The 72,089-nt window shown below is 40.2% G+C and overlaps 3 protein-coding genes across 3 annotated transcripts; 2 read left to right on the top strand and 1 right to left on the bottom strand.

The window, feature by feature from the left end:
• Positions 1-20,444: 20,444 nt before the first annotated feature.
• Positions 20,445-25,098, top strand: LOC138879104 (uncharacterized). The gene is made up of 8 exons (XM_070158682.1): positions 20,445-20,641; positions 21,084-21,222; positions 21,298-21,966; positions 22,284-22,459; positions 23,273-23,356; positions 23,522-23,575; positions 23,663-23,829; positions 24,254-25,098. Exons 1-8 carry the CDS (start codon positions 20,445-20,447, stop codon positions 25,096-25,098), a joined length of 2,331 nt encoding a protein of 776 aa, XP_070014783.1.
• A 4,568-nt stretch (positions 25,099-29,666) lies between these two features.
• On the bottom strand, positions 29,667-38,056 carry LOC138879103 (uncharacterized). Its single transcript, XM_070158681.1, has 6 exons — positions 37,501-38,056; positions 36,624-37,446; positions 35,933-36,244; positions 35,590-35,749; positions 35,296-35,361; positions 29,667-29,972 (listed from the first exon to the last, which is right to left on the bottom strand). The coding sequence occupies exons 1-6, from the start codon at positions 38,054-38,056 to the stop codon at positions 29,667-29,669; spliced, it is 2,223 nt and encodes a 740-aa protein (XP_070014782.1).
• A 6,599-nt stretch (positions 38,057-44,655) lies between these two features.
• Positions 44,656-45,429, top strand: LOC138879102 (uncharacterized). Its single transcript, XM_070158680.1, has 2 exons — positions 44,656-44,817; positions 44,932-45,429. The coding sequence occupies exons 1-2, from the start codon at positions 44,656-44,658 to the stop codon at positions 45,427-45,429; spliced, it is 660 nt and encodes a 219-aa protein (XP_070014781.1).
• The last annotated feature ends 26,660 nt before the right edge of the window (positions 45,430-72,089 follow it).

The raw sequence follows: 72,089 nt of genomic DNA, 5'->3' as shown, positions 1-72,089 counted from the left end.
ATAATACTACGTTTTGTGTGTTGTCTTGTCGGTCTGAAAAAGCTGAACCGACTGCGCAAAAGCTGTTTCGTCTCAGAAAAATTTAATATGTATAGCGCGGTATAATACTACATTTTGTATGAAATTTTGCCTATAAATAACGGGCGCATTCTAGTTATTTTCTGCGCTTAACAATAACCAATAGCAAATATTTCCATAAAACCAAGGTTTCTCGTTACGCTTTAACAAATGTCTCAACAACCCCTTTATGTCCCAAGGTGCGAGTGCGGCAACTCAAGTGGTTGGAGCAGAGAATACTAGGTGGTCATGACTAAACAATGACATGTACGTGTTGAGCGTAGTAGTGTATCTTTATGTTTCCCTTGTCATGTGTTTTCATTAGTTGTACTGAATTTATGTTATGTTAGGTTTGCTATGTTTGTGTTTGTGTTGTACTGTTAAAATAAAATTGTTGTTCAAAATGTATTAAAATAAAATTGTTGTTAAAATACAATTTTTGCCATTATTTACATAATGTAGTATTTCCACAAAATACAAACAAAAAGAAATCATGAGTCCCACAACATGTGTGCTTCAGTGCAGCCGCTGGCCTGAGGCGCATCCCCTGGCGCCCGGGTACACTATCAGGATCTTCCTCATCAAGTCGCCTCTTTATGTGAGGATGCGCAGCAGCATGATCGCCAGTACAACTGGCAGGATCGGTAGAAGGGGCTGTCGGCCCGTCAGCAACCTATAAAACAATTACTAAGCTTAACATATGAAAATGTATATTAGTAATGTACGTGTTAAGTCAAAAACATTTTCTCACCATGGTCTTGTCGGGCTCCTGAGTATAAGCATCCGTGATTGTCCTCATCATCACATACAGTAGGCTCCGTGATGGGCTGGGACGAAGCCTTAATAAAAAAAATTAAAAATTAATTTATGGCAAATCATTAAGGAAAAGAAAACAAACAAACATACCTGCGCCTGTGATAGATCCACATCAACCGCCGGGGATGAGACAAAACTCAACATATGCCCGCCATCCACGTCTCGGGTCGGCCGATCCTCAGCTGCGGTAGATGGGCCTGAAAAGAACTACTCTACATCTCCGTCGAATGTACTCGTGATCAACAATGGATATGACGGGGTGACTTGTGATGTTGGCAGATCCAGTTGAAGGCTGTACGACGGCATGCTGCTGGAAGGCTCATCTAGCTAAGGAAAATAACTCGGCTGATCATCTCCAAGATCCTCATCAGGTGCCTCAACAGGTGCCTCAACACCCCCTTGTTGGGGACCACCTCCTCACCATCCCCCACGACCCCGTGGGGCACCCCTACCTCGTGGGATAGCCCTTCCTCGTGGGGCAGCCTTGGCTTGTGTCCGACCCCTGCCTCGTAGGACAGGCCTACCTCGATCGTGCTGCTCTGGCGCCACATACTCAGCCGCGTGATCTAACCTCTCGTCCTCTCTGGCTCGCTGCAGTGTCTGGAGAGCCATTTCTACCACCCGCCAGCCATACTCAACAACTGCAAGATTGTCGGCATGCTGCTGCATCTCCTATCCCAACCGGTAGACCATATGATGACCATTAGCCTGCACAACATTTAAAATATTAATTACATAACGCTATATCACAGTTATAAGTATGGGTTCCAACAAAAACATACCAGTGCCTCGTGCCTCCCGGGGTATGGTCTGAACCGACCGCCAGCTTCATGAACGGGGTTCTCGATCATCAGTTGGGTGTGACGGTGTTACCATGACGTATACATCTCAATAGTCGTTGCCTGGATCTGTGAAGATGGTGGCGGAATCAGGTCCTCTCGCTGCTCCCAAATATGGACATGCGCCTCTAGCCATGCTACAAATGCATTGTCCACCCTCGAACGATCATCCTGTTGATAATGTGTATCCATCCATGCAGTCTCCCTCGGTATAGTCTACAGAAGGTCGAACTGGAAAAGTACCCGCTCTATGGCATGATGCTCCATAACATCGAGGCACATCAGCGGGACGGAAGTGCTCCAAAGCTGTCAGTCGACCGAGCAATAATTGGATAGGCCAGCTATCAACTCGTCGTTGTATGGCGTCTAGATGAACTATCAAATAATAACTTAAAAGTGAGTATGCACAACACAAGTGAATTTATAACAAGTAAGTTTAGGTACATATTTACCTGTGTGGCCTCCAACATATCCAACACATCCCTGACAAGGGGGAGATTATGATGAGCATCAATGCCTCGGTAGTTCCCACGCCGGAGAACCCACCTCCTAGCTAGAGGAAGAAACGGAGGTGCTACATTCGGAGGTAATGGTGATAGAGGTGGTTGCAACGGCAGGAACCGCTCCCAGGCCCAAACCTAACATACAAGGTTGACGTAAAATTTAAGAGTCATTTTGACTATATAGAATTGGAAGTAATGAACAGAGTATTCGAATATGTTGTCACCTGTAAAAAGGCAGAAAACCACATATGTTGCTCTGGGTGCCCATGCTAGCCCGGCACATACTCCTGTACAGGTAAGCGAGAACAGCAATACCCCAGCTGTACTAGGGTAATTCATCTAGTTGCTGAAGATAATGTAGAAATCACATACTCACAAGATTTCCCAAAGTGTTCGGGAACAAGATACCCCCAAAAAGAAGGAACAATGCCAGCCTCATGTACCGGTGAATATAGAGATCATCTGTCTCGCCGGTGATAGGGGTGTGCATTCGAATCGGTTTATCGATAAATCGAATCGATTATTTGTTATCGGTTTATCAATTTCGATTTATCGATTTATCGATTTCGATTTCAAAATTTTCTTTCGATTTCGATTTTGTCCTCTTCGATCGGTTTATCGATAAACCAATAAGCTACAGTAAATTTTTTAAATTTTTTTTTAATTTTTTTATTTTTTTACCCTTATTCTATAATACCCTTTCCTTACCCTAAGTCCCTAACCCTATTATTTCCTCTACCACATTTAAGGAATGATAATATTTAAAGCTCAAGTGAATGAAGTTCAAATTAATGGAAAACAGAATTAGCCGTGATGATGTATTTTGATTTTTTGTTTGTTTATACCGTTGGAGTGTTGGTGACATACATTTGATCCATTACTTTAGTTTCGTTGCATGTGCTTGTTGACACAATTTTTATGTTATAAACGATGCTTTCTTATTTTAGCTTCCTTTTGTCCATATTAGTTAGGTGTGTTTGTAGCGATATACTTTCCGTGGAATCCCGTAAATTTTCTTATTGGTGTAATCGATAACCGAATCGATAAGCCCCAAAAATCGATAAATCGAAATCGAAAAAATCGAAACCTTATTGAAACGATAACGATAAGCATATGTACAAATCGATAATCGATAAGTAATTATCGATAAGGGTCAAAATCGAATCGATAAATCGAATGCACACCCCTAGCCGGTGATGTCGGGGTGCAATACCTCCAAATGTTGTCTGATAGCTATCACAGAAATGTGAGTGTCCCCTCTAGCTGCAGCCTCACCCTGTGGCCTGAAACCAGTGAACTGCTGCAGCAAGTCCAAATACTGGGCACGCGTTATAGATCTCATATACTAAGGCAGTGCAACGGCCAGTCCATCAGCATGCAACCTATATAAAACCTGAACATCCTAAAGCGTGATGGTGGCCCCGCCAATGGGCAGGTGAAAAGTGTGCGTCTTCGGTCGCCACCGCTCTATCAACACCGTGATCAAAGACCAGTCGAGCTGCAGCCGCCCAATCTCAAAAATCCTATAGAAGCCCGTCTCACACAGGCAATGGACTACTCGGGGATGGAAAGATCTCTCCCTCAAAAAGTCCCACAAGTCTTCCAGTCTCCTGGCGCGAAGAGTCTGATCCACTAGCTGTCCCTCCCATACGTAGGCGGACCTATGGTCGCCCTGTAACACTAATATCTGATCCGAGGCTGGTCCAGGATGCACAGGCGGCACGTCCATGTCGTCTACTATAAATTACAAAATATTAATTGTGTGTTTATATTATAATAATTAATATTTAATTTTTTAACTAGACACATTATATATCTATGGGTTCCAGGCTCGATATTTGAGGCCTAGTAGCACCAAGCTATCATGAATTTTTATGTGTGTCAATTTCAATATTTTTACAATTTTGTTAGTGTTATAATAATTAATATTTAATTATTTAACTGAACACAATATATATCTATGGGTTTCAGACTCGATATTTGAGGCCCAGCAGCACCAAGCTATCAGGAATTCTTATGTGGGTCATCAGGACCCGGATTTTCTACCCTCGGGAGTCGTGATGACGCCTACTCATAGAAGCCAGGCAAGCCATGAACTTAGAAATCATTAACTCTTTTATTTTAAAACTTCTTACCAATTATAATAATAAGGAAATAAACCATTAAATAACAACGGAATATGAAATTTAGCGGAAGTCTTAAATAAATAAAAAACGAAAATGTTTCAAAGACCATCACGTGCCTCTAAATAGAACCTGGTGTCACAACATCCACGGAATACTAACAGTACTAAATACAACCGTTTGAAAGAGATATAGCATTGTTTGTCTCGAATACATGAGATAACAGAATATGAAATAAGATAGAGGAGACACCGGGCCTGCGGACGATTGCAAGGCTACCTCGGTGTCTCGATGGATTGAAGGCTGGCTCCCGAGCTACTGCTGCTGACCAAAAGCTACTCCGGTATCTGCATAGAGGGCAGATTATAGTATCAGCACAACCGAACCCATGTGCTAGTAAGTGTCTGGCCTAACCCCGGCGAGGTAGTGACGAGGCTAGGACCAGACTACAGATAAACTTGTGCAGTTATATAATATATGGCGGAAAAAGTAAACAGGTAATAAGCAATCAAAGCTGCAGAAAGGGAAACATGCTTCGGGGGTAGCAGATAAAACAGAATATCAGAGAATAATAGGGAAACTACAACTTAACTTCTAACATGGATAAAAAGAATTAAGGCAACTTTCACTTTCAGTTTCATCTTGTTGCAGGCGTGCAACCCGCTCCCATTTCTCATATCTTAGGTAGGCGTACCACCCGCTCCCATTTCATTATATCTTGTGGTAGGCGTACCACCCGCTCCTATTTCATTATATCTTGTGGTAAGTGTACCACCCGCTCCCATTTTATTATATCTCGTGGTAGGCGTACCACTCGCTCCCATTTACAAGTCATCACAAAATTACAAGAAATTCCGGCAAGGGAACAAAAATAATATAATAACTTCTCGGCAAGGGAACAATAATATCGAAACAGTCATCCCAGCAAGGGAGAATTAGCTATAACCAAATCCTAACTCATTTTGTAGTCAGCTCAGTTAATGACAATACTCAATCATAACTAAGATCTACGAGGATAAACTCAATCTTTACTCAATATAGGAGATCATTAATTAAAGCGTCCGAAGTGTCATCTAAGAGCACAACAACGTTCAAATTTAAGACCCACGGTCATGCTCGACCTCAACGTATAGATACTCGTCACCATGCCTATACGTCACACTCAACAAGAAGCAAGTAGCAAATAGGACTCAACTCCTAATCCCTCAAACTGAGGTTAGACCGAACACTTACATCAAACTTCCATGGCCAACTCAATTCTCGAACACCGCTTTTCCTCTCAAATTCAACTCCAACCCAATCGAATCTATACATAATTGACTTAATATCATCAATAAGTGCTAAACAATCCAATTCCAATGTTCAATTATAACTTTCCAATCATTCTTCCCAAAATCCCAAAATCGACCCCGGGCCCGCTTGGTCAAAACACGAGGTTCAGACCAAAACCCGATAACCCATTCACCCACGAGCCCGAATATATAATTTATTTTCAAATCCGACACCAAAACGATGTCTAAATCACGAATAATCAAAAAGCTCTAACTCTATCCAAATCCCTAATTTCTACCTTTAATTACATGTTTTAGGCCTAAAACTCTTAGTGGATGTTGATGGAAAATGAAGAAAACAAGTTAAAGATTACTTACCCAAGAGATTATGGTGAAGAGAAGCTTCAAAAATCGCCTAAGAGCTTTGGAGAAGAAGAGGTTTGTGAAATTTTTATAAAATCACGAAAGTGTTCTGTTTTTGTTTTTTTTTTAAAATCACTGAGCGAAAATGCTCTTTGCGTTCGCGATAGACCCTTCGCGTTCATGATGGGTCAGGCCTATAGACCTTCGTGTTTGCGTGAACGGGCTCGCATTCGCGGAGAGTCATCTCCTCGAGCCCTCGCATTCGCATCCAAAGGGTCGCGTTCGCGTAAGACAAATGCCCCACCCCCGCCAGGCTCGATTGGCCTTCGCGTTCGCATGGCCAGGACCGCATTCGTGAAGGGATATCCCCCCAGTGCCTCGCGTTCGTGACCTGAGCTACGCGTTTCCGTAGAAGGAAATTCCTTCAGCAACAATTAATGCATCGCGTTCGCGTGGGTTCTCCCGCGAACACGAAGAAGAAAACATCAGTACACCAGATCTGCTGTTTCTGCAATTTTTCTTAAGTACAAAACTTTCTGAAACGCCTCTGAAACACACTCGAGCCCTCAAGGCTCCTAACCAAACATACGTACTAACTCAACAACTTCATACAAACTTATGCGTGCGTTTGTATTTTTCTCAAACTGCGTTTGTACAAAACATCAACTTTAGCAATTTAGGTCCGAATCACATCAAACGGACTCCGTCTTCAACCAAATTTTACAAAAATGACTTAAACCATATATATGACCTGTACCGAGCGCCGAAATTAAAATACGGGCCCGTTACCATCCCTTTCTAATCAGATTTCATTTCAAAATTCCTTAAACATTTTCAGAAAATAATTTTACTTACAAATTCATTTCTCGGGCTTGGGACCTCGGAATTCGATTCCGGGCATACGCCCAAGTCCCATATTTTCCTACGAACCCTCCGGGACCGTCAAATCATGGGTCTAGGTCCGTTTACCGAAATATTGACCGAAGTCAAATTTATTCATTTTATACTCAAATTTCATCATTTTTCAAAGAATTTAATATTTAAGCTTTCCGGCTACACGTCTGGACTGTGCACGCAAATCGAGGCGACTCTAAATGAGGTTTTCAAGGCCTCGGAAGCACAGAATACAATTAGAAATAGGTGATGACCCTTTGGGTCGTCACATTATCCACCTCTAAAACAACCGTTCGTCCTCAAACGGACAGAAGAAGGAAGTACCTGAGTTGGGGAAAAGATAGGGATAACGGCTCCGCATATCGGACTCGGACTCCTAGGTCAATGCCTCAGGAGGCTGACCTTTCCACTGAACACGAACAGAAGGGAAACTCTTCGACCTCAACTGATGAACCTGCCAGTCTAGAATAGCCACCGGCTCTTCCTCATAAGACAAGTCCTTGTCCAACTGGACAGTGCTGAAATCTAACACGTGGGATGGATTGTCGTGATACTTCCGAAGCATGGACACATGAAACACTGGATGCACGGCTAATAAGCTCGGCGACAATGCAAGTCTATAAGCTACCTCTCCCACTCGATCAAGAATCTCAAACGGGCCAATGAACCTAGGGCTAAGCTTGCCTCTCTTCCCAAATCTCATCACGCCCTTCATAGGTGACACTTGGAGCAATACTCGCTCACCAACCATGAAAGCCACATCTCGAACCTTACGGTCTGCATAACTCTTTTGCCTGGACTGAGCTGTACGAAGCCTATCCTAAATGATCCTGACCTTGTCCAAGGCCTCCTGAACTAGATCCGTACCCAACAACCGAGCCTCCCCCGGCTCAAACCATCCAACCAGAGATCGACATCGCCTACCATACAAAGCATCATAATTAGCCATCTGGATGCTCGACTGGTAGCTATTGTTGTAGGCAAACTCTGCTAAAGGCAAAAACTGATCCCATGAGCCTCCAAAATCAATGACACAAGCTCGAAGCATATCCTCCAGAATCTGAATTGTCCGCTCGGACTGGCAGTCCGTTTGGGGATGAAATGTTATACTCAACTCCACCTGAGTGCCCAACTCTCGCCGAACTGCTCTCCAGAAACGCAAGGTAAATTGCGTACGTCGGTCCGAAATGATAGACACAGGCACACCATGAAAGCGAACAATCTCCCGGATATAGATCTCAGCTAACCTCTCGGATGAATAGGAGACTGCCATAGGAATGAAATGCGCTGACTTGGTTAGCCTATCAACAATGACCCATACTGCGTTGAACTTCCTCCGAGTCTACGGGAGCCCAACAGCGAAATCCATAGTGATCCGCTCCCACTTCCACTCGGGAAGCTCAATCCTCTGAAACAATCCACCAGGCCTCTGATGCTCATACTTAACCTGCTAGAAATTTAAACACCGAGCCACATATGCAACAACATCCTTCTTCATTCTATGCCACCAATAATGCTGCCGCAAATCTTGATACATCTTTGAGGCGCCCGGATGAATAGAGTACCTGGAGCTATGGGCCTCCGCTAAAATCAACTCTCGAAGCCCATCCACATTAGGCATACAAACTCAACCCTACAATCTCAAAACTCCATCATCACCTAAGGTAACCTGCTTGGCACCTCCACGCTGCGCCGTGTCTCTAAGGACACACAAATGAGGATCATCATACTGCCGATCACTGATATGCTCCAATAAAGAAGAACGAGCGACCGTGCAAGCTAATACACGACTAGGCTCAGAAATATCCAACCTCACAAACCAATTGGCCAAAGCCTGAACATCCAAGGCAAGCGGTCTCTCACCGACCGGAATATAAGCAAGACTGTCCATACTTGCTGACTTCCTACTCAAGGCATCGGCCACCACATTGGCCTTTCTCGAGTGATATAAGATAGTGATGTCATAGTCTTTCAACAACTCCAACCACCTCCTCTGCCTCAAATTCAACTCCTTTTGCTTGAACAAATACTGAAGACTCTTATGATCCGTGAACACCTCACACGCCACGCCATACAGATAGTGCCTCCAAATCTTCAATACGTGAACAATGGTTCCCAACTCTAAATCATGAACCAGATAGTTCTTCTCATGAATCTTCAACTGCCTCGAAGCATAGGCAATGACCTTACCATCCTGCATCAACACTGCACCAAGCCAATACGAGATGCTTCACAATAAACTGTATAAGGCCCTAAACCTGTGGGCAAAACCAACACCGGTGCCGTAGTCAGAGCTGTCTTGAGCTTCTGAAAGCTCACCTCACACTCGTCCGACCATCTAAACTGGACACTTTTCTGGGTCAACCTGGTCATCGGGGCTGCAACAGATGAAAACCCCTCCACGAACCGACGATAGTAGCCTGCCAATCCCAAGAAACTCCGAATCTCTGTAGCTGATGCTGGTCTAGGACAGTTCTTGACTACCTCAATCTTCTTTGGATCAACCTGAATACCCTCTGCTGACACAACATGACCCAGGATTGCAACTGAACTCAACCAGAACTCACACTTTGAGAACTTAGCATATAATTGACTATCCTTTAGAGTTTGAAGAATCACTCTGAGATGTTGCTCGTGCTCCTCCTGGCTATGGGAATATATCAAAATATCATCAATGAAGATGATCACGAACGAGTTCAAATAAGTCCTGAACACTCGGTTCATCAAATCCATAAAGGTTGCTGGGGCATTTGTCAACCCGAATGACATAACCAAGAACTCATAATGCTTGTACCGAGTGCGTAAAGTTGTCTTAGGGACATCGGAGTCCCTAATCCTTAACTGATGGTAGCCAGATCTCAAGTCTATCTTTGAAAATACCTTGGCACCCTGAAGCTGATCGAATAAATCATCAATCCTCGGCAATGGATACTTATTCTTGATTGTAACCTTGTTCAACTGTCGGTAATCGATACACATTTTCATTGACCCATCCTTTTTCTTAACAAACAACACTGACGCACCCCACGACGAAACACTGGGTCTAATGAAACCCTTCTCAAGCAAGTCTTGCAACTACTCCTTCAACTCTTTCAACTCTGGCGGGGCCATGCGATACGTCGAGATAGAAATGGGCTGAGTGCCCCGAGCCAAATCAATGCAGAAGTCAATATCCCTGTCGGGTGGCATCCCCGGTAGGTCTGAAGGGAATACCTCAGGAAACTCGCGAACAACAGGCACAGAATCAATAGAGGGAACCCCAACACTAGAATCACGAACATACGCCAAATAGGCCAAACACCCCTTCTCGACCATATGCCGAGCCTTCACATATGAGATAACACTGAAGGTAGAATGACCAGGAGTCCCTCTCCACTCTAAACAAGGCATACCCGGTAAAGCTAAGGTCACAATCTTAGCGTGGCAATCCAAGATAGCGTGGTAAGGTGATAACTAGTCCATCCCCAACATAACATCGAAATTAACCATGTCTAAAAGCAACAAATCTACACGAGTCTCAAGACCCCCGATCACCACAATACAAGAACGATGGACTCGATCAACCACAATAGAATCACCCACCAGTATAGACATTAAACAAGATCACTCAATGAATCACTAGGCATGATCAGATACGGTGCAAAATAAGACGACACATATGAGTACGTAGACCCTGGATCAAATAGCACTGAAGCATCTCTATCACAAACCAGAATAATACCTGTAATGACTGCATCTGAAGCCTCAACATCGGGCCTGGCTGGAAGGGCATAACATTGGGGCTGGGGCCCACCACCCTAAACTACCTCTCTAGGACGGCCTGCTGTTGGCTGGGTGGCCTGTGGAACACTTGGGGCCTGAACCATAGCACGTGAACCTTGATGCAGAGAATTGCTCGAAGCTCGAGGGCAATACCTAGCAATGTGCCTCGTGTAGCCACAAGTAAAACAAGCCCTCGGCTATTAGGGCTGACGACCCTGGAAACTCTGAAGCGGTGGTGCATTGATAGGTGTTGGTGGTGCACTGAAGGACTGCTGATCAGAATACTGCATCAGAGGACCACGGCTACCTGAAGCACCATGAGAAATTTGAAGAGATGACTGAAAGGGCCTAGGAGGATGGCCTCTACCATATGAATCTCTACCTCCAGATGAGGTATCACTGAATCTGCCTAAATGACGGGGCCTTTTATCCGACCCATGACCATCTCCCTGTGACAGAACCATCTCAACTCTGTGGGCCACATTGGCCACCTCCTAAAAGGTGATCTCACTCCCGGTCTCCCTAGCCATCTGAAGATGAATCGGCTGAATCAGACCATCAATAAACCTCCTCACCCTCTCTCTCTCTCTCAGTAGGAAGTATGACAAGAGCATGGCGAGATAAGTCAATGAACTTGGTCTCATACTGGGTAACAATTATGGAACCCTGCTGGAAGCGCTCAAACTACCTCCGATAGGCCTCTCTCTGAGTAATGGGGAGAAACCTTTCCAGAAACAACACTGAAAACTGCTCTCAAGTCAAGGCTGGTGAACCAACTAGTCCAACTAAGCAATAATCCCTCCACCAAGTCTTGGCAGATCTAGACTAGCGAAATGTAGCAAAATCAACCCCATTGGTCTCAACAATACCCATGTTCCTGAGAACCTTGTGGCAACTGTATAGAAAATCCTGGGGATCCTCAGAAGAAGCACCGCTAAAAGTAGTAGTGAAGAGCTTGGTAAACCTATCTAGCCTCCACAAAGCATCGGCAGACATGGCTGCGCCATCGCCGTTCTGAGCTACTACACCCGGCTGGACTGACCCAACTGGCTGAACCGTTGGAGTCTGAATCTGAGGAGCCACCTGCTCCGGAGTGCGAGTAGCAGGAGTCTGAGCCCCTCCTCCAGCCTGAGAGACGGCTGGTGCTACAGGAAGTAAACCTGCTCCGGTGACACTCTCCATGAGGCCCACTAATCGGACCAGAGCATCCTGAAGAACTGGGGTAGTAATAAACCCTTCCAGGACCTGAGCTAGGCCCACCAGAACTGTTGGGCCGGAACCTCCTCGTCAAAATCAACCTGAGGCTCTGCCACTGGTGCTGCTGCTTGGGGCTGAGCTCGGCCCCTACCTCGGCCTCTAGCACGGCCTCGCCCTCGCCCTCTTCCCCTTGTAGGATCTACTGCAGGGGGCTCGCGTTGCTGAGCGATAGATGAGGAAGCGCGTGTTCTCGCCATCTGCGAAAGAACAGAGTAGGAAGACAATCAGTATTGAGAAACAAAACTGCACAACAGGAAAGAACAAATGTGAAATTTTCCTAACTTTGTAGCCTCTGGGGGATAAATATAGACGTCTCTGTACCGATCCCTTAGACTCTACTGAGCTTGTCCGTAAATTGTGAGACCTATGTAACCTAGAGCTCTGACGTCAACTTGTTACGACCCGGATTTCCCACCCTTGGGAGTCGTGATGACGCTTACTCATAGAATCCAGGCAAGCCATGAACTTAGAAATCATTAACTCCTTTATTTTAAAACTTCTTACCAATTATAACAACAAGGAAATAAACCGTTAAATAACAGCGAAATATGAAATTTAGCGGAAGTCTTAAATAAATAGAAAATGAAAATGTCTCAAAGACCATCATGTGCCTCTAACCAGAACTTGGTGTCACAACATCCACGAACTACTAAGAGTATAAATACAACTGTTTGAAAGAGATATAGCACTGTTTGTCTCGAATACATGAGATAACAGAATATCAAATATGATAGAGGAGACGTAGGGCCTGCGGACGCCTGCAAGGCTACCTCGGTGTCTCGGTGGACTGAAGCCTGGCTCCCAAGCTATTGTTGCTGACCAAAAGCTACCCCGGTATCTGCACAGAGTGCAGAGTGTAGTATCAGCACAACCAACCCCATGTGCTGGTAAGTGTCTGGCCTAACCCCGGCGAGGTAGTGATGAGGCTAGGACCAGACTCCAGATAAACCTGTGCAGTTATATAATATATGGCGGAAAAAGTAAACACGTAATAAGCAGTCAAAGCTGGGGAAAGGGAAACATGCTTCGGGGGTAGCAGATAAAACAGAATATCAACGAATAATAGGGAAACTACAACTTAACTTCTAACACGGATAAAAAGAAATAAGGCAACTTTCACTTTAAGTTTCATCTTGTTGCAGGCGTGCAACCCGATCTCATTTCTCATATCTTGTGGTAGGCGTACCGCCCGCTCCCATTTTATTATATCTTGTGGTAGGCGTACCTCCCGCTCACATTTCATTATATCTCGTGGTAGGCATACCACCCGCTCCCATTTCATTATATCTCGTGGTAGGCGTACCACCCGCTCCCATTTCATTATATCTCGTGGTAGGCGTACCACCCGCTCCCATTTACAAGTCATCACAAAATTACAAGAAATTCCGGCAAGGGAACAAAAATAATATAATAACTTCTCGGCAAGGGAACAATAATATCGAAACAGTCATCCCAGCAAGGGAGAATCAGCTATAACCAAATCCTAACTCATTTTGTACACGGCTCAGTTAATCACAATACTCAATCATAACTAAGATCTACGAGGATAAACTCAATCTTTACTCAATATAGGAGATCATTAATTAAAGCATCCGAAGTGCCATCTAAGAGCACAACAACGTTCAAATTTAAGACCCACGGTCATGCTCGACCTCAACATATAGATACTCGTTACCATGCCTATACGTCGCACTCAACAAGAAGCAAGTAGCAAATAGGACTCAACTCCTAATCCCTCAAGCTGAGGTTAGACCGAACACTTACATCAAACTTCCATGGCCAACTCAATTCTCGAACACCGCTTTTCCTCTCAAATTCGACTCTAACCCAATCGAATCTATACATAATTGACTTAATATCATCAATATGTGCTAAACAATCCAATTCCAATGTTCAATTATTACTTTCCAATCATTCTTCCCAAAATCCCAAAAATTGACTCCGGGCCTGCTTGGTCAACACACGAGGTTCAGACCAAAACCCAATCACCCATTCGCCCACGAGCCCGAATATATAATTTATTTTCAAATCCGACCCCAAAACGAGGTCTATATCACGAATAATCAAAAAGCCTTAACTCTATCCAAATCCCTAATTTTACCCTTAATTACATGTTTTAGGCCTAAAAATCTAGTGGATGTTGATGGAAAATGAAGAAAACAAGTTAAAGATTACTTACCCAAGAGATTATGGTGAAAAGAAGCTTCAAAAATCGCCTAAGAGCTTTGGAGAAGAAGAGGTTTGTGAAATTTTTATAAAATTTCGAAAGTGTTCTGTTTTTGTTTTTTTTTTTTAAAATCACTGAGCGAAAATGCTCTTCGCGTTCGCGATAGACCCTTCGTGTTCATGATGGGTCAGGCCTATAGACCTTCGCGTTTGAGTGAACGGGCTCGCATTCGCGGAGAGTCATCTCCTCGAGCCCTCGCGTTCGCATCCAAAGGGTCGTGTTCGCGTAAGACAAATGCCCCACCCCGCCAGGCTCGATTGGCCTTCGCGTTCGCATGGCCAGGACCGCATTCGTGAAGGGATATCCCCCCAGTGCCTCGCGTTTGTGACCTGAGCTATGCGTTTCCGTAGAAGGAAATTCCTTCAGCAACAATTAATGCATCGCGTTTGCGTGGGTTCTCCCAACAACACAAAGAAGAAAACATCAGTACACCAGATCAACTGTTTCTGCAATTTTTCTTAAGTACAAAACTTTCCGAAACGCCTCCGAAACACACCCGAGCCCTCGGGGCTCCTTATCAAACATACATACTAACTCAGCAAATTCATACGAACTTATGTGTGTGATCAAATCGCCAAAATAACCTCAAAAACAATGAATCAAACCTCAAAATCAAAGGATTTTTCTCAAACTTCGTAAAACATCAACTTTAGCAATTTAGGTCCGAATCACGTCAAACGGACTCCGTTTTCAACCAAATTTTACATAAATGACTTGAACCATATATAAGACCTGTACCGGGCGCCGGAACCAAAATACGGGCCCGATACCATCACTTTCTAATCAGATTTTATTTCAAAATTCCTTAAACATTTTCAGAAAATAATTTTACTTAAAAATTTATTTCTCGGGCTTGGGACCTCGAAATTCGATTTCGGGCATACGCCCAAGTCCCATATTTTCCTACGGACCCTCCGGAACCGTCAAATCACGGGTCCGGTTCCGTTTACTCAAATGTTGACCGAAGTCAAATTTATTTATTTTAAACTCAAATTTCATCAGTTTTTACAGAATTTCATATTTAAGCTTTTCGGCTACGCGCCCGGACTACACACGCAAATCAAGGTGACTCTAAATGAGGTTTTCAAGGCCTCGGTAGCACAAAATGCAATTAGAATATTAATATTTTTACAATTTTGTTAGTGTTATAATAATTAGTATTTAATTATTTAACTGGACACAGTATATATCTATGGGTTCTAGGCTCGATATTTGAGGCCCAATAGCACCAAGCTATCCTGAATTCTTATGTTTGTCAATTTCAATATTTTTACAATTTTGTTTGTGTTATAATAATTAATATTTAATTATTTAACTGGACACATTATATATCTATGGATTTTAGGCTCGATATTTGAGGCCCAGTAGCACCAAACTATCACGAATTCTTATGTATGTCAATTTTAATATTTTTACAATTTTGTTAGTGTTATAATAATTAATATTTAATTATTTAACTGGACAGTATATCTATGGGTTCCAAGCTCGATATATGAGGCCCAGTAGCACCAAGCTATCCTAAATTCTTATGTGTATCAATATCAATATTTTTAAAATTTTGTTAGTTTTATGAATTAAATAATTAATTTTTAATTGGACAGGGTATATATCTATGAGTTCCACGCTCGATACTTACTTTGACAACATATATTAATTTGTTAGTTCTGTGTGTTTGTTATATAAATTAAATAATTAATTTTTGTAAAGTGTAATTGGATAGAGTTTGTAGTTAGTAGATACTTAAACTACAGAGATTTTGCGCTAAAAGGCTCTATATTTTACTACGCTAAAAGGTTCTATATTTTACTACGCTATAAGGCTCTATATTTTACTACGCTAAAAGGCTCTATATTTTATTACGCTATAAGGCTCTATATTTTACTACGCTATAAGGCTCTATATTTTACTACGCTAAAAGGCCACTATTCTTTAAGCAAATAAATAATCCAAACTAAATAAAAACAACAAACATATGAACATAACATTTACGAAATTACATATAAAATAGTAAAAGAAATTTATGAACATTTTTATTAACAATAAAAATTATTTCTCAACCTTTAATTATTTTTTTTAAACACTAATAATTTAATCCGGGTAAAAATAACATACAAATTTAATCGCACAAAAAAACACAAATCAACGTGGAAACACATTCAAGAAAATAAATATGCATAATTATATGAGTTTTGACATAAACTAAAAAATTTGAAATTTTGAGCCCGAAACAAGGAAACCACAACAATCGAAGGCTTGGGTTGTATGCGGGACCTACACTCTTCACTTTTTGTGTGATGGGCGGGGCTCAATCAAACTTTTTTTTAAATCGAGGGGGGGGGGCCGCTGGAAAGGGGTGGGGTATTTTTTAAAGAAACCTTCTGGTTTCTGTCGTGGGGAAGACTGTGGGTTTATAATAATAGAAAAACGCAGTATAATATTACGTTTTCCTAAAATGCAATATTATACTACATTTTTTTTTAATGGTTAACTTTTTGTTAAACTAAAATACAGTATAATATTGTGTTTTAGTTTAGTTAGAAAAGTAATTTTTTTTAACTGTATAAAGATATTTTGAACCTCAAATACCATTATTTAGGTTTCGGACTCATAGAAACGAAACTAGAAACAAAACTAAAACTATTTTCTCTAGATAACAAAGACAAAACTTCTTGAGACTCTTGAGTAGGGGACTGTAGTAGATACAACTAGACCCTCCTTAGCTTGGACTAAAAATCAGAGGCCTTTTTCAGTTTTCACTGAAAGCTAAGACTGCAAGATACATCCAATAAAGGAAAAAATCAGACTACATTTTAGTTGCTAACTAGTTTTTTGACCAACAACAACAACAAATTTAGTGTAATCTCACAAGTAGAGTCTAGGAAGAGTACGCAAGACTTACTCCTACATTGTGAAAGCATAGAGACTGCTTCCGATAAACCCTCGGGATTAAAAAACACAAACAAGAAGCAACTAACAATAACAACACAAGAAAAAAAAACAAAAATACTATGTGTAATAACAATAATCTAAAAGTAAATACAAAAATACTACTAACAATACTATAAGAATGACACAATATCGACTGACAAATATCTAGGAACACAAAAATATAAGAATAGTACTAATATCGTTGATAAGATTAGGAGAAACTCTCAACTACCTATCAACATACAATTCTAATTCTCAACCTACACACCTTTCTATCGAGGGTCATGTCCTCGTTAACCTGAAGCAATGTCATGTTCTGACTAATTACCTCTCTCCAATACTTCTTTGACCTACCTCTATCCTTCCTCAAACCCGCCACGGTCGACCTCTCACACCTTCTAACTAGGACGTTGATGTCTCTACTCATCACATGCTCGAACTATCTCAGCCTCGATTCCCGCAATTTGTCTTCGAACCACTCCCACGTGACCTAGTTTTTTGACCAAAGAGTAAAAAGTTGAATTTATACATACTTTCCATTTAAATGGCATTCTCTTAATTTTTCCTAAATGGAGTAATTCTTTCGTTACGTTTAAAAATTATTTTAATTAAACATTCTTATTTTATAAGGTTTTTGTTGAAATTAATAAATATGACATGCGATTAACGTAGTCAAGATGTGTGTGCGAAAGATCTTCAAGTTTCTGTCTTAGGATTATCAGTACTTACCTAACATTTAACATGTTGTGTGAGTACGATAAAAATTAATTAATAGTTGCATTACTTAAGAAAGGGAGAACCCCATTCATAAGAAAACAAAAAATTAGTCTGTATACCATTAGGAGTATCACATTCAATGGCCTTAGAAAACGATGTCAAAGAAGAAGATATATGGTACGTAGGTAATAAAATAAATTGAAGTAATAAAGATATTTATAAAAATAACTAAGAGTCATTAATACAAGCCAAGACTAGTTCCTATGCTGTCTTTTCAAAAGCGGAAACAACAGAATAGGGAGATTACTAGCATGTTCGGTCAAGACCAAAAATATTTATTTTTTTAGAAAGTTGATACCAGATGATAGCTAATATTTACATTGTAATTTAGCCGCACTTTAGCTAATTTTGATTGTAAAAGATAACAAAATGCTCTAATTATGAGTTTATTACTTTGCAGGAGCCACTCCGAGCTAGGAGAAAGCTAAAAGAGTCTTTTGGAGTCAATATGGAGCATGTAAGGCCAATAGGAGGATAACACGATCAAAAAAGAGAAGAAAAAGCAAGGATGGAATACGCACCCAGGTTCGCGGTCAATCTGCGGTCGCGGACAGAACAAATGTTGAATCCGCGGCCGCGGACGGGGTGCTTGGAGCCAAACATTGCAAGGTCAATTGTGTAATTTTCAGGATGACTCTCCTTGACCTATAAGAAGCCCAGCTCGCCCAAATAGAAGATATTGAGGTTTTTGAAGCGTTTTTGAAGGCAAGAGCAGGCAAGAAGAAAGAGAGAAGATTCGGCATAGAGTTTTTTATCTTTCTTCGTCTTATTTTTATCATTGAGAATGAATTATATCATTATGATTGTGAAAATAATTATGCGTAGCTAAACTTCTAATCTAGGGTTGATGGAACCAATTGTTGGATGAAGTCTTGATTACGTTTTGATATAATTAAGCCGTTTCTTAATCTATAATTGTTCAACTATGTGTTTTCCTGTGATTAATTGAAAGGGCCCTTGATTAATCATGTCTAGTTACCTTGTGTTGCTTGAGAAAGAACATTGTGTTAGATTGTTGTTGAACAACACCACTTTCGGGTAAGTGAAGAGATTAATTACTTGAATTTAAAAGCAGGGTTAGAGATAACGAAGCTTTGGTGGAATAATTCTGAGTTTCATAAATTGTTAACTAGAGTAGTTCGAGAGAATACTTCTAGTAAATTATCGTCATTGATCGAGAGATAATTGCGTTAACCCATAACTCATATTACTTATAGAGTATTACAGCGAGATTATAGCTAACGTGTCAGGAATTAATCCGACAATTGGGGAAATCAATAACCCTAGACTATTTTACCATTAAATTCAACTTTATTCTTGATTATTGCTAGTTTTATTATTATTTTTTATTAGTTAACTAAATTCTACTCATTATCCATTAAAAATCTTGCATCCGGGGATTGTTTGAGCTATTCATTAGCAGTGTTAAAAGTTGTAGTAAATAGGTTAGTTCCCTGTGGGATTCGGCTCCGGACTGAACCGGATTATATATTTGCAGCGACCGCTTAGTCCTTTTTATAAGGCGTAGTTGGGCGTGATCAAATTTTGGCGCCGTTGCCGGGGAGCTAACAGTGTTATTTATTGCAACTTTGAAGAATTGCTAGGATTATTAGTTTTGATAAAATTTTCGTGGTGTAAAATATTTCGATTGAAATTCTCACTGTTGCACTCTTTTGTAACTCAGGTGCATGCCTAGAAGCTCTTCGAGAACTAGTGAACTCTTTGAAGGACTCTCAGATCCCGAGAAAGCATTCTGGACATAGAACCGGGCTAACAAGAAGAGCAAACAGTTGAAACAAAACAAACAAATTGAAATTGAAATGGGTGACGTAGATAACGTCAACGGGAACAACACGAATGATCGAGATGACCCAAACGTTAGAGTGGTAGCACCTCTTGTGCCGGAAGCTTCTCTTTATGATTTGGCACAACCAACCGCGGACAACTTGGCCACATCAATTGCGGTTCCTCAGATACAAGCGGAGATATTCCAGGTTACCAACAACATGCTGCACCAGTTGCAGAATAAAAGGTTGTTCTCCGGGTCATACATCGAAGACCCACAACAACATCTGAAGAACTTTCTATCAATATATGTCACTCAAAAACAGATGAATGTGACTCCTGAGGAAATCAAATTATTATTGTTCCCATTCTCAGTAATAGGGGAGTCTCAAACTTGGCTGAATTCACTCCCAATAAACTCCATTGCTACTTGGGAGGAACTAGTCAAGCAGTTCTTAAACAAGTTTTATCCACCCAACAAAACTGCGAGGCAAATTGATAAGATATTGCAATTTAGGCAGAAACCGACTGAGACTTTGCAAGAGACCTGGGAGAGGTTTAAGGGCATGTTGGTGAAGTGCACTCACCATGGCAATCCAAATCAGATGCTGGGACATAGATTCTATATGGGTTTGGCTGACAGTCTAAATGCCAATATAGATGCTTCTGCCGGGGGTGCATTCCTGAGCAAAACTTTCACAGAGTGCAAGATTCTTCTTGATAAGATGTCTCAAAATTCATGCTGGATGACGAGAGAAACAACACTCACTCCAATACTGCATTCTGTCGCTCTTGACCCAAACAACACACATGAAGAAAACATAGCCAATCTTATGACCTAGATGAGCTTGCTGACAAAGAAAATTGATGAGATGGGTACGAAACAGGTCCACATTATGGATACCACAAATGGAGTCTTGTGCACTCCTTGCATAAACCAGTCATATGTGTGCTCGTGGAGTGGAGAGAATGACAACCGGGGATTCACAGAAGACATGAATTATGTAAATAATTTTGGAGGTCAGAGGCAAGGTGGGCAGTAATGGGGACCAACAACAAACCAGTTGTACAGACCGAACCAGCCACAACACAATCCCAATCTAGGAGGAGCACGACCACAAGGCCAAGTCATACCATATCAAAGGCAATATGGCTATAATCAGCAACACCAGCAATAGTTGACCTACCAACCACCTCATCAGCAGCAGGATTGTAACATGATCGAAATTAGGGGTATGTTGCAACAACCCATTGGGACAAAATGGAAAGATGCAAGAGAAGTTAGTTGTACATGATTTAGCAATCAAAAGCACTGGAACTCAATTGGGACAACTATCTATGGCCTTGAACAATCGCCTACAAGGAACATTACCTGCAGATACAAACATTAATCCAAAGAAGCAGAACCCAAATCAACTCATGACAGTGCGTCTCAGGAATGAGAGAGATTTAAACAGGGAGCAAGAAGTTGCTTAATCCAGGAGAGAGACAACGCCAACTACTCTAGCTACTCCAGTTACATTAGAGATCGATGAGTTGGCAGAGCTCACCGAAGTTGTAATCGAGCAAGCACAGGTTGACAAGGGTAAGGAGAAGGAAGGTGAACAACTCCCAGAACAGGTAGTAGAAAAAGCTTCCAGCAAGGAAAAGACACAAAGCAGTGGGTAGAGGTTGATTCCTGCACCATTCCCTCAGAGGTTGGCAAAGCAAAAGAAAGATGATCAATACAGGAAATTCATGGAAATGCTCAGACAAATTCAATTGAATATTCCACTGATGGATGCCTTGAGGGAAATTCCAGGGAATGCAAAAATGATGAAGGACCTGATGTCGCGAAAATTTGACTTCCAGGACCTGTCCACTGTAACTCTGACGCAGACCTACAGCGCGGTAGTGACAAGACCTATGGCTCAAAAGGTGTCTGATCCAGGTAGTTTCACTGTCCCATGTACCATTGGGAGTTATGCTTTTGCTAAAACAATGTGTGATTTGGGAGCCAATATAAACTTGATGCCCTTGGCAATCTATAGAAAACTAGCCATTGGCAGAGCTAGACCGACCTTAATATTGTTGCAACTAGCTGATCGCACAATGAAAAGACTGACTGGAATTCTTGATGATGTGCTTGTTCAAGTGGGGAAATTTGTATTCCCTGCAGACTTTGTCATTCTTGACTGTCAAGTGGATGAAGAGATACCAATCATTCTGGGCAGGCCGTTTCTAGCCATTGGGAGATCATTGATTGATTGTGAGATTGGGGAATTGAAAATGAGGTTGAACAATGAAGAAATCATTTTCAATGTTCAACAATCTATGAGGAGACCCAGCGAATTTGCAAATTGCTCACTAGTGGAGGCCGTAGATGTGATACTATAAGAGGAGGATGAGACTATTAATGTCAGGGATCCGCTAGAAGCTTGCTTGATGAATCTGGAAAATATGGATGGTGACGAGTTGGCAGAGTGGGTCATGGATCTCGAAGGTCAAGGGTTCTGGACAAGGGAACCCCAGATCGAGCCCCTACACATAGAAGAAAGAACAACAACACCTGCGAAACCATCGATAGAGGAGCCACCATAGTTGGACCTAAAACCGCTTCCATCTCACCTTAGGTATGCTTTTTCTTAGGTCCTAATTCTACTTTGCCTATTATTATATCATCCAGTTTGCTAGCTGTGCAGGTAGAGAAACTCCTACAAGTATTACAGGAATGTAAGACTGCCATTGGTTGGACCACGACAGACATAAAATGCATCAGCCCAACTTTTTGTATGCACAAGATTCTCTTGGAAGAAGGGCACAAACCTTCTAGAGAACATCAACGAAGGCTGAACCCGAATTTGAAAGAGGTGGTGAAGTAGGAAGTGATCAAATGGTTAGATGCGGGTATCATCTTCCCCATCTCTGACAGCAATTGGGTCAGCCATGTTCAGTATGTGTCGAAAAAAGGAGGAATGACGGTCGTACAAAATGAAAATAATGAGTTGATCTCAACTCGTACAGTCACGAGATGGAGGATTTGCATGGATTATCGAAAATTGAGCATAGCCACCCGGAAGGACCATATTCCCTTGCCATTCATTAACCAAATATTGGATAGGTTGGCTGGGCGATCTCACTTTCTTGGATGGATATTCGGGGTACAATAAGATCTCAATATCCCTCGACGACAGAGAGAAAAAATTCTTCACCTGTCCGTATGGCATCTTTGCCTTTCGAAGAATGCCTTTTGGGCTTTGTAATGCGATGGCTACATTCCCACGATGTATGTTAGCCATTTTCACGAACATGATTGAAGACATTATGGAGGTATTTATGGATGATTTCTCCGTGGTGGGGGATTAATTCGAGGACTGTCTTCATAATTTAAAAAGAGTTCTCAGAAGACGTGTGGAGACAAAATTAGTGCTGAATTGGAAAAAGTGCCATTTTATGGTACAAGAAGGGATAGTCTTGGGGCATCGAGTGTCCAGTAAAGTAATTGAGGTTGACCATGCTAAGGTTGATGTGATTGATAAGTTGCTACCGCCTACTTCGGTCAAGGCAGTAAGAAGTTTCCTTGGGCAGGCCGGGTTCTACAGGCGATTCATAAAAGATTTCTCTAAGATTGCTAACCCCTTATGTAAACTCCTTGAAAAGGATCAGCCCTTTGTGTTTCTAATGATTGCAGGTTGGTATTTGAGGAACTGAAGAAGAGATTGGTGACTGCATCCATCATTGTTGCACCCAACTGGGAGCAACCGTTCGAGATCATGTGCGATGCAAGTGACTATGCTATAGGAGCAGTCTTGGGGCACCGAAAGGATAAACTAATGCACCCAATTTACTATGCAAGCATAACTCTAAGCGGTGTATAGCTCAATTACACCGTGACGGAAAAAGAGATGTTGGCTGTAGTTTTTGCATTCGACAAATTCAGATCATACTTGATTGGTTCAAAAGTTATTGTTTATACTGACCATGCAGCAATTAGGTACTTGATAGCAAAGAAGGAGACAAAGTAACTCTTGATTCGCTGGGTTCTTTTGCTACAAGAATTCGATTTGGAAATCCGTGACAGAAAAGGGACAGAGAACCAAATAGCAGACCACCTCTCAAGGTTGGAAGGAGCTGAAAGGAAGGTAGAGGTTGAGTATATAACAGAGACATTCCCGGATGAACAGTTACTAGCAGTGACAATGGAGGAGACGCCATGGTATACTGATATTGATAATTATTTAGCAAGTGGTATTGTACCTTATGAACTCTCTTCAATTCAAAAGAAAAAGTTCTTTCGCAACTGTCGATCTTATTATTGGAATGAACCTCTACTGTTTAAAATATGTGTAGATAACATGATCCGGAGGTGTATCCCCAAGAAAGATCATATTTATTTTTGCAGGCTTGCCATACTTTACCATACGGTGGATACTTTGGAGGAATTCAGACAACACTTAAGGTGTTGGAATCGGGTTTGTATTGGCCAACTTTGTTCAAGGATGCCTAAATTGGGTGAAAAGTTGCAATGAGTGCCAAAGGACAGGCAACATATCTCGGTGTCACGAGATGCCGATGATTACCATTCAAGAGGTGGAGGTATTTAACATGTGGGGGATTGACTTTATGGGGCCATTCGTCAGCTCGTATGGTAACAAATATATACTGGTGGCAGTTGACTATGTCTCCAAATGGATTGAAGCTGTGGCTCTCCCAACCAATGATGCAAAAGGGGTAACATGTTTTTTAAAGAAACACTCATTCATACGTTTTGGCACCCCGAGAGCTATAATAAGTGATGGTGGAACCCATTTTTGCAATAGAGCGTTCGCACGACTATTGGAAAAGTATGGAGTTCGTCATAAGGTGACCACCCCTTATCACCCACAGTCAAGCGGGCAAGTTGAAGTGTCAAATAGGGAAATTAAAAGTGTCCTTACAGAAATAGTGAATGCAACAAGGACTGATTGGGCGAAGAAGCTGGATGATGCATTGTGGGCGTACCATACATCATTCAAAACTCCAATTGGTATGTCACCGTACAAGTTGGTGTTTAGAAAGGCATGCCACCTTCCGGTAAAGCTTGAACATAAAGCACTTTGGGCATTGCTGCAGTTGAATTTGGATATAGAGACCGCAGGCACCAGTAGAGTCATTGGGTTACATGAGCTCGAGGAATTAAGGTTGCAGACATTCGAGAGTGCTAGACTATACAAAGAAAGGATGAAACTAATGCATGATAAGCATATCTTGGACCGGAACTTCAAACCCGAAGAGCTAGTGTTGTTATACAACTCGAGATTGAGATTGTTTACGGGTAAGTTGAAGTCCCGATGGTCAGGACCCTTTAGAGTGGTGAAAATGTTCTTAAGTGGAGTTGTGGAGATTGAATCAGAAGATGGGACAAATAAGTTCACGGTGAATGGGCAAAGGTTGAAACATTACCTTGGAATGGCCGAAGAAAAAGGGGATATAGTGGTAATAACTTTGGAAGAGCCCCAGTACGCGAATGAGGAGTGATGATCAATGCCTGCGTCGTACCGCGACGTTACATTAGGCATTTCGTGGGAGGCAACCCGTTGATTTGTTATATTTGTTGGGTTTATGTAAGTATCCTGAGGTAGGTACAAACATAAAAAATGAATTTGGACGCCTGATTCGCAGCCGCAAATCTGACCGCGAATAGACCGAAAATTCTGCAAGAGTTCTATCTGCGGCCGCGGATCCGGTCGCGGACTTGGCGACCAGGTATTGTAAAAAAAATTATTTTTTTCTTTCTTTTCCCACCCTCCTCACCCCTTTAATTAGTTCTTAGTTAATTAAAACACCTCCCCCCAACCGGATCCCCCCTTCTCTTTTACTCCCTCCCCTTACCATAAACAACACAACTAAACAAGGTGACCATTGGGAAAGGGGCAGTGGCAGCCAGTTCAACTGATAGTGATGATTCTGAGGCATCTGAGGAGGGGGATGATGAGCAGGATGAAGTGGGGGCTGCGTCGCCCCCTCCCCCCATGAGCATGTTGTGGAAGCTGAAGGGCAATCCGGGGTTGGTCGGGTAACACGGCTGGCAGCCTTAGAGCAGGAAATGGCAGGGCTGTGGACTACAGTCACAGACTTGGGGGCTAGAGTTGATGCCTTGGCCAACCAGAATGCTAAATCCGAGAAGAAAATCATGGGCTGGTTGCGTGCGCTGGGGAGAGCGTGTCACTTAGACCCCGACACAGTCTCTAATCAAGACTGATCTTCCAGGGAAGTTCCTTTGCCTCGCACTACTTTCTATTTTATGACATGAGGACATGACATTTTTTTAGGTGTGGGGTGAGGGTTACTTCGTTGGTATGTTGTGTATATATAGGAATGTAGCTTGATTTTAATTTGATTGTAGTCGTTGGTTAGTTTGATTTTCGTTTTTGATTAGTAGTCTAAATGTGCTCGACTTGTCCCGATGACGGATATCACTCGACGGGTTTCTTGACGGTCTAAGTCGATATAAAAAAAAGATTTTCTATTGTAGGTAGTGTATCAACTACCCCTTTGTTTTTCTTTTGACCACGGTTCTTTTCCAAGGGTTTTTGTTTGAACCGGGTTAGTTAATTAGTTTTTTAAATTTTTAATATTTTTGGTACTTTTGGGCAAAGGGACAATATGGAAGGAAGATCCCTTATAGTCATTATGCCTTGAATACAGTAGATACTTTAGTGTGACGCTTAGGCTCAGTTGTTGATTCTTATTAGAGTGCCTTAAATTGTATGTTCTTAATTTGGCTTAAGTACTTTGACTAGAGCGTTTCGATGATCCAATCTGGAGTGAGTCATGTGCCATGTGTGTGTGAGGATTGTTGTATTTTGTTCACTGCATTAGATGCCTAGAACTTGCTCTATGTGTTTGCAAAGTGGAATAGTAGTTTGTTCAGTCTTGGAAATGATATAGGCGTTTCTTTGTTAAGCCATATATATATATATATATATTACCCGCCTAATTATTATGTATTGTAGTTAACCCCTTTGAGCCTGTAATCCTATTTCTTTGGCAACCACACTACGAGCCTTACCCATTTGTTTGAATTAATCATCTATTTGAGCCCTTTACCTCTCATGAGCACTTGAATTATTTTGAACTTTGTAAAAGCTAAAGTGTGGGATGGGTGGTTTGGATTTTGAGTGGAACTAATGAAATAAGGAGAAAGGTGCACTGTTTTGAACAAGTAAGAGCCACTTGAAGTGAAAGAGAAAGAAAATAATAGTGTATTGCTGCGAAAAAAATATTCCTTGATAAGGGGTGGCTCTTGATGTAATTGTGCTTAAAGAATAAGGGAGTTAATATATAGTGATATGAATGTGGAGTTATGGTTTGACAAAGGTGTGGGTTTTAAATGATAAAGGTTATGTATTTAAGTGCTTAGGGAGGTGTAGTCACTCTTATACCTAAATGTATCCTGCCCGTCCCACAGCCTACATTACAACCAAATGAAGTCCAAATTGATCCTAGACTGAATGAACTAGAATTAGTGGAGTAGTACACTAGCCTATGGTGCATTTTTTGTGGCATATGAATGTTCTTTTTGAGAGTGAGTGAGTTCTTTCTATCTTCAGTTCCTAATTGTTCTTAAATGTTATTGTGTGTGGAACCACCCTCATTTGTTATGAACGAGCACTTGATTCATGAAGGAAGGGTGAGTCTTAACCTCTGCGCTAGAGTAAGTGAGTAAAGTTAGGAATATTGTGTGGCATGGGAGAGTCAGCTCTTAAGGCGAAGATGTTACACTATTGAGCTCAATTCTTGTGAAATGTTCTTGGTGTGACGAGTTAGGGGAGTCATTTAGTGAAGTTAGGCCATTGTAGAGTGTGGTTTGATTGCTCGAGGACGAGCAGGGAATTAAGTGTGGGGTGTTGATAATAGATGATAATCATGCAAGTTAGCTAATATTTACACTCTAATTTAGCAGCACTTTACCTAAAAGATAACAAAATGCTCTAATTACGAGTTTATTGCTTTGCAGGAGCCACTCCGAGCTAGGAGAAAGCTAAAAGAGTATTTTGGAGTCAATATGGAGAATGGAAGGCCAATAGGAGGATAACACAACCGAAAAAAGAAGAAAAAGCAAGGATTGAATCCGCGCCCAGGTCCACGGTCAATCCGCGGCCGCGGACAAAACAAATGTTGAATCCGCGGTCCATCTGCAGCCGCGGACGCGGTGCTCGGAGCCAAACATTGCAAGGTCAATTGTGTAATTTTTAGGACGACTCTCCTTGACCTATAAAAAGCCCAACTCACCCAAATAAAAGATATTGAGGTTTATAAAGCGTTTTTGAAGGCAAGAACATGCAAGAAGCAAGGTAGAAGGTTCGGCATAGAGTTTTTACCTTTCTTTGTCTTATTTTTATCATTGAAAATGAATTATATCATTATGATTGTGAAAATAATTATATGTAGCTAAACCTCTAATCTAGGGTTGATGGAATCAATTGTTGGATGAAGTCTTGATTACATTTTGATATAATTAAGTCGTTTCTTAATCTATAATTGTTCAACTATGTGTTTTCCTATGATTAATTGAAAGGGCCCTTGATTAATCGTGTCTAGTTACCTTGTGTTGTTTGATAAAGAACACTGGGTTAAATTGTTGTTGAACAACACCACTTTCGAGTAAGTTAAGAGATTAATTACTTGAATTTAAAAGTAGGGTTAGAGATAACGAAGCTTTGGTGGAATAATTCTGAGTTTCATAAATTGTTAACTATAGTAGTTCGAGAGAATGCTTCTAGTAAATTATCGTAATTGATCGAGAGATAATTGTGGTAACTCAGAACTCATATTTCTTATAGAGTATTACGGTGAGATTATAGTTAACGTGTCAGGAATTAATCCGATAATTGGGGAAATCCATAACCCTAGACCATTTTACCATTGAATTCAACTCTATTCTTGATTATTGCTAGTTTTATTATTATTTTTCATTAGTTAATTAAATTCTACTCATTATCTATTAAAAATCTTGCATCCGGGGGATTGTTTGAGCTATTCATTAGCAGTGTTAAAAGTTGTAATAAATAGGTTAGTTCCCTGTGGGATTCGACTCCGGACTGAATCAGATTATATATTTGCAGCGACCGCTTAGTCCTTTTTATAAGGCGTACTTGGGCATGATCAAAAATCTTTTATTCAAAGTTGAGGCATTTTAGCAAAGTTTAAAAAAAATTGGTTTTAAGTAGAAGCAAAAGTAATTTTTGAGAAACAGAAAAAAATAGCCTCTCCACAAAAGCACTTTTGACAAAAATACATTTAAAAGTACTTTTTAAAAGCTTGATCAAACACCAATTGCTGCTCAAAAGTATTTCCAATTAATTAGCCAAACACAAACTATTTTTTCATCAAAAGTACTTTTTTAAAAGTACTTTTAAAAAAATACTTTTCAAAATAAGTTAACTTTAGAAGCTTGGTCAAATGGGCTAATAGAATCCTAGATCTAATATCATGAACTCGGATTCATACACATACAAATGAAGAATTGAAGGATCAAGCAATGTTGTAGAGAGAGAAAGTAGAGAGAAGGAAGAGAAGAAATGAAACTCTATATTAACCAACTGAGATGTACATTGTTTAACTAATATAACCACTTTCACGGTGGTTAGTGGAGATAACGTGTGAAATGACAAAAATATCCCTTCTCAATATTCTATACTATACACTAAACTACCCTTCTCTACCCTTCTGTTAATACTCCCCCTCAAGCTGGTGGGTGAAAGGCATCAAACACACCAAACTTGGATAAGAGAAGGTGGTGTTGAGCAGTAGATAATCCTTTGGTGAGAAGGTCAGCATGCTGCAGAGCAGAGGAAATATGGTAAGGAAGTATGAGCCCAGACTTGATCTTTTCGCATACAAAATGGCAATCTAACTCAATATGTTTACTGCGTTCATGGAAGATAGGATTGTTATAAATTTGGATCGCTGCCTTATTATCACAGAACAAGGACACATGTTGAGTAATGTAAAGTCCCAACTCTTGCAACAAACCAATGATCCAAGTTATTTCAGCTACTGCTGCTGCCATGCTCCTGTATTCAGCTTATGCAGAGCTCCTGCTAACAGTGTTTGTTTCTTGGACTTCTAAAAATGAGTCCTTCTCCTAACTTGATAACATATCCAGTGACTGGCCTCCTTGTGTTAGGGCAAGAGGCCAAATTTGAATCACAATAGGCAGTCAGATTGGTGAGAGGATCAGCAGGCAGCAACACACCCAATCCAGGACACCCTTTGAGATATCTAACCACTCTAAAAGCTGCCTCCAAATGTGATTGTTTAGGTCTTTGCATGAACTGACTCAAGCTCTGAACTGCAAAGCTAATATCTGGCCTAGTGATAGTAAGATAAAGAAGCTTTCTAATCAACTATTGATAGACAGTGTCATCTTCAAGTTATGGACCATTTGCATTTCCTACATGAGTATCATACTCAACAGTGGTCAACTTTTAATTTAGCTCCAAAGGTGTTCTAGCAGGTGTCACGCCCCTTTTTCCTTCGTGGAGTTCGGGTTTCGACATTCATGGGGAACAACTCGTTTCTTTTTGGGAATTAGGTATTTGAAGAGTCGCCACCTAATGGATTAAGGTGGGTTAGGGAACCTAGAGTAATTGACTCAATTAACCAGTTTGCATTACCAGAGATTAGGGTAAGGGCTAGAAATAACCTTGAGGGGAAGGTGTTAGGCACCCCTCGAGGTCCATAACAGTGGGTCTTGACTGAACTTAGTTATGTGAATTAGTTATTTAACAAGTAAGCAGTCTAAGTACATATTTGCAAATAAAGGTAGTTTACATAGTCTAAACACATATACAATCAAGAAAGTTTAGATGGTCTAAGCACACGTAAATTAAGGAGGCCTAAGCAATCCAACCATACATAAACAAAATAAGTTTAGGCATTATAAGTACACATATGTGAATTGGGGGAAGGAAAGTCCTAAGTTGATTAGCCTATAGGATCAATCTGTGCAATGGCCGACAATCCTCCTCAACTAGAGGGGCTACACATGACATTACGCAGGTCATCATATCCTTTTACTACCCATTACCTTCCCCTTAGTGGTTATATAAGTGAGTTTAATTAACGAACTCTAAGCGTGATTTACCCGTCCCTTCCTTGTGGTCCCGGAGGTGTTTAGGACCTCTATACTTAGGCAGTTCTAGACGCTCCGAAGGTATTTAAAAGGTAAAATCTAAGCAACAACAAAGAACACATGGGACTGTCAAATAGGGAAGCAATTAAGGACTCGTGTTTACCTCCACACATAAACAGATACATAGCACGTCTCAAACAACTGATTTTGAAGAAATTTAGAAAACCTAGGAACATGATATCTAGATGAACATTACAGATACAGAATATGCAGTATTTGTTTTAAGGAGAAGTGGCAGAATCCTAACCAGCTTGCCTACTGGTTTTATAGCCCGTTAAGCCTGGACAATTTTACACATAAACAGAACCTAATTTCACAGTTATTTAATTGCCTAAGGCTTGCCTAGGTGTAGGTCTGTATGCAGTCATAATCTGGGAACCAATTAAATAACTTGAATTTATTTAGTCATATAAGCATGCTGATCTAAGTGATTAATATTACAAAACTGATTTTAGGCATGTTGATATTAGGACATGATATCTATGTGTTGGGACTGCTTCAAACCCTTTTATAGACAGTTGTTTATTCAAAACGATGTAGGCATGGTTTTTTAGAGCTCAATGCAAACAAAGTCTTAAATCAGGTTTTCTAATGCGCATAGAGATGGCCATTTTTATTAAGCAGTTTAATGACATAATTTCCAGGTGATAATAATTTATGCAAAGTTAGAGAAAGAAGTGATGAACTTATAACATGTTTCTAATATGCAAAATATAAACGTGAATGTCCTAAGGCAGGCTTTCTAATGCAAATATTATAGACTTATGACATATTTTGATGCAAATAGCATAGCATACGGGCCTAAAGCATGATTTATATCACAATATCAACCCAAAGCAGGAAGTTCATATATAGAAACCTAAGAGCATGGTTTCTATGAAGATCACATATGTGAACCTAAAGCATGATCTCTACCCAATTCCCACAAAATCATGTATGAATCCCCACCCTTTTTACTAATTGCCCCAATATCTGCTTACAAATAATATTATTACAGACCAGGATCAAATGAATTACATAAGTAAATGAAACTATACTATAGGGAGCCTAAATCAGGCCCAAAATAAACCTGGGAATGTCAGGCCTTCAACACAGTCTCAAAAGCCAAAGATCTCATAGCCAATAGTGTGTGCGCCTTGGTGTGTCAGAGTTCCCTAAGGACCTCAAGGATCCCGGGCAGTGCTTACACCAAGACCATTTGTCAAATGGGGATTGATTATGTGCAGTGTGGAAGAGTCAGCCCTAGTATGCCAGAGCTCAGAGAGATCTCGGGGATCCCTAGGCAGTATACAAACCAGAGGGGCAGAACTTAATAGTCTAAGAGTAGAAGTGAAAGTGCTTGACATAAAATAGTATTGAAATAAACTTCAAGAGTGAAAAAGGGTTTCAGGAATAGGCACAGTTTTAGAGAAAATACTAAAAGTGAAAATAGTTTGAGATCAATTCTGAGAAGAGCAATCACACAGACTTACAATCATTCAACAATCGGTTTGCAAATAGGGGTCAAATAGGTTGGGACATAGAGAGTTCAAACATACAACAGGGTCTAGGGGAACATCTAGAGCAACAGCTGTACAGAACAAATAGGAGTCTAATAGTTTAGTGACTTAACAACTAGTCATGATAAGAAGCACATAGTCATGTTGAAGACAAAATGTGTGTTCATTAGGATCAAACAAGTATACTAGACACTAAATTATCAACATGATTACATCAATTAAAGAGGGTAAACAGGGGCTGAATAACATGCTGTTAGAATATCAAGCAATCAAGTGAGACTTAATACTGACTATACATTTAACAAGAGAAGGCAGAATTTAAACATGCTTGCTAAAGCAGTAAACATGGAAACAATTGAGTAAAAAGTATAGGAATAAACATGGATGTATAGACATGGAACACATAAAGTTGAGTTTCAAAATTTAACTAGAGACATACCAGATAAAGAAGAAAAATGCAGAATATGGAAAAACAAGTGCAATTCCACTACCTAGCCTTGGCTTTCAGCCGGCTAGAACTACAGTAGCACAAGTAGCAAAGAAAGAAGAGAGAGTATGAATGTATGTGTGTGTATTCTGAATTATTGTTCGTGTGTTGAATGGAGCAGAATGATAGTGTTTATATAGCAGTTCAAGAGTAGAGCCAATAAGGTAAAAGAATTAGAAATCAGCAATTAAGGGCAATCAAAATCCCATCACATAAGGAGTTCAGAATAGACTCCTTTAATTAGGAGTAATTGATCAAACGGTAATTACATGGGTCTAATTAAGGAAAGAATCTAAATTATACCATGTAAAGGAATCAGTAAGAATCCACAAAACCATGTGGATATCTTATTAAGGCGAGGTAGGTAAATATTGCAAATAAGATAAATGAAGTGATCAATCAATGCTTGATTGTGGGTAGGAAATTAGGGAATTATACCAAAATAACTCTAATTGAATCTCAAATAAGGCAAAAAGAAGGTTTAACAGTCAGTTAGGGTTAGAACCCATAAATCAAGCAATCAATCATGCGAATAAGGCAATCAAAGATAATCAAAGACCAATCAAAAGCCAGTTAACACCTAAATAGGCAAAAGATGCAAATTAAGAGCCTAAAGGCTAAGGGAACAAACAGAAATCAGCAAAATACTTCAGTAAACAAATGAAACCCTAGATAAAATAACAGACACGAGGTTGAAATCAAACAGTGAACAGTCAGTCAATTGAACCAGAAACATAATCATGCGAGAAAGATTAAATAAAACCCGAGGATCTCAGAAAACCTTTTGTGAAAACAGAAGAAGTAGAAGAACCCTAATTTGAAAACACTTAGAGTTGATTGGCAGTATAGAGGTCAAAGAACTCTTAAAGAAAACAACCATGGAATCTTGAAAGCACTTCAAACATACAGGGATTCGAACAACAGAAGTCAGAGAAATCAAAACCCTAAAGTAGCGTAGTGCTAAAAATCGGTTGGTAGCAGAGAAGTAAAAGAACCTTAAAGAACAACCATGGGAATTTGAAAAAACTTCAGATACACAGAGATTCGACCAACAAAAAACAAGAAAACCAAACCCTAATATGATAAGATGCTCAAAAAATCGGTTAATCAGTAAAGAAATAAGAGAACCTTAAGGAAACATCAATGACAAACTCAAAATCGCTCCAGATCTACAAGGATCTGGACAGATTCAAGTCCAAACATTAGGTTTTGAAGAAAAAAGAAAGGGTAACGAGAATCTGGTCTTTGAATCAGAGATTTGAGCCGTAAAACATCGATAGAAAGCACTCACAGACCATAGACAAACTCTTGGAGAGTTTTGAACTAGATCTGGACTAGATCTCTTCGAGGTCCTTCCACGAAATCACAAAATCGAGCAACCAGGGGAAAATACAAGCAAAAGTCACATACATCCATGGAAATCCATAGATCAAACAAGAATAAACGGGATTAGGGCTGGTTTTGGGTGTCGACAGATAGGGTTAAGTTTGGATATCAGAGAGACTGAGAGGATTAGGTATTCTAGGGTGGTTGTTTGGTGAGAATGAATAAGGTTGTGGGGGGTTGTTTGGAATTAAAAAAGGAAGTTTGATCGTGGACCGTTGATCTAAAAGATCAACGGCCACGATTTAATGGGGTTATTGGGTCGGGTAGGCAAATTGGGCCAAAAGGGGTTTGGGCCAAAAATTTTTAAAAGGGTTTTGGGCTGGTTTTAAAGAGGTCAGATCTGAAATAAAAGGGGCTATTTATTAAATACCCAAGTAATTAAATAAAAATTATTTTATAAAATAATTAATAATGAGAAAAAATAATTTTCATGCATAGAAGTGCTTTAAAATAATTATTCAATATTTTAAAAATGAAATTGACCAATTTCTGGTAACATAATGCAGTGATGTATGCATGGGCTATAATTGCAAAATTATTGTAATTATAATCAAAAGGTGTAAATCTGGCCATTTGTAAAATAATTTGAACTTAATATGGCTATGAATAGCAAAATTAAATCAATGAAATGTTATAGAGTCATTTGTGATGAAATTTTGTAATTATTTATATGAATAAAATACTAGAATAAATTATCTTAAAATATAGAAATTATGGAAAAATATTAATTGATGTTGATGCATAATTTTGAAGGTATGTATGCACTTTAAAAATATTATAGGGAAAAATTGGATATCAACAGAAGGTTTACATCCACTTAACCTTACTTGAGAAATAAGTTCTAAAGTATATTTTCTTTGATTAAGCAATGTTCCCTTCTTCGATCTCATAACCTCAATTCCAAGAAAGTATCTCAACTGCCCCAGATCCTTTACTTTGAATCGATTGTGTAAGGTTATTTTTACATTTTCTATCAATGTGAAATGACTGCCAGTAATGAGTAAATCATCCACATATATGAGAATCACCACTAAACCATCTCCTTGTCTCTTGGTAAACAAGGAATGATCAAATCCACTCTCTATTAAAGTTTCAGTAAGCTTAATGTTCCATTGTTTAGAAGCTTATTTGAGGCCATATAAAGATTTGAGAAGTCTGCATACCTTGGTCTCCCCCTGTTTGGTGAACTCTTGAGGCGAACTCATGTAGACTTCCTCATATAAATCTCCCTGTAAGAAAGCATTGTTAACATCCATTTGGTATAGAAGCCACCCTTTGGAAGTGGCTACACTGATAACAAGTCTCACTGTCACCAATTTTGCAACTGGTGAGAATGTGACATGATAGTCAAGTCCTTCCTTTTGGTTGTATAATTTTGCAACCAAACGAGCCTTGAACCTTTTTACCTCTCTATTTGCTTTGTACTTGACTTTGTAGACCTATTTAGAACCAATAACTTGCTTTCCTTTAGGCAATTCAATCAGTTCCCAAGTCATGTTATCCTCAAGTGCTTGTATTTCCTGATTCATGGCTTCAATCCATCTATCATCTTGAACTGCCTCATTAAAGGAGTTTGGTTCAATGCATGCTGAAAAAGCCCTCAAATAGGATTGATATCTTGTTGACAGATTCCCATAGTATAGACCTTTGGATAGTGGATAAAGACATTGATTAGTAGTGTCCTTGGTTGTCACATGGTTTTTCAGCCAAATGGGAGGTTTGGAAATTCTCCCTCCTTTTCTAACTTCATGAGATATTTTCTGAACTAGTGGTTGTTGAGTGTATGGTTCTGATGGTTACGAAAGGATTGGTGATGGTTCTGATGGTTGTGAAGGGATTGGTGTTTCATCTAAATTGGCTTGTGAAGTATCTGCATCTATTGGAAATGTCTCTCTTGGGACCGTGTCAATATGATCCTCATGAGTTTTTGTCAAATCTTCAGTATATGTCATTTGTTCTTGAGTGCCATTATCAATAAGGCTGCTTGTTGGTTCTTGTTCAATGCTTGGCTGGGCAGATTGTACCACCAATTTTGGTTGCTTTGGAAATAAATCAACATAATCCACCTTAGAATTTTTGAATGGAAACATATCTTCTCTAAAACTAACATCCCTACAAACAATAAAGACCTTTCTTTCTAGATTATAAAGCTTGTACCCCTTTTGAGTTGTTGAATACCCTACCAGTATACACCTATTTGCCCTTGGACTGAATTTATCTCCTCTTGGAAGGTTGCTAGCATAACAGAGGCAACCAAACACCCTAAGATGATTTATGTGAGGTGGCTTGTTGTATAGAAGCTCATGTGGTGATCTTACTTTTAAAATAGAAGTAGGTCATTTGTTAAGTAGGTACACAACAGTCTTAACACGCTCTCCCCAAAATCTATTAGGAACTGAACTTTGGAACTTCAGAGCTCTAGCTACTTCTAGAATATGTCTATGCTTCCTATCTACCACCCCATTCTATTGAGGTGTGTAGGGACAAGTACTCTGATGAACAATTCCTAATGAAAAAAAATAATTCATTGCAATTAGAGTTGAAGAATTCAGTGCCATTGTCAGATCTTAATGTCTTAACAGTCACCCCAAACTTATTTTTGACCATTAAAAAGAAATTCTTCAAGACAACCATTACTTCACTCTTTGATTGTAACAAACATATCCAAGTAACTCTACTGTAATTATCTACCACTGTAATAGAGTAGTGCTTCCTGTCATGAGTAGGTATCCTATAAGATCCCCATACATCTACATGAACAAGTTGAAAACTACTAACAATATTATTACTACTGGATGTAAATTTTAGCCTGCTTTGCTTAGCCAAGGGGCATATACCACAGCTGTGTTGTACTCTGCTGTCCACTGAGTTCTTTAACTGTTGAATATGCTGCATTGCATTTATTGAAGGATGTCCTAGCCTTATGTGCCAAAGAACTGAATTATTTGCATCGTTAGTAACCATTTTTGCTGCAGGCATTAATCTCCTCTGCAAAAGGTATAATCCACATGATTCCTTACCAATCCCCATCACCTTTCCATTGTAAAGACCCTCCGGTATATAGAAGTCAGGGAAGAACATTGCAATACAACATAGTTCCTTGGTCAATTTTGGAACAGACAATAAGTTGAACTTAAAGTCAAGAACATGTAAAACATCCTTCAAAACTTGGTTATCCAATATAGAAACATTTCCTGTATGAGTTATTTGACACTTATTCCCTGTTGGTACTTGCACTCCAATATTATTGTGTGCATTACAATCCTTAACATCATGCATAATCTCCTTATGAAAGGTAATATGATGTGAGGCTCCTGAATCGAATATCCATTCACAGCCAAAAGCATTTCATAATAATGCATTTATACCTGCCATAAGTGATTGACAGTCACCTGTGTTTTGTTTGTTTAGAAGGTTCAACAACTGCTTGTATTGATCCTCTGTGAAGAAAGTCCCTTGTGTGGACTGTGGGCTTGATGCATTCCCCTTTTCTGTTGTATCAGCATTATCATAAGTCTTGACTCCTTGTATTGGTACTTTCTTCTTACTCTTGAAATCCGGAAGATATCCTATAATTTTGTAATAATTCTCTTTCAAGTGACCCTTATACCCACAGAATTCACAAATCAAGCCTATTGCCTTAAATCCCTGATTGAGTGTTTGATTCTTTCCAGCTAGCATCGTCAAAGCATCGTTATTAGACTCCCCTACTCCAAGAGTTCTCTGACTCTCTTCTTGTATGACCAAGGCATATGCCTGATTAACTGTCAAAACAGGTATTTTGAGTAACACCTGACTTCTCACATGACTATAGCTTTCATTTAGATTAACTAAAAACTGTAAAAGTCTTAGATTTCTAAATTGTTCAATAAATGGCCTCGTCTCCTCACAATCACATTCAGGTCCTGCCACTAACAAATCCATTTCATCTCATAGATCTTTTATTTTTGAGTAATAAACAGTGACTGAATCAGTAACTTGAGTTAACGACCCTATCATCTTCCACAGTCGATAAGTCTGAGTTAGATTCGATTTATCAAATCTTTCCTTAAATTTGCTCCAAACTTTCGATGCATTTGATGCATAAATGATACTAGGTTGCAATTCCACCGCCACTGTTTTTCCAATCTAAGACAGCACTATAACATTATATCTCTCCCATTGATTTGCCAATTCACCTTTGAATGAACTTTTTACACAGGTTCCTTCTATGAAACCTAATTTGTTTTTCACCAACAGTGCCGTTCGCATAGCTCGACTCCACAGACCATAATTCTCTGGACCTGTGAGTTTTATGTCGATTAACGCTACACCAGGCATGTCCGATTCTCTCAAGTACAAAGGATGATTGTGATAAATTCGAGAAATTTCAATCTCTGGTTCTCCCATGGGAGCAGCTTCAGCAATGGCTTCCTATTGGAATTTTGACGAATTTTGTCCTAAATTTAGATCGAGCGCTTTGATACCATGATAGAATCCGAGATCTAATATCATGAACTCGGATTCATACACATGCAAATGAAGAATTGAAAGATCAAGCAATATTGTAGAGAGAGAAAGTAGAGAGAAGGAAGAGAAGAAATGAAACTCTGTATTAACCAACTGAGATGTACAGTGTTTAACTAATATAATCACTTTCACGGTGGTTAGTGGAGACATCGTGTGAAATGAAAAATATATATATACATACACACATATATACATACACACATATATATATATATATATATATATATATATATATATATATATATATATATGTGTGTGTGTGTGTGTGTGTGAGAATATATATCGAATCAAAATCTTTCCCGATATAAGTGTGAATATAATCAAAATAATGTAAAAAGAAGTGTGTCGAATTCTTATATTTCTACTTGACTCAATATGTTCAGAAAAAGTCAAGGTATTTGGAATTATTTGTTTACACTGACAAAGATAGGGAAAACTTTGAAATTATTATAAGTTTGCACCATGGATACATAACAATTTTAAGTCAAAACTTCCTTAATACATTTATAAATATATAAAAATTTATTTTGGCGTATTTATATCGATACAGATACGTGTATATTTTATATCATTTCTATAAAATATACTAAGTTAATAAAACCGAACTGTACTACTGCACATTTTTATAACACTATATCCGATCAATTTTACAAAACTTTTTCTCAATTTCAACTTTAAATATCTAGCTGCTGACCTACTTTTTCTTACCAAATTGTAAGTTTTTTGTATTTATAACATACTTTCCATTTAAATGACATTCTCTTAATTTTTCCTAAATAATTTTTTCATTACGTTTAAAAATTAGTTTAATTAAACATTCTTATTTTATAAGAATTTTGTTGAAATTAATAACATTTCATGCAATAAACGTAGTCAAGATATGTGTGCGAAAGATCTTCTAGTTTCTATATTAGGATTATCAGCACTTCTCTAACATTTAATACGTTGTGTGAGTTAGACAGAAATTAATTAATAATAGTTTCATTAATTAAGAAAGGTAGAAGGAGAAAATAGACTAGTAAGCTTTAATGTGATTCTTGGCATTCAGTTGGATTTTGTGGCACGAATTGTGGAAGAAACAGGAGACAACTGTTAGAAGAGAAGAGAGAAGAGAGAAGAGAGAAGAGAGAAGAGAGAAGAGAGAGAGAGTTTCAAATATATTTTATTATTATTTTTAAGGAAAATAATTTTGGCTATTGGGTGTCAATTTTTTTGAGTTTCTGTTGCCAAACTTAATACTTATAAGATTAAAAAAGTGTCAATTCTCTTTATGCATTGTCATATACTAGTTGTTAGGTCCATGTAACATAAAACCGAAGTTTAGTGAAAGTCGTCAATCTGTTGTTATCCTCACTCGAAATTTACACTAAACCAATAGAAGCATGATATTTGTTTGCATATATAATTCTATCATTTAAATATTAATTAACTAATGCATATTTTTACTTCATTAAATCACTTAACTATAATAAATTTTATTAATTTTGAGTAAATATCCTATGCGGGTAAGTATTTACCATGGTTAAGTGTGGTTAAGGATGATTATTTTCTTAAAGCGACCATTAAAATGGGACGAAGAAATACCTTTTTTATATTTATTTTCATTAAGACAAAAAATGTAGGGTAAGGTAAATCCAGCTTTACTGAATTTTCTTAGTAATTATATTGGTAAGTTGGATGATGCAATGCTAACGCACAGTTTCCAAAGGTAAGGTGTAATAATTAATATTGGTTGAACAACAAAGTGATCTTATAACACTATCCTATTACTTATACAAATTAAAACTTTTTCTCAATTTCAAGTTTAAATATCTTTTTTTCTTTCAACTTCAACTGAATTTGTCCAAATTCTCACACAACTCTTTTATGATAAGCTTTTACTTAAGAAGCACACCTAAAAAAGAATCCAGTCATTTAAAAAGAAGAATTTCTGGTCACAAATGTCGGCCAATATATCATTCATAATTTCATCGTTTTTAGATCGATCAACTGATGTGAAAAAATCTAAAGACAAGAAAGAAGCTATGGATTTGTGGGGTGTGGAAGAACAGCTATGCGTGTTACTAATTAACGTGGAATATTCGACAGTTTTGTGACAACCACGGAAAGCTAACGTTAATTGCCGATCTTATCTCTTTTTGGTCTACCTACGTACACTCTTCCAGATAGATTATTATGCTTTGTCTCATTCAAGAGACCTACCCGTTTTTCTTTCTATTCTTATATGTCTATATCATTACTTCTTTCTTTCTCATATTGATTGGACAAAAGTTTCAAGTGAGCATTCCATGGATAGCTTGAACCTTCATTCTCGTTCAGCTGCCCTCAACTGTACCATACGGACTTTTCCATGCAAATTCAATTCATTATTATCAGCTGAATGTTCTAAGTATTAATTAATTATGTAGGTGAATTTAGGCCATATGTTCGCATATCACGAGATATATAGTACATTAAAAAATTCAACTTCTTTATTGTCCATTACTATATTTCCGACTTATTTATCAAGTTCACTTTATTTATCATTTAAAAAGTTATAATAAGGCTTTTAATTGGGGTATGTAGGCGACATTATTTTACGTCCAAGGCAGAACATGAAGTAATTAAGTAATATTTGTTGAAAAAATAGAATAGCATTCGTATTTTTTCATGGAGTTCTATACAATGATGATGTAGAAAATATTTATACAATTAAGCCACAATAACATATTTTTCGGTAATTTTCATAATAAGTATTATGTGATAACCTAATAAAAACAGTATTAGTAACTTACATGTTAGTTGTTACTACTATACATGTTAGAATTACCATTGCTACTGGGAGTTTATGTAACTTAAGCCTTTCACACATAAGGTCTAAAACAAAATTTTGTCATTATTCTTGTGACATCTGCAATGGTTACACTAATATATCAGTCCTATATTCTCGCATTGAGAAGAACGAAAAAAAAAAAAAAGAATATGTAGTATCAGTGCTGCTGTTATTACTCAATCCGAGAAAAAAAAAATGATGGGATTTCTCAATTTGAGGATCGACACATCTTATTTTCTGCATGAAAAAGATTGAGCACATAACCACACACTTGTCAATGTGCAATGATACATTGGTAAGCTTTTTGTGGATAAAAGTTTGTCGCAATAGAGATTAATAAAAAGATTAGCAGGAGAAGAAAAAGAGGAATGGATCAGAAAATCTAAGGCGGAATCGAGATTTAAAGTTTATAGATTCTTAAATTAAATTGTAATTGAATTCATAACTTATTTATTTATTGGATTCACGGTTACATTTTTATATATATTTAGTAATTTTTTTTTAATTCAAATACAAGATCTAAGCAAAAGCTATTAGGTTATCCGCACTGATATCTACTTCCCAGCTTCGCTTCTGCTGAGAAAACCATTATTTTTTTCAAGCATACTGATAATAGGTTAAATCTAGGTAATTTGGCGATTGTTTATGCTCCCACTTGATTATATTCCAATATCATAATATGGTCAATTGATGAAAAATAGGCTCTAATTGTGAATTGTATACATTGCAGGATGAGGAGCCTATGTGATGCCTTAAAAAGTTATGATTGGAACCATTTTGGAGCAAGAAAGACCCCTCAGAGCTGAGTACGCTTGAAGACGAGGAAAAAAAGTGATGAAACACAGAACTGGACATGCGCGCCCAGGTGCGCGACCGCGCTCCTTTTAGCGCGTCCATGACAAGAATCTCAGCCAACTAGCGCGTCCAAATGCGCGTCCAGGTGCGCGGTCGCACTAGTCCAAAATCCGGGAAGAGTTATCTAGGGGCAGAATTGGAAATCTGGAGGAAAACTCACTTAACCTATATAAAGTCAAGCTCGCCCAAGGAAGAAAAAGGACGGTTTTCATAGTCGAGTGCAAGAAAGAGAGAGGCAAGAGGCAAGGAGGAGATTTGACCATCAAGTTCTTCTTTTCTTCGCTTGGTTTTTGTTATTTGTGATGAAATTGAACCTATTTGTGATGAACACTAGTATGAATGGCTAAAACCCATTATTCTAGGGTCATGGGTGAAACATGAATGTTGTTGTTTGAAGTTTAATTTGACAAAGTTGGTTTATCATATTGGGTTGTTTATTTTATTCTGCTTTTAATTATTTTGTTGAGTAGCTAACAGTGAAATACTATCTACGAATCTTTAGTTGAACTCGAAAGTGGGAACCTTAGATTGCATATAAAATTAAATAGAGCAAGTTCTTGAACCCGGGCCTCGGGGAACGGATTAGCAATTAGGATAGACATATACCCAATTGCCTTGCTTGGTTGAAATACAGGAATTGTAAATGCATTCTTGTTAATCTTAATTCCATAGACATATATGCATTGAATTAACTTGAATAGGCGAGTAAGAACTTGACAGATTCTTATGAGTAACATTAACCCTGTCAATCAACAATCCGGATAAATCGATTAGTCATTTTAAGCCAAGAACATAACACGATTGTTAACTAGCCTGTGACCCTGGAATATCCTCTCATACTGTTTATTACTCGAAATTGTTATTTGTTTGGTTAATTGCTCTAGTTAGATTATTGCTTGGTAGTTTAGGTAGTAAAACAATTACATCTCTATTTTGTAAAAAAAAACCTCTTGGATAGACAAATTAATTGAGTTTAAATTAGTCAACAGTTAATCATAAGTCTTCGTGGGAACGATACTCTACTCACTACTCTACTACTTGACGATCATGTGCACTTGCGTGAGTGTTTTTGGTCGCAACAAGTTTTTGGCGCCATTGCCGAGGACTTAGAAATTAGCTACTTGACTGAGTTGAGCTTTTATTATTTATTTATTCAAGTTTTAATTTTCAGTTCACTTTGTTTGTGCTAATACAAGTTTTTTTTCTTGAATGCGAAGAAGTAGAAGCGCAAACAATCTCCCTCCTCTTGATCCCGAAATTGAACGAACACTTCACAGATTGAGGAGGGAGGTGGACGCTAGAACTAGAATTGAAAGAGAGTTGGACATCGTAGTTCAACCACAACCAATTGAGATGTCAGGTAATGAGGAACGCACGGTGATCGAAGCCGCAAGGCCCAGTTTGGCTAATATGACTCAGGCTATTGTGATGCCTGATATTACTGGGCACTTTGAGCTAAAACAATACATGGTGCAGCTGATCCAATCCACATGGCTATTTGTGGGCTTACCTCATGAAGACCCGCAGAGGCACATTCAGAATTTCTTGGAAATTACGGACACTTACAATTATTCGAACGTTTCCAGGGACTATGTCAGGCTGACACTTTTCCCCTTTTCACTGATCGGGTAAGGTAAGGAGTGGTTGAATAAGGATCCAACGAATTCAATCCGCACTTGGGATGATCTGGCAAGGAAATTCTTAATCAAGTTTTTCCCTACTAAGAAAACAAAGATATTGAGGAGTCAAATTCTTGGGTTCGAACAACGAGCTGGTGAGACACTTCATCAAACATGGAAAAGGTACAAGAAGATGCTCAGAGACTGTCCTCATCATTGCCAGAAGGATGAGGTATTGGGTCACACTTTTGTAGATGGGTTAGATGATGCTTCAAAGATGAATCTTGATTCATCTTGTGGGGGTAGTTGCATGGCCAGACCGTACAGTGAAATCCAAATCTTGCTGAATAACTTCACTGCTAATGATAATAATTGGCAAGGTGAGGGTGATTCACGAAAGGCAATTAAGCAAAAATCAGCTGGCCAATCAGATGACTAGGATGACAATGCAGCAGCCACAGACAATGCAACATGTACAACAAATGACTATTTGCTACGAACTCTGTGGCGACAGTCATATGAGTGATATGTGCCCCACGAATCCAGAATCCATCTATTATGTGGGGCAACAGAACAGAGGTCTACCGAATCAACATGCACAATAAGAGAATTCTTATAATCCAAATTGGAGGAATCATCCCAACTTCTCATGGGGTGGAAATTAGCAGAATCAGAATCAGCATAGACCCCAAGGGAGTTTCAATCAGCCTCAGAGACCACCCCAACAAATGGAAGAAAGTACCAATGATTTTCTAAAGAAGTTGTTGATTGACAATCAGCAACTCAGGACCGACTTCAGAAATCTTGAAAGGCAAATGGGGCAGTTAGCAACAAATCAAAACACTAGACCTGCAGGCGCTCTCCCCAGTGATACAGAAAAGAACCCTCAAGTGAATGCAGTTACACTTAGAAATGGGAGGTAGCTAGAGGAAGTGCCAAAGAAAAAGAAAGACAAGCCCATACCTGAGGGAGAGTTGATCCCTAAAGTGACTCACGAGCCAAAGAATGCTGCTGAACTTCCAGAGCCAGTGGAGGCCCCAAGGCCACCCCCACCTTTCCTCCAGAGATTGCAGAAAAAGAATGATGATCGCATGTTCAGAAAATTTCTCTCTATGTTGAGCCAGGTTCAATTGAATATCCCACTTGTTGATGTGCTTCGTGAAATTCCAAAGTATGCTAAGTACATAAAAGATATAGTGGCTCACAAGAGAAGATTAACTGAATTTGAGATAGTGGCACTTACTGAGGAGTGCACTTCAAGGGTCCAAAATAAGCTCCCTCAAAAGCTTAAGGATCCTGGCATCTTCATGATTCCTGTGCGCATTGGTAATATTGATGTGGGTCATGCTCTTTGCGATTTGGGGGCGAGCATAAATCTGATGCCTCTATCTTTGTTCAAGAAATTGGGCCTGGGAGCTCCAAGGCCCACTACTGTGATGTTGCAGCTGGCTGATAGATCGATAACACACCTTGAAGGGGTGATTGAAGATGTGTTGTTGTAGATTGGGAAATTCATCTTCCCTGCTGATTTCATTATCCTCGATTATGAGGCTAATGAACTGGTTCCAATCATATTAGGGTGACCTCTCTTAGTTACTGGTGATGCAATTATCAAAGTGAGAGAGGGAAAGATGATTTTGAGGGTAGATGACGAGGAAGCAGTTTTTAATGTCTACAAAACAATCCAACTTCCCCTTCACTATGAGAAGCTCTCAATGATATCTGTTGTTGAGGCTGATGAGCATATTCATGATCCGAGTGTATATCTAGACGATTCTCTAGAGAAAGCACTTATGTTGCTTGATATCCTGGGGACTGATGAGGAGGTTGAGGAGATGATGCACATCGTTGATACATCTTGTGCGTACATGCAAGGGATACACCCCTTTGAGCCTTTGAATAGGCCAGAGGGACCTCCTCCAAAGCCGTCAATTGAGGAAGCCCCAAAATTGGAGCTTAAACCTCTTCCACCTCACCTGCAATATGCTTATTTGGGTGACTCTGACACTTTACCCGTTATTGTTTCTTCTGACTTGGCTAAATTGTAGGAAGAAAAGCTGTTGAGAGTGCTACGTGAGCACAAGCGAGCACTTCGGTGGACGATGTCTGACATTAAGGGCATTAGTCCAACCTTTTGCATGCACAAAATCCTCATGGAGGACGGACACAAGCCCAATGTAGAGCAACAATGCCGACTCAATCCAATCATGAAAGAGTTGGTAAGAAAATAAGTAATTAAGTTGCTTGATGCAGGTATTGTATTATCTATCTCAAACAGCAAATGGGTAAGCCCCGTTCAATGTGTACCCAAGAAAGGGGGGATGACTGTAGTAGTTAATGAGAATAATGATTTAATCCCTACAAGAACTGTCACCGGGTGGAGAATTTGCATTGATTATACAAAATTGAACAATGCCACCCGGAATGACCAGTTTTCCCTCCCCTTTATTGACCAAATGCTTGATAGATTAGCTGGTAAGGAGTACTACTGCTTCTTAGATGGTTACTCGGGGTATAATCAGATTGCTATAGCCCTAGAGGACCAAAAGAAGACCACATTTATGTGTCCTTATGGCACATATGCATTCAAGAGAATGCCCTTCGGTCTTTGTAATGCACATGCGACTTTTCAAAGGTATATGATGGCCATTTTTACTGACATGGTTGAGAGGTTTGTGGAAGTGTTCATGGATGATTTTTCTGTGTTTGGATGTTCTTTTGATAACTGCTTGATGAACCTTGACAAAGTACTTGCTAGGTGTGAAGAAACTAACTTGGTGCTAAACTGGGAAAAGTGCCATTTCATGGTACGTGAAGGTATAGTTTTGGGGCACAAGGTGTCCAAAGATGGTTTTCAGGTGGACAAGACAAAGGTGGAAGCGATTGAAAAATTGCCCCCACCGATATCTGTCAAAGGCATTTGCGGTTTCTTGGGCCATACAGGTTTTTATCGTCGTTTCATTAAAGATTTCTCGAAAATTTCCTCTCCCTTGTGCAGGTTGCTTGAGAAGGATGTCGCCTTCAAATTTGATGTTGCCTATCTGAAGGCATTCAAGGAGCTGAAGGGAAGGTTGGTGACTGCACCAATCATAATTTCTCCAGATTAGGAGCAACCATTTGAGTTGATCTGCGATGCGAGTGACTTGGCTATTGGAGCTGTTTTGGGGAAAATGAGAAATAAAATCTTCCATTCCATCTACTATGCGAGCAAAACTCTGAATCTAGCTCAGATGAACTACACAGTCACTGAAAAAGAGTTTCTTGCCATGGTGTGGGCGTTTGACAAGTTCAGGTCATATCTAGTGGGGACCAAAGTCATTGTCTATACAGATCATTCAGCTATCAGATACCTGTTTGAGAAGAAAGACGCCAAGCCAAGACTGATTCGGTGGGTCCTCCTCTTGCAAGAGTTTTACTTAGAGATCCGAGATCGCAAAGGAATAGAGAATCAAGTGGCTGATCACTTGTTTAGATTAGAAAATCGGAACCATGTAGTTGAAGGGGGTGCAATCAGAGAAACATTCCCTAATGAGCAGCTATTGGCTATCACCTCAAGCACATCCCCGTGGTATGCAGATTATGTGAACTTTATTGTAAGCGGAGTGACACTACCAGAATTGACACTCGATAATAGAAGAAGGTTCCTGCATGATGTGAGGCTTTACATGTGGGATGAGCCATTCTTATACAAGCTCTGTGCAGATCAGTTAGTGCGGAGATGTGTTCCTGAGGAGGAGATGAATGCCATACTTCATAGCTGTCACGCCTCGCCATACGGAGGTCATCATGGTGGAGACAGGACCGCCTAGAAAGTGCTACAATCAGGTTTCTATTGGCCAAAATTGTTTAGGGATGCACACGCCTTTGTTAAAATGTGTGACAGGTGCCACAGAACCGGAACGATCACAACGAAGCACGAGATGCCGCTACAAAACATTCTGGTAGTGGAGCTTTTTGATGTTTGGGGAATTGACTTCATGGGACCATTTCTGTACTCCAATGGTCATAGGTACATCTTGGTGGCAGTCGATTATATGTCTAAGTGGGTGGAGGCCATTGCTCTTCCCTCTAATGATGAAAATATGGTGGTAAGCTTTGTTAAGAAGCACATCTTCACACGCTTTGGAACTCCCAGAGTGTTGATCAGTGATGAAGGAACGTATTTCTGCAACAAACTGCTGAATAATGTTCTTGCAAAGTACGGAGTCAAGCACAAATTTTCCACTGCCTATCACCCCCAGACGAGTGGTCAAGTGGAAGTGTCAAATAGAGAGGTAAAGCGGATTCTTGAGAAAACAGTGAGTGCAAATAGAAAAGACTGGGCAGAGAAGTTAGACGACGCATTGTGGGCATATCAAATTGCATACAAAACTCCCATAGGTGATTCTCTGTATAAGTTAGTTTATGGGAAGGCATGTCACTTGCCCGTCGAACTTGAACACAAGGTCTATTGGGCAATTAAAAAGCTGAATATGGATGGGGACATGGCTGGCGAGAAGAGGTTGCTGCAACTCAACGAGCTTGATGAGTTTCGTTTGCATGCATATGAAAATGTCAAATTGTATAAAGAGAAGACTAAGAGGTGGCATGACAAGCACATCCAACATCGAGAGTTTGAGCCAGGGCAAGAAGTTCTTTTGTTCAATTCGAGGTTGAAGCTTTTTCCAGGAAAGCTTAAATCTCGTTGGTCAGGCCCTTTTGTAGTGGTAAGTGTGAAGCCTCATGGAGCTGTGGAGTTGCGGGATATGAGATCAACTGGTACTTTCTTGGTGAATGGTCAAAGGATAAAACATTACTGGGGTGGTGACTTTGCACGTCACAAGACCTCGGTGGACTTGACGGATGCTTGAGAACGTGTTGAGTCGTGCCACAACATTAAATAAGGCGTTGGTTGGGAGACAACCAACGATAGTAGTAGTGTTAATTTGTGTTTTAGGAAGAGCTAACCAATGCAGGACAAAGGGCAGGTGCCAAGGCCATCGAACGGGGTAAGAACAGGTGAAAAGTTGAAGAAAAATATCGCCCAGGTGCGCGCCCACGCTACTGGACGCGCTAAACTGCAAAGTTTTTGCCTTGGCCGCGCACCTGGTCGCGCTGTTGAACGTGCTACTAGTGCGACCGCGCTACTGGACGTGCATCTGGGCGTGCTAGTAGCTCTTGGGTTCTGTATTGGACGCGCTAAATCTAGCGCACTCGCGCATCTGGGCGCGCTAGTTTCGCAAAAAAAACAATCCGGCGTTTTTCAAGTGTATTTTATGTTTTTTTTTATTTTGTTTATTCTTTAGACTAAATTACCACTTGCACCCATCTAATAATGCCCCCTCCGTACCTGAACCCCCTATTCAACAAAAGAAAACCACTACCCTTCGTCTCCCCCATTCCAACTCAAACAAAAACAAAACTTTTCTCCAAACACTCCCAAATCCCAAACCCTCCCGTCCCCCATCTCACGACCCCCCCCCCCCCGAGTTCACTAGCATCTTCCCCATTCTCATTCACCACAGGTATGAGCCCTAGTTTCTTTCATCTCTTTTTTTATTCTCTCTCTATTTTTCAGAATTTTTTGGTTGTATTCTTATGCCTATGTTGTAGTAGTTGTACTTAGATTTTGTATAGAAATTGGTGCAAGATGTTGTAGTGTTGGTGGATGATAAGTGTGGAGTGGAATCCAACTTGATATGTGATGTTGGTGAGTGTAAGTGGGTGATTCTTGTTCTAAAAAGTTTTAAAAGGGGTTGTGAAGGCCTACTGCCCACAAGGTGTTTGTGGAAAGGTCCCAATGATCGTGATTATATAGTTTGTGACCCTTTATGCGTGTGAAGTCTGAGTAACCGCATTAAGTCACAAAATTTCTGTTGGGTTGTGCTAATGTGTCTCCGTTTTGCAGGCATCATGACTCCATATAGGAAACGACGCGCCACAGGGGCCTCATCGAGCAGCCAGGCTGGTTCATCTAGGTCACGAGGAGCTGCACCTGCACACTCCTTTGATAGTTCCAAATTTGTTTCGGCCAATGCTCAGGCTCGCTTTGCGGAAAAGGCTCGTAAAATGCCAATTCCGAAGAGAGGTATTAACGTCAGATAGCTCCAGAGACACTGCCCTCACATGTAAAAGGAGTTGGTGAGGCGGGGGTTGCACACATTCATCAATGAGCCCTGTGAAGGCAATGCAATGGTTGTGCGAGAATTTTATGCGAATGTGCCAGAGCATGATAATGGAGTAGTCACGGTGCGCCGAAGGGCAGTGAATGCTTCTGTTAAGGCGATACGGACAACCTACCAGCTGCCTCCACCTTCGGTTGGTTATGATGACTTCTATGAATACGGCCGCAACCCAACGCACAAAAAATGGGCGCGATTCTTTGAGACAATTTGTGCGCCCGGAAAAGAAGTGGTCTGGATGGACTATGGGGAGAAGTTTCACTCCTCCGCACTCACCTTTGAAGGGAAGTGCTGGCTGTACCTCATAAACAACCACTTGATTCCGTCTCACAATACTACAGAGGTCAATGGGCCCCGCGCTGCGTTGATTTGGTGCTTTGTAAATGGTCACGACTTCGACGTGGCCAAAGTGATGCATGAAGAGATATTCGTCCGCATCCAAGTCAAAAGGTATGGGTTCTTTTTCCCTTCTTTAGTTACTCAACTATGCAGGGATGCTCAGGTGCCTGAAAATCTAGCTGTGGATGGGTTGGTGAAAAAGGAAGGCTAATTCCGTGCTGATAAGGTGACCACGGGCAAGGTACCGGAAGTAGTAGAGGAGGAGGCGAGAGGTGGCCGGTTTGCGAGTAGTAGCTCTGATGATTCTCATGACGGAGAGGATGCTGAGGAGAACATGGGGACACCACCGCAGGCTCAGGAGCAAAATGTGGCAGCAGCAGGACCATCTGGGAGGCCAACATCGTCAGGAGCTGCCCGGGTGTCCCGTTTTACTGCGATGGAGGCAGAGATGGCTAGTTTGCGAACCTCCATAACTGATTTGGGCACTCGAGTAGATGCAGTAGCTGACCGACAAGTGAAATCAGAAAAGAAATTCATGGGCTGGTTGCGAGCTCTGGGTCGTGCGTGCCACGTCAACCCAGACACCTTCTCCGACCAGGAGTGAGCCTTCAGGGAAGTTCCTTTACCTCACTGCTCTTTCAATTTTTAAGCCATGGGGACATGTCTTCATTTTTAAGTGTGGGGTGGGGATTCCTTCATTGTATGTATGTGATTGTATCAATTGACTGTTGGTTTTGTTTTGTTTCATTTTGCTTTGATAATTTTGATGCTTTTAAGTAGGAATCGTTAGTTTAAAATAGATATATGGCTCATCCCAACGATGGATCCCTGTCAACGGGATTCTTGAGAGACTGAGTCGACAAAACAAAAAGGCAAATACGTAGACTCTTCCTGATGACGGATCCTTTAGACAATTTTCTTGAGGGAAGTTAGTCTAGAGAAAACACCAAAAAGATTTTTTATTTTTTTTCTTAGATAGTTAGCAACCCCCTCTTGGTTTTTCTTTAGGCCACGATTCTTTTCCAAGGGTTTAACTTGAACCAGGTATAGGTAGTTTTCTTTTCGATTTGTAGATTAGGTTAATGGGCTACGATCTAGAGAATCAAAAGAGAACCCATAGCGTTGACATACCTGAACACAATCGACCCTAGAGTCTAACGCTTAGTCTTATTTGTTGAATCTCACTAAAGTGCCTTAATCTGTATGTTTGTTGCTGAATTGAATGCTCATAACGGAGCATCTTGATGAACTGATCTGGAATGAGTCTTATGCCATGTGTGGTGAGGTTTTTGTGTAGTCCATGTATTGTACTTGTGTGAAGAACTTGCCCGGTATGTGAGTTGAAGCGAAATTTTAGGTGATGCTAGTTTGAAAAATGATTTTATGCTTTCTTTGATCTTTTTGAGCTTAATTGCTTGTCACAAATAAAATTTGTCCCTAGTTAACCCTTTTGAGCCCATGGACTTTTGTTTGGCACCCGCATTATGAGCCTATACCCTTTTTGTTCTTAATTGACATTGTTCTGATCCTTTTACCTCTTAAATCACTTTAATTGTGAGATGAGCTCTAAAAGAAGTAAGAAGGAACTAAGTGTGGGGTGGCTTTTGAGTGGAACCAATAAAAAAAAGAAAGGTGCACTTGTTTTGTAAACTAATACACCACTAGCGAAAATTGAGTGAAAAGAAGAATAAACTGAAATAAAAGAGAGAGGAATACATTGTGTCTTGTTCCAGCTGGTGGGTATGAATTAATATAGTGCTTAAAAAAGAAGGGAGTATTTGTAGGGTGATATTGTTTGTGGAAGTGAAGTGGGTTGAAGAATTTGTGCTAAAGTTGCTCATGTGATGTGTTAAAGTGCTTAGGAGGGTTGGTCAATATTCCTAAGTATATCCTACCCGTCCCTTAGCCCACATTACAACCATGAAAAAGTCCTAATTGATTTTGGGTCGAGCAAGCCTACAATAGTAGAGATTTACATTAAGGGCAAGCTTATGGTACCAATTGCATGCATGTGACCTCTTTTGTGAGGGTGAGTGATTTCTTTGATATATGTGAGCATATGAAGCGAATGTGTGGATTGAATTCAATTTTCGTTGATGTGATTGTGAGGGCATATGATTCGTGATGGAAAAGCAAGTCTTGACTTCTATGTAGAGTACGTTGAGGAAGTATGAATATTGCATGTCACTTGAAGAGTCGACTTTTGAGGCTAGGATTGTTCACTGCTAGGCGTAATGTATGTAAATTGATCTGGGTGTAGGGCGTTAGGGGAAATGGTTGAGTGAAGGAACCTTTAGAATGTATAGTTTGATTGCTCGAGGACTAGCAATGAAGTAAGTGTGGGGTGTTGATAATAGGTTAAATCTAGGTAATTTGGCGATTGTTTATGCTCCCACTTGATTATATTCCAATATCATAAAATGGTTAATTGATGAAAAATAGGCTCTAATTGTGAATTGTATACATTGCAGGATGAGGAGCCTATATGATGCCTTAAAAAGTTGTGATTGGAACCATTTTGGAGAAAGAAAGACCCCTCAAAGCTGAGTACGCTTGAAGACGAGGAAAAGAAGTGATGAAACACAGAATTGGACATGCGCGCCCAGGTGCGCGACCGCGCTCCTTTTAGCGCGTCCATGACAGAATCTCAGCCAACTAGCGCGTCCAGGTGCGCGGTCGCGCTAGTCCAAAATCCGGGAAGAGTTATTTAGGGGCAGAATTGGAAATCTGGAGGAAAACTCACTTAACCTATATAAAGTCAAGTTCGCCCAAGGAAGAAAAAGGAAGGTTTTCATAGTCGAGTGCAAGAAAGAGAGAGGCAAGAGGCAAGGAGGAGATTTGACCATCAAGTTCTTCTTTTCTTCTCTTGGTTTTTGTTATTTGTGATGAAATTGAACCTATTTGTGATGAACACTAGTATGAGTGGCTAAATCCCATTGTTCTAGGGTCATGGGTAAAACATGAATGTTGTTGTTTGAAGTTTAATTTGACAAAGTTGGTTTATCATATTGGGTTGTTTATTTAATTCTGCTTTTAATTATTTTGCTGAGTAGCTCACATTGAAATACTATCTACGAATCTTTAGTTGAACTCGAAAGTGAGAACCTTAGATTGCATATAAAATTAAATAGAGCAAGTTCTTGAACCCGGGCCTCGGGGAACGGATTAGCAATTGGGATAGACATATACCCAATTGCCTTGCTTGGTTGAAATACAGGAATTGTAAATGCATTCTGGTTAATCTTAATTCCATAGATATATAGGCATTGAATTAACTTGAATAGGCGAGTAAGAACTCGACAGATTCTTATGAGTAACATTAACCCTGTCAATCAACAATCCGGATAAATCAATTAGTCATTTTAAGCCAAGAACATAACACGATTGTTAACTAGCCTGTGACCCTGGAATATCCTCTCCTACTATTTGTTACTCGAAATTGTTATTTGTTTGGTTAATTGCTCTAGTTAGATTATTGCTTGGTAGTTTAGGTAGTAAAACAATTACATCTCTATTTTGTAAAAAAAACCTCTTGGATAGACATATTAATTGAGTTTGAATTAGTCAACAGTTAATCATAAGTCTTCGTGGGAACGATACTCTACTCACTACTCTATTACTTGACGATCACATGCACTTGCGTGAGTGTTTTTGGTCGCAACACATATAGAAAAATAATGTTCTCTTCCACTTTTGATTTGTATTGCCAAGAATTAACAGTAGTCCTCTATTTAAATAGAACTGGTTTCATGTATAGTAAATTAATAATCCAGTGACTGGAATTTCAGTGTCTAACAATCACGTGTCCTTTAAATTCTCATTTAAACACCCACCATGAAACTTCCATATTTCTCGATTTTTTTTAAAGAATTAGGGGCATAACGCATAAAACCATTGTTCAAACAAATTAAGCTAAATTTACAAATATGTTATTGTCAAACTTGTTGGAGTTACATGACAAGTATACATTTGAGCCGCATTTAGTTTAGTTAGTTGGGCCACATGCCCATTATTCTTTATTTATTTGGTCCGATTTATATTCTTTGTAATGTTAGGCCCACTCTATAAATATGGCATAAAGAACATTCTGGACAACCTTTGGCTCATTTTCAATATACAAGTTTTCTCTTTTATTCGTTTGCTCTCACTTCTCTTTAAAAATCCTGACCATGACTTCGTCAAATTCGGATAAACTCCGAATTTAACATGGTATCAGAGCCGATAAATTGTTGATTCTTCATCTTCCACACTCAGTGGTGTTACTTCTCGCCGATTTCGTTTTTTTGGTTTCTCAGGATTTTCATTTTTCGCCGGTCTTATAATCGAAGTTTTCTTCTGGTTTTTCTCTCTTGCTCGATTAGCTTGGAACATTGTCAATTACTATGAGATTCTTGTGATTCACCCACTCATCAGAGTTTTTTTAGAGGTTCACTTCGAAGCTAGGGTTTCAGATCTGAATAATTTTCAAGACCTTTTACTTCTTCAGGTTGCGAAGAAGTTTGGTACACTCTTTCCTTATTCTTCTACATCTATTGGCTTTGTTGTGTTAGGTGATTGTTGTTAAAAATTATTCTTTTTTGACAAACTTTCTGAAAATCATGGGTGATTCTACTTCACATACTACTCCTTACGTTCTTGAACTTAGTTGTCACAACCCGTATTTTCCACCCTCGGGAATCGTGATGACGCCTACTCGTAAAAGCTAGGCAAGCCGAATATTATAAGATCATTACCCTTTTTATTAAGCATGTTCAACAATTCAAAGTACTAAGTGATTAATCAGCGGAATAAATTAAATAAACAGAAATGCGGAAGACGAAAACTTAATCATTTAACCAAACATTTCTACATAATCTGAAGTACAATACTACCCAAAATTTGGTGTCACAAGTCACGGACCATCTAAGAATACTACAAATAAGGTCTAAATAAAAATACACAAATCTGTCTCTAGATAAGTAAAAACAGAAGGAGAAATGATAGGATGAGACGTCAAGTCCCGCGGACGTCTGCAGGACTACCTCGGGTCACTTGAATAGACTGAAGACAACACCCTCACTACGGTCCAAATGCTCCGGTATCAGTATCTGCAAACAGTGCAGAGTGTAGTATCAGCACAACCGATCCCATGTGCTGGTAAGTGCCTAGCTTAACCTCGACGAAGTAGTGATGAAGCTAGGACAAGACTACCAAATAAAGCAGTGCAGTTATATCATATACAGCGGAAAATAAAAGCAAATATTTACAGTTAAGATGGGAAGGGGGGGGGGGATATGCTGCGGGGTATATCAGACAATCAGCAGAAACAAATAGAGAAATTCAAAGAACGCCATAATTCAATTTCCAACAAAAGATAAGAAATAAGAAATAAGTATACATGTAATACCGTTGCAGGCGTGCAACCCGCTCCCACTTCATATAGTACCATTGTAGGCGTGCAACCCGCTCCCATTTCATATAGTACTATTGCAGGCGTGTAACCCGCTCCCATTTCATATAGTCCGTTGCAGGCGTGCAACCCGCTCCCATTTCATATAGTACCATTGCAGGCGTGCAATCCCCTCCCATTTCATAGAGTACCGTTGCAGACATGCAACCTACTCCCATTTCATATAGTACCATTGCAGGAGTGCAACCTGCTTCCATTTTATTTATCAACACCAATCATAAAAGAATCCCGGTAAGGGAACAATAATATAACAATAACATCCCGGCAAGGAAACAATAATATAACAATAACATCCCGGCAAGGGAATAATAATATGACCACAACATCTCGGCAAGGAAACAATAATATAACAACAACGTCCCGACAAGGGAACAATAATGAAAATTCTCATATGAAGCACGGATAACCACTACAGAGTCACAACAATTACAATACAAGACTCACAGGCATGCTTGACACCGACGTATAGATACTCATCACCATGCCTATACGTTGTACTCCACAATTAACATATAGCAAATAAGACAAGACTCCTAATCCCTCAAGCTAAGGTTAGACCAAACACTTACCTCGATGCCACGAACACAATTCAAACCTCAACTACCGCTTTACCTCTTGATTCCACCACCAATTCGCTCGTATCTAGCCACAAGTTACTTAACTAAATCAATAAATGCTTAATGAGTAAATTCTAATGCATGAAAATAGGTTTTCTAAAGTTTTTCCCAAAAAGTCAAAAATCACCCCCGAGCCCACATGGTCAAAACCCGAGGTTCGAACTAAAACCCGGTTACCCATTCCTCCACGAACCTAAATATATAATTTGTTTTGAAATCGAACCTCAAATCGAGGTCCAAATCCCCAAAATTTGAAAAACTTAGCTTCTACCCAAAACACCCAATTTCCTCCATGAAAACCCTTGATTTTGAGTTTAACTAAATCGCCCAAAGGTGTTTAGGTTTTGAGAAAGTTTGAAAAATGAAGAATTTTCAGATAAGTTATAATTTTCACATGTGCATATATCACATTTGCGAAGTTAGGTTAGCAAATGCGAACTCGCAAATGCGGCCCAGGCTTCGCAAATGCGAAGGTAGGCCAAATCCTGCTTTCTTCGCAATTGCGAACAATTGTTTGCATTTGCGGTCCCTGTTGACGTCGCATTTGCGATATAAGCCTCGCAAATGAGAGGGTTCCTGCCCCAGCCTATTATCACAATTGCGATGGGTCTCTCGCAAATGCGAGCTCGCAATTGTGAGCCAGGTTTAGCAACTGCGAAGCCTGCAGACCTGTAACACACAATAGTTGAAAATCTGAAACTTCCTAAGTTCAAAACACTCCGTGGCTTATCCAAAACTCACCTGAGCCCTCGGGGCTCCAAACCAAACATGCAGACTAACCCAAAAATATCATACGGACTTGCTCGTACAATCAAATCACCAAGATAACATCAACAACTATGAATTTAGCATCAAAATCAAAGAAAATCTCAAGAACTTTCAAAGTTTCAAATTTTACAACTAAGGTTCCGAATCACGTCATATGACCCCCGTTTGTTACCAAATTTTGCAGGCTTAATTAAATCACATATAAGACCTATACCGGGCTCCGGAACTAAAATACGGGCCCGATACCATCAAATTCAAAACACATTTCATTTCCAAAAGCTCATATTTATTCCAGAAAATAATTTTCTTTAAAAATTTATTTCTCGGGCTTGGGACCTCGGAATTCGATTCCGGGCATACGCCCAAGTTCCATATTTTCTTACGGACCCTCTGGGACCGTCAAATAACGAGTACGAGTCTGTTTACCCAAAATATTGACCGAAGTCAACTTAAATTTATTTTAAAAGCAAATGTTTATCATTTTTCATAGATTTTCACGTAATGGCTTTCTGAATACGTGCCAGGACTGTACATGCAAATCGAGGTGAGATAGAAAGAGGTTGTAAGGCCTCGGAACACAAAATTTATTTTTGAAACAAGTGATGACCTTTTGGGTCATCACATTCTCCACCTCTAAAAGAACCGTACATCCTCGATTGGACATAAGAAGGAAGTACCTGAGTCGTAGAAAAGATGGGGATAATAGCTCCGCATATCGGACTCGGACTCCCAGGTCGATGCCTCGGCAAGCTGACCTCTCTAGTGAACACGAACTGAAGGGAAACTCTTCGATCTCAACTGATGAACCTGCCAGTCTAGAATAGCTACTGGCTCCTCCTTATAGGACAAGTCTTTGTCCAACTGGACAGTGCTGAAATCTAACATGTGGGATGGATCTCCGTGATACTTCCGAAGCATGGACATATGAAACACCGGATGCACGACTGATAAGCTCGGCTGCAACGCAAGTCTGTAAGCCACCTCTCCCACTCGATCAGGAATCTAAAATGGGCCAATGAACCTAGGGCTAAGCTTGGCCCTCTTCCCAAATCTTATCATGCCCTTCATAGACGACACCCGAAGCAACACCCGCTCACCGACCATGAATGCCAAATCACGAACCTTACGATCGGCATAACTCTTTTGCCTGGACTGAGTTGTACGAAGCCTATCCTAAATAACCCTAACCTTGTCCAAGGCATCTTGTACTAGATTCGTACCCACACTGCATTGAACTTCCTCTGAGTCCGTGGGAGTCCAATAACGAAGTCCATAGTGATACATTCCCACTTCCACTCAGGAATCTCAATCTTTTGGAACAGACCACCAGGTCTCTGATGCTCGTACTTTACCTACTGACAATTCAAACACCAAGCCACATATGCAACAATATCCTTCTTCATTCTCCTCCACCAATAATGCTGCCGCAAATCCTGATACATCTTAGCGGCACCCGGATGAATAGAGTACCAGGAACTATGAGCCTCTTCTAAAATCAAATCTTAGAGTCCATCCACATTAGGCACACAAACTCTACCCTACAGCCTCAAAACTCCATCGTCTCCTTAAGTAACCTGCTTGGCACCTCCGTGTTGCACCGTGTCCCTAAGGACATACAAATAAGGATCATCATACTACCGATCTCGGATATGCTCCAATAAAGAAGAACGAGCGACTGTGCAAGCTAATACACGGATGGGCTCAGAAATATCCAACCTCATGAACTGATTGGCCAAATCCTAAACATCCAAAGCAATCAGTCTCTCACCGACCGGAATATACACAAGACTGCCCATACTGCCTGACTTCCTATTCAAAGCATCGGCCACCACATTGGACTTTCCCGGATGATATAATATGGTAATATTATAGTCTTTCAACAACTTCAACCACCTTCTCTGCCTAAAATTTAGCTCCTTCTGCTTGAACAAGTATTGCAGACTCTTGTGATCCGTGAACACCTCACATGACACGCCATATAAATAATGCCTCCAAATATTCAATGCGTGAACAATGGCTGCTAACTCCAAATCATGAATCGGATAGTTCTTTCTATGAATCTTCAATTGCCGTGAAGCATAGGCAATGACCTTGCCATCCTGCATCAACACCGCGCCAAGTGCAATATGAGATGCATCACAATAAACTGTATATGACCCTGAACCTGTGGGCAAAACCAACACCAGTGCCGTAGTCAAAGCTGTCTTGAGCTTCTAAAAGCTCGCCTCACACTCGTCCGACCACCTGAATTGGGCACCCTTCTGGGTCAACCTAGTCATCGGGGCTACAATAGATGAAAACCCCTCCACAAAGCGATGATAATAGCCTGCCAAACCCAAGAAACTCCAGATCTCTGTAGCTGATGCAGGTCTAGGACAGTTCTTAACTGCCTCTATCTTCTTCGGATCCACCTGAATACCCTCTAGTGATACAACATGACGCAAGAATGCAACTGAACTCAACCAGAACTCACACTTTGAAAACTTAGCATACAACTGACTATCTCTCAATGTCTGAAGAACCATTCTCAAATGCTGCTCATGCTCCTCCAGGCTGCGGGAATAGATCAAAATATCATCAATGAAGACTATCACAAATAAATCCAAGTAAGGCCTTAACACTCGATTCATCAAATCCATAAAAGGTGCTAGGGCATTTGTCAACCCGAATGACATCACCAAGAACTCATAATACCCGTACCGAGTGTGGAAAGTTGTCTTAGGGACATCGGATGCCCTAATCCTCAACTGATGGTAGCTAGATCTCAAGTCAATCTTCGAAATACCTTGGCACCCTGAAGCCGATCAAACAAATCATCAATCCTCGGCAATGGATACTTATTCTTGATTGTAACCTTGTTCAACTGCCAGTAATCTATACACATCCTCATCAATCCGTCCTTATTCTTAACAAACAACACCGGCGCACCCCAAGGAGAGACACTAGGCCTAATGAAGCCCTTATCAAGCAAGTTTTGCAGCTGCTCCTTCAACTCTTTCAACTCAGGCAGGGCCATAGGATATGGCGGGATAGAAAAGAGCTGACTGCTGGAGCCAAATCAATGTAGAAGTCAATATCTCTGCTAGGTGGCATACCCGGCAAGTCTAAAGGAAATACCTCAGGAAACTCACGAACAATATGCACAGAATCCATAGAAGGAACCTCCGCACTAGAATCACGGACATATGCCAAATTGGCCAAACACCCCTTCCCGACCATACACCGAGCTTTCATATATGAGATAACACTATGGGTAGAATGATAAGGAGTCCCTCTCCACTCTAAACGAGGCAAACCCGGCAAGGCTAAGGCCATGGTCTTGGCGTGACAGTCCAAGATTGCGTGGTAAGGGGATAACCAGTCCATCTCTAATATGACATCAAAATCAACCATATCCAGAAGTAATAAGTCTACTCGGGTCTCAAGACCCCCAATAACAACTATACAAGAACGATGAACACGATCTACCATAATAGAATCACCCACCGGTGTATACACATATACCGGAGCACTCAAAGAATTACTAGGTATGATCAAATGCGGTGTGAAATAAGATGACACATAGGAGTATGTAGACCCTGGATCAAATAGCACTGAAGCTACTACAAACCAGAACAATACCTGTGATAACTGCATCGCAAGCCTTAGCCTCAGGTTTGGCTGGAAGAGTATAACTTCGGGGCTGGGCCCCACCACTCTAAACTACTTCTCTAGGACGGCCTGCTGCTGGCTGGCCTCCACCTCTAGCGGCCTGAGATCCACCTCTAATACCTCCACCTCTAGCACCTCTACCTCCACCTCTAGCTAGCTGGGCGGGCGGTGGAACACTCGATGCCTGAACCATGGCAAGGGAAACCTGGTGCTGAGAACTGCTCGGTGCTCGAGGACAAATCTAGCAATATGCATCGTGTTGCCAGAAGTAAAACAAGCCTTTTGCTGCTAGAACTGACGACCCTGAAAGCTCTGGAGCGGAGGTGCACTATTAGGAGCTAGTGGTGCACTGTAGGACTGTTGATTAGAATACTGAATATGAGAACCACGGCCACCCGGGGCACCGTGAGAAGTCTGAAGTGCTGACTGAAAAGGCCTAGAAGGATGGCCCCTACCAAAAAGATCCCTGCCTCCAAATAAGGCACCACTGAATTTTCCTGAATAACGAGGCCTTTTGTCAGACCACTAACCACCTCCCTGTGATAGAACCATCTCAACTCTCCTGGCCACATTGGCTGCCTCTTGAAAAAAAATCTCTCTCCCCTTCTCCTTAGCCATCTGAAGTCGAATAGGCTGAATGAGTCCCTCAATGAACCTCCTCACTCTCTCTCTCTCTCAGTGGGAAGTATAAGAAGAGCATGGCGGGCCAAATCAATAAACCTGGTCTTGTACTGAGTAACAGTCATAGAACCCTGCTGGAAACGCTCAAACTGTCTCTGATAAATCTCTCTCTGAGTGACAGGAAGAAACTTCTCCAGAAATAGCTGAGAAAACTGATCCCAAGTCAAAGCTGGTGACCCAACCGGTCTAGCCAAACAATAATCTCTCCACCAAGTCTTGGCGGATCCAAATAAGCAAAAAGTAGCAAAGTCGACCCCATTAGTCTCCACTATCCCCATGTTCCTAAGAACCTCATGATAGTTGTTTAAATAATCCTGGGGATTCTCAGAATATGTACAGCTGAAAGTAGTAGTGAAGAGCTTAGTGAACATGTCCAACCTCCACAAGGCATCTAAAGATGTTGTTGATCCATCACTGGTCTGAGTTGTCGCTCGGCTGTAGAAGCGGTACGTGACTTCGCCATTCATGAAAGAACAAGAGTAGAGGGTTCAATTTAGCAGTGACTGAACAAAATCGCATGACAGAGAAGAATAGATGTGAAGTTTTTCCTAACTATGTAGCCTCTGGGGGACTGTTGATACCCAATTTTTCCTATGTATTTTTATGGTCAAAATACTTTCAAAATAACATATATATGCATACATAAGCATAACCAAGTGTTTTAGTATTTTTTTCCAATCCTTTGAAGAGTTTGTAAATCAATTTACTATCCATTTTAGCAGTACAAAATCCATAATTATTTCAAAAATCATCAATTTTGGTAAATAATTTATTTTATTTTCATATTTATACCAAAATATAGTTAAGATAATTTTTGTATATTTTTACAAATTTATTTGGTATTTAAAAGATTAAATTGCATATAATTACAATTATAGCCTATTTTTACGATTAATAGTATTTATAATTGTAAAATTGGTCCCAATATTTTAAACTAATATTTATATATTATTAATTGGGTCAGTACTTTTAATTTGCTTTTAAAATTATTTTTTACTATTTTTTATAAAATAAAAAGAAAAACTGGCTATTTAACATTTAGCCCCATTTCATTTCAATTTTAGCCTTAAATTGACCCAGTCCTAACCCCAACCGGACCGGCCCAGTTTCAATTTGGATCAAACCCATGACCCAATTACAAACGACCCAACCCGTTCCCCACCTACCACTTAAATCTGGACTGTTGATCACTCAAGATCAACGGCCAAGACTCGCCCTTTCCTAATTAAACCTAAACGACTACCCTAATCCCCTCATTCTCACCTGACCCGCCGCCTTTGAAACTTCTCGTCTCTCAAACTCTCTCAAACTCTCCGAAACCCTAGCCTCCTTCTACCCCTCTTCAACCACTACTCCGCCGGAATCCATGACTTCTCAGGCCATGGATGATTGGTACTCACTCCCCTCCACCACTCAACCTTGTATGTTCGATGTTTTAAGGCCCGACTTCGATGTATCTCTTCAGATCCTTCTAAGAGATTTAGATCTATGGCTTCTCCGGCTATTACTCCGGCATATTCAGGCAATATGAGCCTTTTCGACTCAGGTTCTGACTTTCCTCAAGACCTTTCTCATTTCTAGGCTTTTCTCTGAAACCCTAAGCTGTCCAAGGTTCTTTACTTGCTTATTTTCTTAGATCTGGAATATGTCACTGGTCTACTGAACTTTTTAAAGATTTCCCCAAATTCTCTTTTCAAAATCGATTTAGGATTTCTAAAAGGTTTCTTCAAAATATCTTTCCGATTCTTTCTGTTCTTTATTTATATGTGTTTGTTTGTGTTATGCTCATATGACTTCTTTTACTACGCATGTACTATTCTTCTACTTTCTTTTCTCCTGTACTCGCATGTTAATCCGTGTTATGTTTTCCTTACTCTTCTACTATATGTGTTTACTGTGAGCTCTTTGGTGTTGTTTGCTTTACCGGACTATGTTTATGTTCTTACTAAGCATGATTCATCTGTTTTTACCTAAGTTTGTATCACTTTTTCTTCTGAACTTGTTTAAGTTCTGAGTTTTTCTCAAAACGTGTTCTCCATGCTCTTGACTGTGTATCATGTCTGTTTGTTTCTCATAAGTCTTTGGAAAAGACTCCTGAGCCTCTATCGAGTGGCTTGCCCTCTCACCTCTATTGTCTGACTCAATTCGAAACCCTAACATTTGAGGATTTCTTGGCAATGTTGATCTTTTGTGTGAGAGTTAGGGTTCCACTTTGGGACCCTGGACTCTCAAACTCATTGTGAGTCTGCAAACTAGACTTATACCTCTTCTTGCTTATGATTCTGAACCTTTCTTTGATTAAACTCTCTTCTAAATAATTTGACAATCCCCTCTGGTATTCACATATTTGTGTGCTTTATATATAAGGACTCTGCTTTCAAAAGGTTTTTTACCAACTAATTGATTGATTCTGAAATCCTATAATGGGGGTTTGATTGATTATTATTGATTTTCTTTGATTGAACCTCCTTTACCTTTTTCTAACTTGGTTCATTCGAATTGAACTTGTAATTTTGATTTCCCTGGTTGTTTGATTGATTCCCTTTCCTTATTTTTCCAAGCCGTGTACTGTTGAACTTTTCCCTTAAATAACTTCTATGTATTTACCCCTTTTGTGCTACTTTGAAAAGGTTTTAATCAAAACTTCTTTCCTTAACTGGCTTTTACCCGTTTAAATCAGAATCCTTTAACTACAGGTAGATTGATTTGAATGTTATTTTCTTACCTTTTCTCACTTGTTTTCTGCACTATAAAGGGGGCACGACCCTTCTGCACTTTGATCACCCTTAATTCTCAATTCAATACTTTTACACATACACTTCGAGATACTTTCAACTTACACACTTACAATATTGCTTTGAGTTCAATACTCTCTCAACAATCTGCTTTTTTCTGAGATCCTTTAGAACTGTTTTCTTACAACTTGTCTTTTCAAGGCTACTATTTTACTTGTTTTCCCTGAAAACTAGTATGTTCTAATTTAATTTTCTGCTTTACCCATATGTGTTTATTTTATAGTTTCAGCACTCTTGCCTACTTTGCTGTTCATGTTTTGTATTGAAAATGCTACTTTCTCTTTACATCTGTTGTTTATTGTGAATCCCTACCCCTGTTCCTTTGTATGTGCCTGAGTTAATGTTCTTGGCCTGGCAGTATCCAAATTACTGCCCAGGCCGCAAACCTGATCCACAATGGATCCTAACTCCCAAGTCTGGCTAACAGGCTGGTTAGGGGGGTGACAACATTCCCAATTGCTGGACACAACCACCAGCCTGCCATGGCTCTCCCTGATCCCCCCCTGTGCACTTACACTTACTCTTAGATTCGAAGTTCTGCCCCTCTTATGAGCCTTTCTTTGGGACCTTGAGTTTCCTCTGAACTTGGACATCTGAGGGCTGACATTTCCACACTGCACTATGCTCTTAATTTTGCAATGTGTTTGGTATGTAAGCATTGCCCTAAGCCGTTTTAGACTTTTGGGAACTTTGATACATCCCAAATATGAGAAGGGCTTTGGGAATCCGATTCTGAAAGTTGGTTTATCTCATATTGTTGGACTTTGAGTCTGAATTAGGTTGTTTGGTTGTAGCTGGACCTTCTAATGTAATTTTACTTTTCTTTCCTGATTCATTCGGGTTTGTAATAATTTGTAATAACTATCGGGGATGGATAGTGGAAAGGGATGGGGATGAATGCATGCAAAGGGTAGAAAACCTGCCTATAGGTTATTAATGAATTTTTGTATTATCATTTTAGAACTCATGCCTATAAGTTTTACATTTCTGCACCTTAGAAATTATGCCTATAAGTTCTGCATTTCTGCACCTTAGAAATTATGCCTATAAGTTCTGCATGTCTGCATCTTAGAAATTATGCCTAAGTTCTGCATATAGAATCATGATCTTAGGTTTTCCGCATTTCTACATATGCATGTCATTAGGCAAATAATCATAGGTTTAATAATGATCAACTCCATTCTAGTTACCATGCCTATAGGACTCCTGCATTTATGTAATCATTTTGAAAACCAATAACGCTTAGACAACTTGCCTATAGGAGTAATCAATTGAATCAGCTTCGTCTATAAGTCTAAAATCAGTCATAAGGTCGTTTAAAGTCTGCAGATCCTTTTGTTTATAAAACCAGTAATCTTTCTTTAAAATCAGAACGCTTTGCTCGAGGTCATGCCTATAGGTCTCACTTAGGCAAACTATTAGGTAATTAATTGTGTCAAGTTTTTTGATAATTACAACCAGACAAGGCTAATTCGGACTCCTCATCTGAGAAATATGTGATGAATCAGCCTATCCTACGCTTTAATTTATTAAAGACCTAACCAGTACTTGTAAGTCATGCTAAATAACTTGCTGCTTGGAATGAGGAGGCCTACTTGAGCCTTAATTGCTATTTTTTCACCCTTTAACTGTTGTTTGTTTTGTTTGTCGCCTAGATTTTTATCCTTTTGAAACTCTGAAAAAGCCCAACTCCCTCCCCTTTAGGATTTGTAGTCTCAATGCCTCTGAGACTAATAGGATTTGGACGGGTAATAGCATGCAATATGTAATGATACTATTCCGCGCTTTAATACCTTGACGGGGTGGGAAGGGTAGATATGGATATGATGACCAGTGCGTTAATACCATGTGCAACCCCTCTTTTGAGGAGAAATTGCCGGGTATTGCATTGATGTGATCCATATTAATCATAAACCTAGGACCCCCCTCCCTCTTACTTGCTTCGTCTATTTCTTTTAGAATTGTTTAAATCTTTCTGCCCTCTTTACCTTTCCTCAAGTTTCAACTTATTTGCAATGTTGTATGCAAATCCCTCCTATTTGAGCCCTTAATTGCTTACTTGATTATGTGAAGTCACAATTGTAATATGGCCGGGAACCACACTAGTGGATCTTGAGGGGTGCCTAACACCTTCCCCTCGAGATAATTTCTAGCCCTTACCCAAACTCTGGTTCTTCAAACTCAAACCCTTCTTAGTGTCCTAATGCACTTAATCATTAGGTGACGACTCTTCAAATTCCAAAACCCAATTCCCAAAAGGGAACAAGTTGTCCTACCAAATTTTACAAGCCCGATTTTGCTTTTTTTTTTAGAAAAGGGGGGCGCGACAGCGTGACGACTCTACTGGGGAGATTTCTTTTAGGCTTTTACCATTTCATGTTATTTGTGACTTTACTGCTTCTTTATTGCCTTTATTTAATGTCTTTATTTCTCTTCTATTACGAAACTAACTTGGCTCTTTGTTTCTTTCTTTTCTTTTAACGCTTTCCTTTACCACTTTCCTTTAATACTGTTGTAATTATGAGCAATTATTGTTATCATTACTTTATGAAGATGCAAATACATGACAACTTGTAACTGCATATTCAACATCATATTCCACTCGTGCCAAACAAAATACCATAGCAATGCTTATAATGAGTGGTTGCGCCCTTTCGATATCATTACCCCCTAAATTTGGCAAAGGCGTATTTGCGGTAAAACCAGTCGATCAATGGTGTAGTCAACGGTTCCGTGCCTTTCCCTCTTGAGTTGTCCACTTAAGGGTACCGGTTTAATACCCTATAGAAACCCTACTCTGTTCAATTGTTCATGCATCATTATCAAACCTAGTCGAGTCAGTTATGTTATCCACATAATGACTCTTTAGTATTGCCTTGTCCAAAGTCCACTAGGTTTCCTTGAAACCCAAACAGAGATTACCATATTCTGTGCATTTATTTGGAGAACTAGATGCTGCTTATGCCAATTATTGATATTTAATAGCCGAGTTTGTCAGAAGTATGGCCTCACCCTTTTGTTTTGCAGAAATGAATGACAAAGTTCCCGACTTTGGTATGGTCAACATACCCTCACTCTTGCTGACCTGGTGGAGGAACCTCCCATCAAGTAACCAAATCAACGAATGGAAAGAGAGAGTCACCAGGGCTAGTGAGAAGCTGGAATATCTGGAATACAGTCTACTGGAGTTGGAAGGGAAAGTGAGGAAAAGAGTCACCGACTGTCAGAACGCTGAGGAAGGCAAAGGAGAACCCCTGGCGAAGGCATTTTTAGTAGAAAATTTGCGCGAGCTGGAGGATCTGATTAACGAAAACATTCAACCTGAGGAAGGTCCTTCTGGGACCAAGTAGTTAAGATTCTTTTCTTTTTCTTTAAAAAATGTAATAAGGCCAACAACCATTAGTAACAATTTATTTTCTGCTATTAGTGTCGTTTTGGGCTTTGTCTTATTTTTTATCAATAAAATGAGGCATTTAGAATTATAAGTTCTCCAAATCAACTTGTCGCTAGGCCTACCTCGGGCACAACGAGTCTCCCAAATTAGGACACAATTTATATTCTTGCACTATATGTTTAAATTTTGCAACGTTTTCTTCTCATAATCCGCACTAACTTGCTACCTTTTTGTTTTTACCTTTTGTTTATTCCCCTCCCCAAAGGTTAGTTTGTGCACTATGGCATCGTCATCATACTCCACAAGATCTAAGGGCCCTCCACCTCCTCCTCCTCCGAGTCCTATTAGGAACAAGAACAAGGGAAAAATGGAAGATTTGAGCAACATCAGAAAGGAGAACTCAGTTGAAAGGGTAGAGGTTCCTCAGGGTATTCAGGTTTCCAAGGAAAGTGCCTCCCAGCTCGAACAAAAGTTATTGAAGTTTCAGGAAGAACTGGACCAAGTTCAGAACTTGGCGAATTTGTCATTTTTCCTCACTACCCCAAATGTCAACTTTGCCAACACTCAAAACCCCACACCTCCACAAAGCATCCCGAAACCACAAAACCAACCCGCTCCCCATCACCACTGCAACACATGCCACACTTCAAATAATACCCCACCACTCATTCCTGAACTACTAAATTCCACAAATGATCATCCCCACAACGCCCCCATCTATGTGGAAACCATGCCACACTATACTCAACTCATTTCAAGCACACCCGAGTCCGATGATAAGGACTCGATTATCAGGAATCTGGCAGAAGAACTCAAGAAGCTGATTAGCAGAATTCAGGGCGTCGAGGGAAGTAAGGGGATTGAAGGACTAAATTACGAAGACCTTTGCATTCAACCCGATGTCGAATTACCATAGGGGTACAAACCTCCTAAGTTCGAAATGTTTGACGGTACTGGGGATCCGAGAGTTCATCTGAGGACATACTGTGACAAGCTGGTCGGAGTAGGAAGGAAAGAAAAGATTTGCCTGAAACTCTTCATGAGGAGTCTGAAGAGAGATGCTTTGTCTTGGTACATCAACCAAGACCCTAAGAAGTGGTCAAATTGGGTAAGTATGGCATCCGATTTCATGGACAGGTTCAGGTTCAATGCGGAAAATGCACCAGATGTGTTCTACATCCAGAACATAAAGAAGAACCCCACGGAGACATTCCGTGAGTATGCTACTCATTGGAGATCAGAAGCTACTAAGGTCATACCAGCTTTAGAAGAAGAACAAATGAACAAGTTTTTCGTCCGAGCTCAAAACCTTCAGTACTATGAAAGGTTAATGCTGATTGAAGGCCAAAAATTTTCCGACATCATCAAGCTAGGGGAAAGGATCAAGGAAGGTATCAAAAGTGGTATGGTCACTAACTTTGAAGCTTTACATGCCACCAACAAGGCTCTACATTCTGGTGGCACGTCCAAAAAAGGGACGTGAGCGCTGTGATGGTTGCACAAAGAACAAAATCCGCAATTGAATAGCAAACCTACCCAATACCTCTACTCACATATCAACCTACCCCAAATTACCAAGCACCCTCGCCCTCTTACAAGCTCCACCACCTACTTACCAATTGCCTCCACCACCGACATATTAGCCCACTTCACCCAGATATTCCCAACCCGCACATGTCTCTCAAACCTACAATACTCAATCCTCTCACTATCAATCACCTCCCACCCACCAAAACTTTCATAGACCTCGACCAAACTTCGACCGCAGACCCCCCAAACAGTATATCGCCATTGCCGAACCTATCGACCAGCTGTATGAAAGGCTCAAAGCTTCTAGTTACATCACCCCTATCCCTGCAGTAAACCCCGAAAACCCCTCCCAATGGGTCAACCCAAACAAAACCTGTGCATACCATTCCGGCATAAAGGGGCATACCATTGATGAGTGCCACTCTCTGAAGGATAAGATCCAAGCTTTGATTGATAACAAGATCATTGTAGCAAATGAGCCAGCTTCAAATGTCCGCAACAACCCTCTACCTGACCACAAGGGTGGAGGCATTCGCATGATTGAGATAGAGGATGATTGGGATCCTAAAGGGTCGATCGGATTGATCGTTGAAGGTGACGATCCAAAAGAACCAATGATCACACTTAATCCGATTGTGGTCCAGATCCAGCCTTCTGAAAATGCTGAAGTAAACATATCCATACCACTTGAGTTCGAAGTACCTTCTTCTGCAAAGGCAGCAGAACCTATTGAGGTTGAGTTTGGTTCTCCAAAGACACATGTACCATTCGAAGTGGCTGTGTTACCATCCAAGGCAAAGGTGCCCATTCCGGTGGCCATGACAGTTGTAACACCATTTCATACGAAGGCCATACCATGGGATTACACCGCCAAGGTGAGAAGGAAAGGGAAAACCAAATCTGGAGAAGTAATTGCAGCACAGGGTATGACAAGAACTGGTAGGGTTTATACCCCCAGAACATCTAGCCGAGTCTAGTAAGCAGGCCTCTGTACGACCAACCATCATTGAAACTGGACCTGATGATCTCTGGAGGAAGATACAAGCCAAAGAGTATTCAGTCATTGATCAGTTAAACAAAACGCCAGCCCAGATCTCCATCTTGGCTCTACTACAAAGCTCTGACGCACATAGGAACGCCTTATTGAAGGTGTTGAGCGAGGCATATGTACCCAGCAACATAACTGGAGGAGAAATGGAAAACATGGTAGGGCAAGTGTTGGAGGGTCACAAAATCACTTTCCACGAAGATGAGCTGCCACCTGAAGGGCTAAGCCACAATAAGGCATTGCACATCACTATGCAGTACGAAGATTATTTCATCACCAGAATCCTGATTGACGGAGGGTCTAGCATTAATATTTGTCCTTTGGTGACTCTCAGAACATTAGGAAAGAGCCTGCATGAGATCAAGGATGGAGCCATCAATGTCAAAGCTTTCGATGGATCCCAAAGGTCCACTATTGGGGAAATCAGTTTGTGTCTACAAATGGGACCGACTTGGTTCGACGTTGATTTTCAAGTGATAGACGTCCCAGCATCTTACAACTTGCTATTGGGACGGCCCTGGATCCATGCTGCTGGGGCTGTAGCATGAACCCTACATCAACCAGTGAAATTCGAGTGAAATCACCAAGAGGTAATTATTCATGGCGACGGTAGCAATCCCATATACAGTCGCCAGACCATCCCAGCAATCGGAGGAAAAAGGAAGATAGGCGGATAAACCTACCATCACATTGAGCGAATCAATGCTATGGACAAGGATAAATGGTCGGATAACAAAATTGAAAGTATACTGAATTGGTGTGGATACGAACCTGGAAAGGGACATGGCAAGAATCTCCAAGGAATCGCTAAGCCTATCAAGTTGAAGAAACACGGTACCACTTTCGGTTTGGGATATGAATACACTTGGGAGGAGTTCAACCACTAATCGCCACCATGGCGCAGTCCCTAGTACCCATTGGAGCATCTGATACCTCATTTGGAGCAGACTTTCTAGCCAGCCAATGTCATATATGGGTCGGGAGAAGAGAAAGCACTGGTGACGATGAGGAATTTATTTTGGAAGATGATAATATGGACTGTTGTGTCATTTTCGAGGAGGAGGGGGAGGAAAGTCCTTCTATACAAGCTGTGAGCCGAGGAGCACGCCTCAACAATTGGTCCATCAGAACCACTAGGGCCCGAAAAGCTTCGTGGTAGCAAGGCTGAACAAAGCACCATGCATTATCTTTATTTTTTCACTAATTGACTTTCTTTCCGCATTTTTGAAATAAGAGCTCCAATGTTCAAAACAATTTTGAAATTTATCAAAGCATTTCAGTCTTGCTCTTATTACTTTTTATCGTTTACTTTATTTACGCATCGTTACTATTACTTATCTTGGTGAACCAACGATTGTGACATGCAACGAGATAATGCAACAAACGGATATAGAATCAGAAGAAGATGGTATACCAGAAGAGGTTGTTAAAGAGGTTGAGGATTTTGAGAATAGACCTAAGGCTAACCTAGAAGAAACTGAGATTGTCAACCTGGGAGATGTAGAAAATGTCAAAGAAACGCGCATCAGTGTTCATATGTCACCATCAGAAAAGAAAGAGTACACGGAACTTCTAAGGGAATATGAGGACATATTCGCCTAGTCTTATGATGACATGAATAGTTTCAGTACATATATTGTGGCTCACAAACTGCCAACCGATCCGACATGTCCACCAGTAAAACAGAAGCTCAAGAAGTTCAAACCTGACATGAGTTTGGAAACTAAAG

Source organism: Nicotiana sylvestris, chromosome 10, assembly GCF_000393655.2.
Source record: "Nicotiana sylvestris chromosome 10, ASM39365v2, whole genome shotgun sequence".
Classification (NCBI taxonomy): Eukaryota; Viridiplantae; Streptophyta; class Magnoliopsida; order Solanales; family Solanaceae; genus Nicotiana; species Nicotiana sylvestris.
Note: the sequence above shows the minus strand (reverse complement) of the source record. Positions and strands in the feature narration are given on the sequence as shown.

Bases quoted from the DNA above. Each gene is read 5' to 3' on its own strand.
- LOC138879104 (XM_070158682.1), top strand. From the start codon at position 20,445: ATGAGCTTGCTGACAAAGAAAATTGATGAGATGGGTACGAAACAGGTC. The intron at 23,576-23,662 runs GTACTTGATAGC...AATCCGTGACAG, and splicing joins ACTGACCATGCAGCAATTAG to AAAAGGGACAGAGAACCAAA. The intron at 23,830-24,253 runs GTATTGTACCTT...TACTGGTGGCAG, and splicing joins TGATAATTATTTAGCAAGTG to TTGACTATGTCTCCAAATGG.
- LOC138879103 (XM_070158681.1), bottom strand. From the start codon at position 38,056: ATGGATTTGTTAGTGGCAGGACCTGAATGTGATTGTGAGGAGACGAGG. The intron at 36,245-36,623 runs GTACTTGTCCCT...TATTGTTTGTAG, and splicing joins ATTAGGAATTGTTCATCAGA to GGATGTTAGTTTTAGAGAAG. The intron at 35,362-35,589 runs GTTATTGGTTCT...GCTTTCTTACAG, and splicing joins AATTGCCTAAAGGAAAGCAA to GGAGATTTATATGAGGAAGT.
- LOC138879102 (XM_070158680.1), top strand. From the start codon at position 44,656: ATGGAAGAAAGTACCAATGATTTTCTAAAGAAGTTGTTGATTGACAAT. The intron at 44,818-44,931 runs GTGAATGCAGTT...CACGAGCCAAAG, and splicing joins ATACAGAAAAGAACCCTCAA to AATGCTGCTGAACTTCCAGA.